This window comes from Petromyzon marinus, chromosome 21, assembly GCF_048934315.1.
Source record: "Petromyzon marinus isolate PM22_M1 ecotype Great Lakes invasive population chromosome 21, UKy_Petmar_22M1.pri1.0, whole genome shotgun sequence".
Taxonomy (NCBI): domain Eukaryota; kingdom Metazoa; phylum Chordata; class Hyperoartia; order Petromyzontiformes; family Petromyzontidae; genus Petromyzon; species Petromyzon marinus.
The window spans coordinates 1,069,660-1,141,748 of record NC_133687.1 but is presented as its reverse complement, the minus strand read 5'-3'; the positions used below and the strand labels follow the sequence as shown (position 1 = coordinate 1,141,748).

The following is a 72,089-nucleotide window of genomic DNA, read 5'->3' as shown; positions in this document are numbered from 1 at the left end:
TTAACATTGACGGAAAAAATGTCTACATCTGATTGGGAACATGTAGACAACATGACAGCCTCTTCAGCCACCTCAATGTCAGCCAAATTCAAAGATAACCTGATTTCCAAGTTCAACCTCCTTTCCAAGAAGAAGCCAGATCCACACGTTAAAAAGTTAAGACAAGATTGTTATCAATCAGCGTAACAGTCCATTTCAGACAGCCTAAAATCGGTTCTAGCCAAAGGGTTGAATTTCGCAGTCACCCCTAAACACATCCCAGTTGATGATATCATTGGCCAGGTCGACGCAGCCCTTAGGGTTTGGGACACATTACTGCAGACGTGGCAAGATCAGAGATCGATGCAATCCTTAAAAACGCTAAGACACCTTTAAAAAAGAGAGATGACATCGTCATCCTCTCAGCCGACAAGGGCAATTCCATAGTCATCATGAACAAAACCACATACAATAACAAAATTGAGGACCTACAAAATCATGGTAGCTATGCCAAAATTAAAAGAGATCCCACCAACCACCTCGTTACAAAAACCAACAATGTCATCACTGATTCGACATCTTTGATCGAACCAACCAAGCGCTTTTCCTTAAAATCCTCTGCTGCTAGACCACCCAGATTGTATGGCTCACCAAAAATCCATAAAGAAGGGACACACCTTCGTCCTATCGTCTCCACCATTGACTCACCCACCTATAAACTGGCCCGATTTCTGTTTGAGACCTTACAACCATTCACTGGTAAGACCACCTCAGCTGTACTCAACTTAGCTCACTTGGTATCGTTAATTAAGGACATCTCACTATCTCCAGGTGATTTGCTCGATAGTTTCGATGTGGTCTTTTTTGTTTACCAAAGTTCCTGTGCTTGACACCATTGCAATCATTGAAGATTTGGTCCAACAAGGACTGAATGCTGATAGACCGGCCCTGGTGAGACACCGCCTCACCAACACTTACTTCACCTGGAATGGAACATTCTACAAACAAGTTGAAGGTACCCCAATGGGTTCTCCCTTATTTCCAGTTGTAGCCAATGTTTTAATGGAAATTTTTGAGACAGATGCCATCCAGGCATCCACTCTACGTCCGTCCTTGTGGAAGAGGTACGTAGATGACACGTTCGTCATCTGTCCACATGGCCGACCAGCTCTGAACCAATTCCTCAACCACATCATTTCCATACACCCATCCATCAAATTCACCATGGAGGTAGAAAAGGATGGCAAGTTACCATTCTTGGATGTTTTAATCGAAACGAGACCAGATGGTTCAATAGGACACCCTGTCTACAGGAAAGACACCCATACGGATGGCTACCTAAAACCTGACTCCCATCACCATCCATCCCAGAAGAATTCCCTCATCACCACTCTATACCATAGAGCTCGTATTTTCGACCATCACCACATAGCCAGTGAACTGGAGCACGTACACCAAGCCCTCAAGAAGAATGGATATTCAGACTACACAATCCATAAGCTATCACCCCAACCGTTGGAAAAGAACCATCTGAAGATCCAATCAAAACCATCACCTTGCGTTACCAAAAATATTTCCAAAATCATGAGCAAACACAAGATCCAGGTTCGATTTAACACAGTACATAAAATTCGTGATCTGATCCCATCTGTGAAGGATGTGATCCCTGTAATGCAATACCCCGGCGTCTACAAACTATGCTGCGTCTGCGGCAGTAGCTACATTGGGGAAACTAAGCGACATGTATTCTTGGTTCTTTTGGTAAAGTCACGTAGAAGGGAAATAATAAAATAATAAAAATGAAACAATACAATTCTCACGACGTTTCGATTGCAACACAAGCAATCATCATTAGGTGTGAAAAACTACAGCAAGAAAATTTGAAAAAAGTGGCGTTTTTTTCTTAACGTTAGCACCACTGACAGCAATGTTAAGAAAAATCGCCACTTTTTTCCAATTTTCTTGCTGTGGTTTTTCACACCTGATGATATTTGCTTGTGTTGCAATCGAAACGTGGTGAGAATCTTATTGTTTTATTTTAATAATTTTATTATTTCCCTTCTACGTGACTTTACCGAAACAACCAAGAATATTAATCCCTGCAGTCACGAAAGCTTTAAATCGAAATTTAAGCGACATGTCTCGGACTGTGTTCGTGAACATAAGGCAGATCTGAAAAACGGTAGGACCAATACCTCAGCTGTGACTGATCATTGTTTTAATGCGGTAGACTCACACGAAATTGATTTCTCTAAGACGAAGGTACTTTGCAAGCCCACTGGCTATCAACAAAGATTAGTTCATGAAGCCATCCATATATATAGACACAGACACAATTTCATCCAAGAAGATCGGTACAAACTGACCAATTATTGGAAGGACATTGTCAACCAGTATAAGTCATAATTGTCTATGATGTTCCCATCCTACCACCTTCCGATATTAGTTGTGCTTTACGCCCATTTCAAACTTGCGCTTTCACAGTCACTTCACGCGCCGACCGCTTGGTTGCGGCTCTGCGATCTTCAATTAACATGCTAATCTCTCTTTAACATGCTAATTTTCACCTGGCAGTCCTTTTATTGGTGGAAAACAAACCACCGCCAGGCTCGCTGCCGAACACTTACATTGTCATTGGCTACTGACATGTGGACTACGCCCATTTCAAACCCTTATAAACAGGTCCCCTTGGAAGCTAACCCCCCTTTTCCTGAAAACAACCACTTGTGTTGCGATTGAAACGTAATAGTTTTCTGTTATTTAAAAAAAAAAATTACCTATCTAAATCACTTTACTGAAAAACCCAAGAATATGAATTCCTGCAGTCACGAAAGCTTTAAGTCAAGATTCAAAGTGTGGATGTCGAGGCATCACCGTCTCCATGCCGAGTGAACATGAATGCTGTCTACGAGAATGGTGGAAATGCATATCCTGCCCTGGCAGTTAGTCGCCAACTCAGCCTCACACACGTGGGGTCAGACAAAGATGCATCAAGTCAGACCCACATTCCAGACAGTCACATAAAGGGATCAAACCAACGTGACCAAAACCTTTTGGGCCCACAATCCAACGCCATTGTGAATGACGGCATGCAAGGCAAAACAGCCAATTATGGCACTTTACAAGCGCCAGTATGGACACACCCTGGATCGGCAGGCATAGGGGACTTTGCTAGGTACCTGGCTCACTGTGAACTAATCAACACAGGACTCGTAAAGTTTGATGACCACTCTGAGAACTATTGAGCCTGGAGATGTACCTTCAGGAATGCAGACATCTCCGCAAGTGAAGAAATCGACCTGTTGGTGAAATGGTTAGTAAACGAATCTGCAGAGTACGCAAAGAGGATCTGGCTGGCAAACATAGACGACCCTGCCTCAAGCCTGCATGCAGAGTGGGAGAGGCTCGAGGAATGCTATGGTAGCCCAGAAACCATTGAGAAGGCTCTCTTCAAGAAGTTGCAGAACTTTCCAAAAATCTCTGGTCGAAACAATAAAAGGTTACGAGAGCTTGGAGATCTTCTGATGGAGCTTGAATCAGCCTAGGCTGACCCCTACTTACCAGGTTTCATTTTCTTGAATACCTACCATGGAGTGAACCCCATTCGTAGAGAAATTGCCATTCGACATGCAGGAGAAATGGAGAACAGAGAGTTCAAGATACAAGTCAGAGCATCAGGTTGCATTCCCCCCGTTCTCGTTTTTCTCAAATTGTATCCACAACCTGGCGAGGACTAGAAATGACTCGAGTTTCATGTTTGGCACCACGGGGATCTCCAGTCCTGATCTCCCAGAAATCGAAAGAGCAACGGCGAGATGAGGAACAGCGAGAGTGCCAATTTCCGTACACAAGACTGAGGTCTCTCCTACGATATTCGTAAACTTCGTCCAGGCAACCATCACAAAGAAAAAGATAGAAGATCCAGAAAGGAAATGTCCATTGCATGATAAACCTCACTCCCTCCAGAAATGCCTTGAGTTCAGGAGAAAGCCATTGGAAGAGCAGAATGATATGCTGAAAGAGTTTGGAGTGTGCTTCAAATGCTGTGCTTCTACAAACCATCTTGAAAGGAATTGCAAGGCAGATATCAAGTGCGAGGAATGTGGCAGCGACAAACACGCAACTGCTCTGCACACATTTTACTCCAAACCCAGTAGCACTAAGACCGCCACATCCACTTCGTCAGTCACAACCAAATGCACAGACGTCTGTGGAGAAGGCTTCAAAGGAAAATCTTGCTCAAAGATTTGCCTCATCCGAGTTTATCCCAAAGGACATCCTGAAAGAGCAGTAAGGATGTATGCCATGATGGATGATCACAGCAACAAGTCTTTGGCAAGGTCAGAGTTCTTTGATCAGCTAAGTGTATGTGGGAATTCCTTTCCATAAACGCTCAGAAAATGCTCAGGACTGATGGAGACAGTAGGATGAAGAGAGCGGCCTCATGGTGGAAACCATAGATAGCACCATAAAGCTAACCCTTCCTATGGTGATAGAGTGCAACGAGATACTGGACGACAGGAGCGAGATTCCCACGCCCGAAGTTGTACATCACCACCCACACCTGAAACTCAAAGCAGAGTTCATCCCGCCATTGGATCACGGGGCACATATGTTACTTCTGCTTGGCAGGGACATGCTGAGAGTCCACAAGGTTCACGATCAATGCAATGGACCTCACGACGCTCCCTATGCCCAGAGACTTACCCTAGGATGGGTCATCGTAGGTGATGTCTGTCTCATTGGGACACACAAAGCAGACCGCATTAGCACATTCAGAACAAGTGTGCTCACGAATGGACGCACGTCGTCCTTCAAGCCATGCTCCAACCACTTCACGATGAAAGAGAAACTCGAAGAGAGAAGTCGAGGTTGTACCATGCAGACTTACGAAGAAACCACCACGCTTACCACGGCTTCACTTGTACATCCACTGTCTTCGCTGGATTTTGTTCCTCCACGTTTCATCAAGTCAGTCCTGACTGACGGGAAGAAGACAAAGATGAAGCTGCTGCTTGTCACTGCTGGTGGTCATGGCAGTGGTCGCTCTGGCCGTGACCTCTCCGTTTCTCGACCCGGAGCTGTCGTCCGAGTGGGAATCCTGGAAGGAGTTCCACGGTAAGGCCTACGACCAGAAGGAGGAGGGCTGGAGGAGGATGATTTGGGGGAAGAACCTCAAGAAGATCGCAGTGCACAACCTTGAGCACTGCGTGGTCAAGCACACCTGGTGCTTGGGCATGAACAGCTTTGGTGACATGACTAGGGAGGAGTTCCAGCATACCATGCTGGGCCTCACGGGCTGAAACGGCACCAGCAAGGCCTCCCATGGTGCCATGTTCATGGAGCCCACCTTCTTCAAGGTTCCCGAGTCCGTCGACTGGAGGAAGCAGGACTATGCCACCGACGTCAAGGACCAGGGCGAATGCAGTTCTTGCTGGGCATTCAGCACCATGGGCTCCCTCGAAGGGCAGCACAAGCGCAAGACGGGAGTGCTTGTGTCGCTGAGTGAGCAAAACCTGGTGGACTGCTCTTCTGCTGAGGGAAAAACGGCTGTGGTGGAGGACTCATGGACTTGGCCTTTTCCTAAATCAAGAAGAACAGTGGCATTGACTCAGAGGTACATCACCAGCACAATCCACAAGTGTGTCAGGTGTCGGAAGCTATGTGGAAAACAAAAAGAACAGAAAATGGCAGACCTCCCAGCTGATCGACTCAGTATGGAACCTCCCTTCACCTCTGTAGGGATCGACGTGTTTGGACCATGGACAGTCATCTCCCACCGCACCAGAGGAGGGCTCGCAAACAGCAAACGTTGGGCGGTGCTGTTCACCTGCATGGGTACGCGAGCAGTGCACATCGAAGTCATCGAGTCCATGGACTCTTCGAGCATTATAAATGCACTCCGGAGATTCTTCACCATCAGAGGGCCGGCCAAGCAACTCCGTTCTGATTGTGGAACCAATTTCACTGGCGCATGTAAAGAGCTTAAGATCAATACGGAAAATATTGAAGATGATTCGGTAGGAAAATACCTAAGTGACCAAGGCTGCACATGTATCTTGAATCCTCCTCACTCTTCGCATATGGGTGGTGTTGTATATGTGGGTTTGGGAAAATTGATGAAAAATAATTAAAATGAAATGAAATTCGAAATTTGCATAATTATTCCAAAATTATGTTAATTCGTGTAATTATGCGTAGATCTATGCTAATTAGAGAGGTGATCGTATTAATTTATACGAGTGGGTGTGGTTGTGTTAATGATAGCCTTTATGATAATCAGGCCCCGCCTCGTTGACGAGGTGGGGTTATCAATCAGTATAACGCAATCAATCGTGTGCAGTTACGCTAGTGTCAATTCGGCCTCGTTGTCTAACTTCGTATTATTGATCAGCATAATACAATGATTCTCGCTTTAACACTCCTCGAGTGTTCATATTTTAGGTCCCATGTTCATATCGTTCGCTTTAGTTTAATGAGTGTGGATTGGTGTGTTTATAGTTTAGGTTCCCGAGTTCCTATCTCGTCGCAGGATACAGATCTTATGCAAAAATTTCAGGAAAGAATCACACGACCACTTCTGTATTAATCAATTTATTTTCTAATTAAACCTTAACTATAATATGTATGTGAACTCTCAATCTCGGAACTTCAACACGGTATCCACACGGTATCAAGACAGTATCATCAACGACTGTACGATTTCACTTTGATAACACATGCACCCCGCATAAAGCGATTGCTGTTAGTGAGAGAGAGAGTCAGGACATGCAAATGCTATGCTACACAAAAGCTTATACATTATAATATGAACGATCATTATGCTTGAAATGGTCAGCACATTATCACAGGCGATTGATTAACATGCAACGGTATTCATATAAAAAGACAATCAAACAGTTATTATTTCCAAAGGCATAAATGTAACAACAGATCCACCGGACAGACTATAAGATTACCGAAATGGCTTAGTGTGAGGGTATGCGGCGGAACGTGTTATCTCACGGGAGATTAATTAATTAGTTCGTGAATAAGATTGTATGATCAGAAAATCGGTTTAGCACGATTCCTCCCCGGGAGCATAGCTCCGTGGCGAAGGTTCCAAGGGTTAATTCGTATTGATGGATCGGTTGGTAACTTATGCAATTAGAAGTACAGTCCAAAACAAAATATTAAAGAGGGAAATTATGAATATACTTATAAATGACGGACTGTTATCACATGATCGATGCTTCCACAGCCAGATGGTTCACGGACTTGAGTGTTCGCTTCTGGTTAAGGACCTGTGTATGTTTGAGTGATATGAATTGTTTTGAATAGTCAGTGTTTGGAATTAATTATTTGCGTTGCCATACGCTGAAGTTGGCATCGCTTGTAGGAGAAGTAGCCTCGCTCCCTTTAGAGCGGTGAGGTGTGTGGGAGTGCATCATACGAATCGCCACCCTCCTCCACGCAGCAGCCAGCCTCTGTCCACGGGGGAGAGTTGCTTGATCGCTCTCAGTTCTGCTCAGTGGACACCTCTCTCCACTGCTGGATGAGCTGCGCGATCATGCTCGTGCTGGTTCACTGACAGCAGTTTCTCTCTGCGGTTGGATGAGCTGCATCGGCACGCTCCCTCTCTCTGGGTGGAGAACTCGAACGTGCTCTTTGCTGGTTTTCTGAAAGCAGGTTTTTCTCCACTGCTGGATGACTCAAGTCGCACGTGCTCTGGCTCTGGTTTGCAGAAGCTCTTGCTTGGTGCGTCGGTCGCTCTGCAGCTGGACTCAATGTCGAATAAACTTTCAGCAATACTCTGTCTTTCAGCTCTTGGAAATCACACTAGGTGACGCCTCACTACCCTGCGAGTCTTGCCAACGTCAGTGGGTAGCGACGGGGCCACTTTGGCTTCTGCTCGCCGCCCCCTGCTCTGCAGCTCGCCGGCTGGCGACCTGTTGCTCTCGTTCCCGATTGGAACTGCTCCTGAGCCGACCCACTGGTCGAACTCCCCGCGTTCCGACCTCCTCCGAGTCGAACTCCCCGAGTTCCGACCCCCCTGGTCGAACTCCCCGAGTTCCGACCCCTCCGAGTCGAGGTCCCCGAGTTCCGACCCCCCTGGTCGAACTCTTCCGAGTTGCTCCTCCGAGTCGAACTGTCTCCCGAGAGTCGACCCCCCGGTCGAACTCTGGTGAGTCGACCCCCCCCCGGTCGAACTCTGGTGAGCCGACCCACTCCTGTCGAACTCTTCCGAGTTGCTCCTCCGAGTCGAACTGTCTCCCGAGAGTCGACCCCCCGGTCGAACTCTGGTGAGCCGACCCCCCCCCGGGTCAAACTGAGGTTTCAATGCTCAGGATCCTCTTTTTATGCCCAAAAATCCCTTCACTCGGATCCTGCCCACAAGGCGGGGTTTCTTTCGATTTTTGCTGTGTCAGGATTTGTCCGTATGTATCTGCGTCCGTGTGTGTCCGTACATGTGTCAGTGTGTGTCCTTGTGTTGATCACCCACGGTATATTCCGTTGTCATACTCCTACCATAAAACCCACAAGTAAAACAATCAAATGTTATAAATTGTCTTGAAGGCGCCTCTCTGTCTGGGTGCACAACCTGGAGGGAGGGGCGATATTCCCTCCGACTTTCACCGACGCACAAAGAAATGGTTAAAAAGTTTTGAGTTAACATTTCATTTCATCAGAGTTCCACAGTTATGATTCTGTATTAATCCAAGGTCTGGGTCAGCTTCCCGTTGTGGTTTTTGACTCGTGTTTCCCCAAGCGTATACACACTCCTACCCCGCGCTGCAGGGATACAAAGACGGCCGGGATTTCCCTTTCTCTCCGACCCTGGGTTTAACATCGCCCTTTGCTTACGTTGCAGTTTTGCTGTGCGTTTGCATTTCTTTTCCTCTCTACTCTTACTTTAACCCTGCTTATTATTTGCGTTTGGGTGGAGGCTAGGGCATTTATGTTGACTTAGGAAAACCTGATTGTTATAGGCTTCGGGTCAAGTCGTATAGAAATTATTAAAATATGGAAATACATTTCATATTAAATTAATAGACGGGTGATGGTTACATTGACTTAGCTTGTGGCAGGGTTCAATTGAAGTGGGTGTGAAGATCAATAACTTTAGCCTACCCTGTCGTTAAATTCCGACTTTAAGTTACTTTAATAGTAATGCAGAACCAATTAGCTTTTTTTGACTTAACTAGATCTAGGCTAACGCAACCTCCCAGTGACCCTGGCTTTGTGTTTACGTCAGCCCTTTGCAATCCGCTGCGCTCTGCTCTCTATCTGCTCCCTCTGACCCTGGGAGGGCTCTGAACGTCAAAATCGTGTTAGTGGGTCAAGGTAAATATGACCTCCACATGCCATGCTGAGGCCTGGTTTGGTGTTTTTATTCATTATTAAAATTAAAAGAAACAATAGAAATATGTATCTATATGTATTGAAAAATTACTTGTTAATATTAAGATGGAAAGGGGGGCATATACAACATCCGCCCTTTTAAAAATGATCGGGGGTCATTTGGCCACAGGTCATTTTTAAAATAAAGAATATATGCACTTTTACATCATGAATCATCAATATTACTCAAGTAATGTTTTCTCACAACGCGCGCACGTCACAACTTATGATTACATTTGAAATAAGAAAAGAAATACTAAAAGGAAGGTAAAACAAGGGGAAATTGTTTTACTGGCTACACGTTATAGGAGATGTCGTTATTCCATGTACCCACGTTCAATACTGTCAACAATCGGTTTGACCAGTGGGAAATTCAACAAAAATGCCAGCTGTCTGGTCTGGGAGTCCCCATGTATGGGTGTGGCTGTACCCATTTTAAAGGCAATTTGTACCTGTGTTGTACTGATTGTTTCCAGGGATGCTGATGGTAGCACATTTTTTTTTTAGTGTTGGAGTTACCAGATATGAAGGAATTTGTCCTTGGAGAAGATCACTGATGCTGCCGCTGGTGCAATGCAACAAGTCTTTGGATCAACCATTGAATTGGCTGTCGAGTATTCTCTTCTTCGTACAGATCTCGGATTGCGAAACCCAATTCTTGGATTGTTAAGTTAACCATGGTGGAGCGCAGGTTAACGAGAACCACGGTGTCTCTCTGTCTTTCTCATGTTACCTCTCTGCCACCTTTGTACCAAGTCATTGATAACCTGACTGACTCTTTTAGTCACGAGTGTATCATATCTCTCATGGCCAGGTATCTTAGAGTTACCTATGACCCTTCCATGCAACATCATCACATCATCGTCCCGGCTCATCGTCGTGATGGCTTTGGCCTAATGAACATGGCTCACTGGTTCGTATCGGTAATTTCTTTTATCACTCCCTTTCCATGTGAGATTGTGTGGCGTGAAGTTATGCTGTGCGTAACCAGGATCAACATACACCACGAGTTTCCGTGCTCGACTGTTGGGGTCATTTGCATTCTCCGCAGCCCTGTGCACATCTGCTGCCTCTGGGAGTCGATTTGACTCTGGGCCACGATTCCCTTCTGCGCTACGATTCGATTCCGTGCCACGATTCGATTCTGGGTCACGATTCGATTCCGTGCTTTTGAGTGTGCTGTGTTTCAACACAATTCCCGATCCGTCACGGATATTCTTCTCCTCCACTTCAACACTCTGACCTCCATCCCTCCTTAGTGTGCCCGAGCACAATTTAACATCCAAAGGCTGATGTCTGCATTCATCTGCCTCTTCCACAGTACACTCACGCACTTCCGCGACACAAGGGGTGGCATTTATATTTACCAGACAATCAGGTTTTCCTTCCCCTCCCTGCGGTTGGTTATCATCTCCTGTAGGATCACACTTTAATGCAGTTATGTTTCCCTGCTCGATAGGTGTGTTAATTACGGGAGCGACTCTGGCGTTCTCCACCACATCATAACTGGTACACGACGCATTTATTTTTTCCCAATCATTGGGACCCTCCTGGTTTACCTTGTCAACAGCAGCCTGCTTAATTTTTTTAACGGGTCCATGATTTCCCTGCAGCTCCACGGACACCGCTCTCACTGAAAGCTCCCTCTCAACCAATGTGATTGATTCATCACGTGCCCGTGTCATTTTTTGTGTCTCAGCCAAGCTCACGCCTGTCTCCCTATTCCTCATGCCTCTGCTCTCTCCTGGTAAAACTGGTGGGGGAATCGATCGGAAGTGGGCCGATTGTGTTTGATCCCTCGTGTGTCGTGGCATTGGGACCCGGCATGATTCTGCTCTTGGTCTACACACACCGCGATTCTCGCAAATATGCGTCCCTGCACGCTGCGATCGCTCCCAGCCTGCGGGCCATTGCCTCGCTGGTGGTGCTGTGTTTCTGCTCACGTGATTTTTATTTCCCTCTGAAACGCTGGTTACATCACCCCTCTCCCTGGGTGTCGTAGAACTATTGTCTTTAGCTCTGTACAGCCAAGCTCTGTGCGCCTTATCCTCTATATGGTGTAAGGAGGCTGTTTCTGGATTCAAAACCATTCCCACAATTTCTGTAATCTCTGGACTCAAAGACCCGAAAAACATAACTTTGAACCTTTTGTCACCTTCGTGATACTGATCCACATCACCCGCGTAGTACGCTCTTTTAAACCGTAGGAGGTAATCTCGCGGATCCTCGTCTGCGCACTGGGTCATAGATTTTGCAGCATTAAATCCCTCAGACCATGTTAAATATTCTCCAAACTTCCGGCTCACTGCCAGGCTCAGCTTTTTGAAATCGTTCCGAACCTTGTATGAAAGCGACTTTACCCATGGTATAGACTGCTCGTGCAAGCTTCGTCTCAGTAAACTGGCTTTCTCATTCGTTTTCCTCAAACCCCTGATCACTGCTTCTGCTTCTACCGTTGCGATGTGAGCGTGTATGTCTCTGTTACTATCGTGTGGATCAAACTAGGGAATTCTGACGAGAGCCTTGTCCATCAATTTCAGAGTTTTACTACTGAATGAGTATTCGGACAGTTGATCATCGTCAGAGGCGTCTGTTCCTGAGGAGTGCTCACTCGAGCTGTCACCATCACGGTGGCGCTGCTTAACAAAACTTTTGTAGTGCCTCTTGCACCTGTAACGTGAGTCAACTTTGCTCGGTGACTCCTGCTTATCCCATGGCTCATGCTTGTGTGATGTGCGTCTTTCTGGAAAGTAATCTCTGCCATAGGTTCCACGTCGGTCGTGCTTGCGTGGAATGTGTCTACCAAATGAGCTGTCTCTGTCATGTCGCTCGTCTTGCCCCAGCTCTGCCCTTTTTTGCTCTATCAGTACAGAATATCCTGCTGACTTAGTGTTAATATTTTTTCCCTCTCTACCCTCGAAGTTGTCAGTCCCATGTTTTCCTGTTTTCATCCGTATCTCTCCCTCCCCTCTCTCGAGTCGCGAGGAGGAATCTCTGTCAAAACCACTTTGATTGGTAGCCACACCTCCTGTGTGACCTGTCTCTGGTTTACGTCCGCGTGGCTCGGAGTGTGGTAAACTGTTACTCCCGTATGTGTTATGTGTATCAACATCTGGGGGTTTCGCTGGTGCATTCAGCGCCGACTCTTTTTCTCTCACGAGGGCGTGCAGACGCTCTACCTCCTCTATTAAGGACAGTTTCTCCTTCCTTTCCCTGTCAAATTTTTCCCCAGTCCATAATCTTTCTCTGTCTGTCTGTGTGAGGAGATACGAGTCTAACCTTGGTATTTCTGCAATTTTTACGTCACGTTTGGCTTTGCTACATTTCATCACATCCTTAAGTAGTTTCCTCCTATGTGCCTTAACATCTTCTATATGTCTCCCCTCCCATACGTCTCTCTGCTCTGTCTGCTGTCTAGCAGTCCGTCCAGTACGTTTTAACACAAATTCACGATATTGTTTTTCCATAGATTCTATCTCCTCCTCGGAGGTCCATTCTGTATCAGTGTTATGCGTTGGGATGTCACCCTCAGAACGTTGCGGGGCATGTGCCATCTCTATTACGTAGTGTAGTTAATAGACCTAAGAGTGTATCTTAACTCTAGTCTCTTATGTGTGGCGTGAGTTACTCTGGAATTCCACTTCAGAGTACATATAAAAACATTCGTATCCCAGGATGTGTTGGTTCAACTCGAGCAAATAATCTTACCCCCACTGTCTTTGTTATCCACTGCTACTCTGGTATTTTCCTTCAGAGTGCGTTTTTTTGTTTGTTTTTCCCGTTTACAGTCACAGGGCAATGTTAGTTCACAAAACCTTGATTAATACAACAGTGATTCGTTCCTTAATTTAAGCATAAACTGTCTGCGAGAAATCCCGGACGAGCCCCCAATTTGTTGTATATGTGGGTTTGGGAAAATTGATGAAAAATAATTAAAATTAAATGAAATTCGAAATTTGCATAATTAATCCAAAATTATGTTAATTCGTGTAATTATGCGTATAACTATGCTAATTAGAGAGGTGATCGTATTAATTTATACGAGTGGGTGTGGTTGTGTTAATGATAGCCTTTATGATAATCAGGCCCCGCCTCGTTGACGAGGTGGGGTTATCAATCAGTATAACGCAATCAATCGTGTGCAGTTACGCTAGTGTCAATTCGGCCTCGTTGTCTAACTTCGTATTATTGATCAGCATAATACAATGATTCTCGCTTTAACACTCCTCGAGTGTTCATATTGTAGGTCCCATGTTCATATCGTTCGCTTTAGTTTAATGAGTGTGGATTGGTGTGTTTATAGTTTAGGTTCCCGAGTTCCTATCTCGTCGCAGGATACAGATCTTATGCAAAAATTTCAGAAAGAATCACACGACCACTTCTGTATTAATCAATTTATTTTCTAATTAAACCTTAACTATAATATGTATGTGAACTCTCAATCTCGGAACTTCAACACGGTATCCACACGGTATCAAGACAGTATCATCAACGACTGTACGATTTCACTTTGATAACACATGCACCCCGCATAAAGCGATTGCTGTTAGTGAGAGAGAGTCAGGACATGCAAATGCTATGCTACACAAAAGCTTATACATTATAATATGAACGATCATTATGCTTGAAATGGTCAGCACATTATCACAGGCGATTGATTAACATGCAACGGTATTCATATAAAAAGACAATCAAACAGTTATTATTTCCAAAGGCATAAATGTAACAACAGATCCACCGGACAGACTATAAGATTACCGAAATGGCTTAGTGTGAGGGTATGCGGCGGAACGTGTTATCTCACGGGAGATTAATTAATTAATTCGTGAATAAGATTGTATGATCAGAAAATCGGTTTAGCACGATTCCTCCCCGGGAGCATAGCTCCGTGGCGAAGGTTCCAAGGGTTAATTCGTATTGATGGATCGGTTGGTAACTTATGCAATTAGAAGTACAGTCCAAAACAAAATATTAAAGAGGGAAATTATGAATATACTTATAAATGACGGACTGTTATCACATGATCGATGCTTCCACAGCCAGATGGTTCACGGACTTGAGTGTTCGCTTCTGGTTAAGGACCTGTGTATGTTTGAGTGATATGAATTGTTTTGAATAGTCAGTGTTTGGAATTAATTCTTTGCGTTGCCATACGCTGAAGTTGGCATCGCTTGTAGGAGAAGTAGCCTCGCTCCCTTTAGAGCGGTGAGGTGTGTGGGAGTGCATCATACGAATCGCCGCCCTCCTCCACGCAGCAGCCAGCCTCTGTCCACGGGGGAGAGTTGCTTGATCGCTCTCAGTTCTGCTCAGTGGACACCTCTCTCCACTGCTGGATGAGCTGCGCGATCATGCTCGTGCTGGTCTTTCAGCTCTTGGAAATCACACTAGGTAACGCCTCACTACCCTGCGAGTCTTACCAACGTCAGTGGGTAGCGACGGGGCCACTTTGGCTTCTGCTCGCCGCCCCCTGCTCTGCAGCTCGCCGGCTGGCGACCTGTTGCTCTCGTTCCCGATTGGAACTGCTCCTGAGCCGACCCACTGGTCGAACTCCCCGCGTTCCGACCTCCTCCGAGTCGAACTCCCCGAGTTCCGACCCCCCTGGTCGAACTCCCCGAGTTCCGACCCCTCCGAGTCGAGGTCCCCGAGTTCCGACCCCCCTGGTCGAACTCTTCCGAGTTGCTCCTCCGAGTCGAACTGTCTCCCGAGAGTCGACCCCCCGGTCGAATTCTGGTGAGTCGACCCCCCCCCCCCCGGTCGAACTCTGGTGAGCCGACCCACTCCTGTCGAACTCTTCCGAGTTGCTCCTCCGAGTCGAACTGTCTCCCGAGAGTCGACCCCCCGGTCGAACTCTGGTGAGCCGACCCCCCCCGGGTCGAACTGAGGTTTCAATGCTCAGGATCCTCTTTTTATGCCCAAAAATCCCTTCACTCGGATCCTGCCCACAAGGCGGGGTTTCTTTCGATTTTTGCTGTGTCAGGATTTGTCCGTATGTATCTGCGTCCGTGTGTGTGTCCGTACATGTGTCAGTGTGTGTCCTTGTGTTGATCACCCACGGTATATTCCGTTGTCATACTCCTACCATAAAACCCACAAGTAAAACAATCAAATGTTATAAATTGTCTTGAAGGCGCCTCTCTGTCTGGGTGCACAACCTGGAGGGAGGGGCGATATTCCCTCCGACTTTCACCGACGCACAAAGAAATGGTTAAAAAGTTTTAAGTTAACATTTCATTTCATCAGAGTTCCACAGTTATGATTCTGTATTAATCCAAGGTCTGGGTCAGCTTCCCGTTGTGGTTTTGACTCGTGTTTCCCCAAGCGTATACACACTCCTACCCCGCGATGCAGGGATACAAAGACGGCCGGGATTTCCCTTTCTCTCCGACCCTGGGTTTAACATCGCCCTTTGCTTACGTTGCAGTTTTGCTGTGCGCTTGCATTTCTTTTCCTCTCTACTCTTACTTTAACCCTGCTTATTATTTGCGTATGGGTGGAGGCTAGGGCATTTATGTTGACTTAGGAAAACCTGATTGTTATAGGCTTCGGGTCAAGTCGTATAGAAATTATTAAAATATGAAAATACATTTCATATTAAATTAATAGACGGGTGATGGTTACATTGACGTAGCTTGTGGCAGGGTTAAATTGAAGTGGGTGTGAAGATCAATAACTTTAGCCTACCCTGTCGTTAAATTCCGACTTTAAGTTACTTTAATAGTAATGCAGAACCAATTAGCTTTTTTGACTTAACTAGATCTAGGCTAACGCAACCTCCCAGTGACCCTGGCTTTGTGTTTACGTCAGCCCTTTGCAATCCGCTGCGCTCTGCTCTCTATCTGCTCCCTCTGACCCTGGGAGGGCTCTGAACGTCAAAATCGTGTTAGTGGGTCAAGGTAAATATGACCTCCACATGCCATGCTGAGGCCTGGTTTGGTGTTTTTATTCATTATTAAAATTAAAAGAAACAATAGAAATATGTATCTATATGTATTGAAAAATTACTTGTTAATATTAAGATGGAAAGGGGGGCATATACAACAGTGGAGCCTGGGAACACATGATCGGGATTGCTCGACCCATTGTTGACTCCATGCTCTGTGATGTCGGGTCTACACGGCTCTCTCCCGAGGTCTTGACCACTCTTATAGTCGAGATTTCTGCTATAATTAACTCAAGACCCCTGATCCCTGTCTCAACCGACCCGGAGTCACCATTAATTTTGACTTTTGCTACACTTCTTACCCAGAAGAGAGACGTGCTCACAGCACCCACCGAGGAGGTCAGCACTGCAGACCTCTACACACGTCAATGGAGACAAATGCAGAGCTTCGCCAACACATTCAGGTGTCGCTGGAAAAACGAGTACCTTGCGACACTTCAAGTGCGCAGCAAGTGGCAGTCGAGCAGACCAGACATCCAAGAAGGTGACCTCGTCCCACTGAAGGACAACCAAGTCAAACGGAATGAGTGGCCAATGGGCCGCATCCTCACAACGATTCCCAGTGCCGATGGAAAAGATTGAAAGGTTGAGGTTATGATAGCGAAGCAAGGTGTCGCAAGAAATTTCATCAGGTCTATAGCTGAGACAGTACTACTTCTCTCTCGCAAAGATATGGACAAATAAGTTGACCCGTTGAAGTTTGTTGTACATTTTTTTAATGAGATAGGAAAATAAATGGTGGTATCTCCTAGAAACCAGACGGGGAGTGTTCTGCCTTACGGCAGGTATGGGGGTGTGTGTGCACAGGAATTCCCTGATATGGTGTTGAGTTTAGTCACGTGACCAGGAAGTTACAATTTAAGATCATCTAAGCCATGAGGCAGGGTGTCAGCCATAACCCAGAGTACAAAATGGAGACCCAAAAAGCGTGTCAGTGATGACAGGTGCATCTGTTCATTGTGGGACTCTAAGAAGCATTGTCTGTAAGTTCGTTTATGTTCTTATTAGCTTTAATACCCGGCTTCGCCCGGGACTTGGATTCTTGTCTTGGATTAATACACGGCCTACGCGGAGGGTGGGGATGCGTGACGTCAGCAGGCACACTGCGTAATACTGCCGCATGTGGTGACGTCACCGCACAAAATATATGCATTATTGCGCCCCCCCCCCCCCCAAAATACAAAAGTCTATTTTTATACTTTTTGCATTGTGTACAGTCTGGAAGCCACCCACATGCCAAATGTAAAGTTTGTTGCATGTTGGAAAGTATACTAAACATTTAGAACAGATACACATATTCACAAATTTCCCTTTTAAATATATAGATAATATAATACTGGGAATGCTGTTATAATGTTAGGATTGCCACTATAATGCTGTAAATGTCTTTATAATGCTGTTAAATTGTTACGATAAATACGAGGCCTAGTTAACAACGAAGCCTGCCACTTACAATATTGTGAATGTTACTTATAGTTGGATAAGTGGAGCCAGACTTGTGCCCATGTAACTATAATGCGATCTTGAACGCAAGGATGAAAAAGTATCTCATCCACAGTTCAATGTTATGTGCAGCACTGTACATTTAGGCTGCAATATGATGATTACACGAAGTGACCTTATTTAACACACTAGCTTATTCTCTTGTATAGCTATCCAGTGCTAATGTAGGTACCTGGTCCATCCAGGACCTATTATTGAGTTTCATGTTATCTAAGACAATGTTATGATGATGCAGTGTTCATTCATTGTATTGATATTCAAGTATTAACAGATGCTGTATTTTGTGCTGTGTTTTTCCATCAGTAGTGTGTCCAACTGAGTCGCAGACGTTATCTTAGGAGCAACACTATTTATTTACACAACAGTACGTAACATAACACAATCTACACTCGGGTCTCCAATGCCCATTTAACCACGCTACGGCAGAACTAGACACGGTTCGCTATCCCGGTCCGGACCACAAGCTGGGTCCCAGACCGCGTGGCTAGAGGCTTCTTCTCCCCGACGTGGATCTTCGTAACACCAGCACACGAAGAACCTCGAGCTCCTCACGGGGCCCTCGTTATATGCTCCCGGGCTGGGGCTGGCTTCGCCCTTTGCCCCGCCCACCTTCCAGGTCTCTCGAGCTCCTTCTCGAAGGTTCCCGAGAGCTCCTTTGGACCACGTGACCGCCCCATGGCCCCTGTCCACCGGTGGCCTCCCTCCAATATCATCCAGTCACGTGACAGCAGGTTGACTAGCGTATCATGCCCCAAGGTAACCCTGGCTGGCTGACGCTCCCTCTTGCTCCCTCACCGGGAGCCCGCACCGCACACTACTCGCGATGCCTCCGCACTAACCAGCGCTCACCCAAGCCCCGCTAGGGCTGGTATTACATCCCGTAACCCGGGCTGCCCATAATGACAACACCTTACCCGCCGTGGCTTCGTAAGCCCCGGCACCATACAGTGACAAGCAGAGTCACTACACAAGTATTAACAGATGCTGTATTTTGTGCTGTGTTTTTCCATCAATTTTACCTCGTTCAATTAATTAAATATGTCGGAGTCGGATGTTCATCCTGGCTCTGAAAGTTTATTGAATGCGAGGTTAACTCCTCGGATAGTGGTGCAACGCAGCGCACAGCGAGGCCGAGACAATTGTGCTGAAGAGAGTAAGAGAATTGTAAGCTAAGGAAAATAGATTGCATGATGGCTATGTGGTTGACTTGGTACATGACTGGCCTTAACAAGCAGGTTGCTCTTTAGTCTCTGCCCCTTTCCAAATCCAGGGAAAGCTACTGAAGGGAACAGAGGCAGTGAACGGAGAATGGACAACTATGTGAGGCCCGTCTGTGACTGAGAAAAATCACGTTCAAGGCTTTGAGGAAGGTAAGGATGTTGTTGGCGCCCTTTTGGTGTGCAAATAAAGAGTGAGTATGTGTGCTGTAGAAGTGGCAAGGGATACAAACGTGAAATAAAAAGATACAGCACAAGAGTATTACTAAACACAATTTTATGATAACAACCCCTATATGGTTAATGAAGATCACGGTCAAGAAGAGCGAAGCATAGTGTGACTCAATTAGAATGACAGAGTGAGCCTTGGGTTTTATTGCTCAGGCGGGGGGAGGAGCACCTGGATTGGCCAATTAACTACGAGTAGGGAGCTATTTGTTTTGCGTCTGTCATTGTTTATGCAGAAAAGGCCGATGAATCAGATGCCTTCCATCACCTCCTGTCCCAGGTGATAGCTAAAGTGGCCCGTCGGGATAGATTCATCCTGTTGGATGACCTTAATGTAGGTCAGGATGCAGACACCTGTGCCAGAGTGATTCTAAAGCATGGTCAAGGTCAGCTCAATAATAAAACGCTGTTCCAGCATTGGCACATCCACACAACATCATAGATGCATACCAGCTCCTAGCAGGAACATCTGCTGGATTACATAGTGACGGAACAGTAGATGCGGGCCCATGCCCTTGACACCAGGACCTAGCGTGGAGCTGATCTGCCCACAACAATCAGCTTGTCATCTGTAAGATACACCTGCAATTCTCCTACTGGGGTGGTGGGTATGCACCTAGGACCTAATTCAAAATCAGCAGTAGCTGTGCGGCGCTGCAAGGGTGAGTGCTGGGTGCGAAATGCTAAGGAAATAGAATCTGCCTCAGTAGCCTTCAATCACAAATCACTCTTTACTTCCATCAAAAAGTTACGTATAGTGCCTCACCTATCACTATCCTGAAGAGCAAGAACAGTGATCCAATCTCTGACTCCCTGGAACAGGTCTGCAGGTTTGCAGGTTATACCTGTGAGGTCTTGGGGGAGGTGAAATCCCTTCGGCCAGATAACATCATGGGGCAAGATGGGGGGACTGCGATGCCTCAAATATTGGCATAAGTAGCCACCCCTTGTACTGTAAGTGGCGGATTGAGGTGCCATCTGTTGAGGAAGTGCAAGGGACGATCAGGAGTCTGAGACTAGGAAAAGTGCCAAGCGGAGATGATCTCCCAAGTGAACTTCTAATGGAGGGTCGCATCTGTGTGCTAACAGCCCTATTTTACAGCATCATAACTGTCTGGACCACAGGACAGGTTCTGCAAAATTGGAAGGATGCCCTGGTGATCCCCCTCTTTAAGAAGGGGGACCACACAGATTGTAACAACTAATGGGGCATCTCCTTTGTCAGCGTGCCGGGAAAAGTTATTGCAAGTAGTATTCAACATCGCCTTGCCAGGGACGCTGAGGAGAGGCTTGGGGAGCCCCAGTGTGGTTTCAGAACAGTACGGTCCTGCACGGATGCCATATTCTCTGTCCGCCTGCTACAGCAGAGGTGTAGGGAATTTAAAATGGACCTACATTTCTGCTTTATTGACCTGGTCAAGGCCGCAGTGGAATCTTTAGCTGGTACAGATACAACGTGATCGATATCCGGGTGCAGTCAATTTATGGCTCCCTATTGGTCAACCATATTATGTGCGCTAATGATCTGGTGGTTGCTGTTCACTCTGAGGAGTTGGAGGTTCTGCTGCTAAACCTAGAGCATGCTACTTAGAGTTGAGGCTTTACCATCAACAAAACTAAGCGACTGCCTGAGTATTTGTATCATCTAATATTCTACCCCTCAACTCCCCATGAGTGATAGGGCTGTAGTGTAGAGAGTGGAGAAGTTTCTGTAACTGGGTAGTGTGCTTATGACCAACTCTTATTTGGCAGCAGAGGTCTCACTCTGAATCAGGCGATTGGCATTATCTTTTCGTCCAGTGCGTAACGCTATTTGGAAGCTGATTGGTCTGTCACTCCACACAAAGCTTTGGGTCTTCTCGGCCACAGTCCTGCCCTTATGACTAGCTCACAAATCCTTGAACAATCTGGACATATTCCCATCAGTAAGCTCCTGCAGCAATCAAGGCTGCATTGGCTGGGTCATGTATCCCACATGCCCTGGGCACCATGCACCAAAGCAGCTTCTGGTTGGCTAGACAGAGGGGGCAAATGCGCACGGTATGGGTTGCAGGAGCAGAGGATAGAGGAGCGATGCTCACAACAACGAGCAGAGTGCTAGGTGGATACAATGCAGCAAAATTATCAAAGCAGCGGGCATAGGTGGTGCATCTGCCAGTCATTTCAGTCAGTCAACCCATGGCACCTGGGTCTGTCCCATGACCTGCTATCAGCGAGCCTTTGACACTTCACATGGCATCAAGGTACACCTAGCCTGGCACACGTGCCGAGGTGACTCCACCACCACTTAGGGCGAATGGTGGCTCTTGTTGTTGTTGTGTGTGCAGCCCTTTAAAGGAACATTTGTGCCAGTTTGAAATACATCGGCCAGCCTGCCTATGATCAATCCTAGGTTCCTCCAGACTGGATTGTACGAATAGATCGCAGATCCATGAAATATCTGGACACAGTCTTATTATTGAGCTCCTCCTGCAGGCGAGGTTGTGTCGGCTGGATCCAATTAACTTATGTTTGGCCGAATAGAGGGGGCTAAATGGGCGTGAGATGGGCTAGAGAAAAGATGGGCTGCTGTGGAACCGGTGGATGTAGAGCTAAATGGACTCGCCGATCACTGGTACCAGTGGTGTAAAGATTGGCCTCTGCGGAAGAGGCTTATAAAGGATGCTACTGGGCATTTGGAAACAGTTGCCCTCCAACACCAACGCAGAGCAGAGGAGGGATGCTCACAATGATATGCGGAACACCGGGCAGCTAAAACACCACGTGGTGGCACAGTGGGGGCAATGATGGTGCATATTTTATTATATCATATACGATTATATTGTGCCTTAATCCAAGACGCTTTACAAGAAAAAGAGGATAGTGGTTAAAATAAAGAGTGGAGATATTAAAAGTGGTCGTGTATTTATGGGAACAGGTGAACAAGTCAGAGGATGGGTTGGGGTAGGCCTGGTCATAGCTGGGGGACGGGAGCAGCAGTAGGATGTGCAAAGGAAAAAGAGATGTGTTTTAAGAGCGAAACGAAAGCTGGTTAGTGAAGATTATTGTTTTATGTGTAGTGGTAGCTTGTTCCAGTGAAGGGGAGCAAGAAGAGAAAAGGAATGAAAGCGTGCCTGGATGCAGGGCAAGGGAGGCACAGGGATGAACAGTAGAGATTGGGACCATAGAGGCCGGCATGGGACAAAGTAAGATATGAGAGAAGCAAGATAAGGAGGGGGGGGGGAGCAAGACCATGGAGGGAATTATAGACGAGAGTGAGAAATTTGAACATACAGTGATAGTAGACGACTATGTGGGAGTGAAGGCATAGGCAGGAAGGCCAAGCAAAAGACAGTTGGAATAGTCAAGTTGAGTGAAAATGAGGGAGTGAATCGGGAGTTTAGCAGCAGCTAGTGAGATAAGACTGATTTTGCAAATATTGAGTAGGTGAAAGTGGCAAGTGCGGGTAGTGGCAGAGATATAGTTACAGAGTGAGAAGTTTAAGATGACCCCGAGGTTGAGATAGTAGATTAGCGTGGAGGGGAGTGAGGAGAAAGGAAGAAATGTATTTCAGTTTTAGAAGAATTGATGGAGAGGTAGTGGTGTGACATCCAGGATTTTAAAACAGTAAAGCAGTCAGAAATGCGGGAGGCAACGTAAGGGGTAAGGAGGGGAAGGAAAATAAAAAAATATTGGTGTCGTTGGCAAATAAGTGATGAGAAAAGTTAAATGAAGAAATTATTGGGGGAGGTGGCATTGTTGAAAGAAACAGATGAAATGTGTATAGAGAGATAAGACTGAAGCCAGGGAAAGGGTGTGCTGAAGATACCGAGACTGGAGAGGGTGGAAAAAAGTGCGGGATCATGGACTTTGTCGCAGCAGCAGTATGTTGAGTAGGGAAGTCCAGACCTCCCTTTTCCTGGCGACGGACTCTAGCTTAGTACCGATCCAACAGCTGATCTCCCACATCATCACTCGCAAAAGAGTTCCCGAGGTACTTAAATTCCTCCACTAAGGGCAACTGTTCCCCCCTCACCTGGAGAGCACACTCCACCATCTCCTGGGAGTGAACCATGACCTCAGATTTTGAGGTAATGATCTTCATCCCAGCCGCTTCGCACTCGGCATCACACCATTCAAGTGCACGCTAGAGATCACAGGCTGACGAGGCAAAGAGGACAACGTCATCTGCAAAAAGTAATGATGCCACCTCCATGCCCAGGTACTGGATACTCTCCATACCTCGGCTACGCTTTGATATCCTGTCCATAAAAATCACAAACAAGAGTGGAAACAAGACACTTCTTGGCAGAGTCCAACACCCACAGTGAACGACTTTGATTTAACACCAAGAATACAGACACAGCCCTCACTCCGGGAATAGAGGGACCGGATATCACACAAAAGCGGCCCCGGTACATCATACTCCTGTAGTGTTGTAAGGATGAGCAGACTTTTTTAGGAGGCACACTCTGTTTATTGTATTATTTCCTTATACAACGCTTAACACACACAGAGGGATATTCGGTCCCCTCACCCGATACCCTAGGGAGGTACAGCCTCCGGACCTGGCGGGACTCACACGTCTACCGCTATCCTAGTCCTCCGGCTAGGACCTAGGGGAGGCTATCTGACCCACCGCTGGCCCGGTGGGTCCTGACCACTGGGTATGCCGAGCCTTAGCCCTTAGAAGGGCTGGGAGGCTGGTCCAGGGTCCTAGCTAGGCTTCAGCCCAGTCTTCTATCTTCGTGCAGGGAGAGAACCCCCCGAGGTCCGTTGGGTCACCCGTCTTATACCCCTTCGTGGCCAGGTAGAACCAATCATACATTCCCACGTGGAACCGTCTGATTGGTTCACACCAAACCCTGGCCACGATCCGTTTCACCTCGACTGACCCCAACCGTTGTACCCAGGGGTAATGCTGCACTGCCCAGGTGGCAATGCAGGTTACGCAAAAGCGCGTAGTTAACACCTCTACACTCCTATAGCACCTCCCATAAGACATTCCAGGGAACACGGTCAAATGCCTTCTCCAAGTCTACAAAGCAGAGGTAGACTGGAGAAGCATACTCCCATGATCTCTCAAATATCTGTGAGAGGGAAATAAGCTGGTCCATTATTCCACTACCCTGACGGAATCCGCATTGTTCCTCCTGAATCTGAGGCTCGCCCACCGGGTGCAGCTCTCTAGCACTCTGGCATAGCCTTTACCTGGAATGCTGAGGAGTGTGATCTCTCTGTAGTTGTAGCACACCCTCTGGTCCCCTTTCTGTAACCGCCTCCTATGCCACTTTGAATAGGCGTGTTAAAACACGACATTCCTACACTGTCCAGTGCTTTCAACAACTTTGGGAGAATCTTGCCCACCCCAGCAGCTTTGCTGTTATGAAGGTCCTCGACCACCGCAGCAACTTCAGCAACTGTGATAGATCTGACACCCCCAGCTGTTTCCAGGGCTGCCTCCTGAGAGCAGAGCATGTCCACCGGGTTGAGAATCTCTTTAAAGTGGTCCTTCCATCTCTTGATTATTTCCTTAGTTCATTTCAATGTTAAACCACCCTTACTGAGAACAGCCTGGGCCATGTCCAATCGACCCCACCTAAGGCGTCGGATCGTTTGCAAGAACATCTTGGAGGCTGCCCGGTAGTCCCTCTCCATGACCTCTCCAAACTCCTCCTATGCCTGGGCTTTCACTTCAGTGACTACTACCGCTGCCGCCCTCTTGGCAAGATGGTACCTCTCAATTGAGTCGGGAGACCTTTTCCGAACATAACTCGGAAAGCTTCCTTGTTCAACTTGACAGCTTCCCTCACCACTGGTGTCCACCAGCATGTCCTAGGATTGCCGCTATAACAGGCACCAACTACCATCAGGCCACAGCTTTTCGCAGCTGCATCAACAATTTAGGTCCTGAACATTGTCTATACAGGCTCAATGTCCATTCTGTCCCCTGGAGTGTAGGAGAAGTTTTCCCGGAGGTGGAAGTTGAAATCTTTCTGCACTGGCCTTGTGCCAGACATTCCCACAAAACCTGGACTATTCGTTTGGGCCTTTCACGTCCATCTGGTTGGTGCCTCAAGCGTCGGATCCAACTTACCACCAGGTGGTGATCAGTTGACAGCTCTGCCCCTCTCTTCACCCGAGTGTCCAGAACATATGACCTTAGGTCCGAAGATACAACAAAAAAGTCAATCATTGACCTTCGGCCCAATGTACTTTGGTACCAAGTACAGTTATGAGCATCCTTGTATTCAGATATGGTGTTTGTTATTGGCATTCCGTGACTAGCGCAAAATTCCAATAACATTTCATTGTTTGGGTTCAGATCAAGGGGGCCATTCCTCCCAATCACTCCTCTCCAGTTATCTCTATTGTTTCCCACATGAGCATTGAAGTTGCCCAGTAAGACTATTGAGTTGGTAAGCAGCACTCTATTGAGCACTGCACCCACCATCTCCAAGAAGGCTGAATACTCTGAACTGCTGTTTGGTGCATAAGCACAAATAAAAGTCAGAGTTTTCCTTTCTGAGACCTGAAGTCTCATTGAGGCAATTCTCTCATCCACTGGGACAAACTCCAACTGAACAGCACCCAGCCGGGGGCTTCTGAGTATCCCCACACCCGCCCGGGGCCTCTCACCAAGGGTTACTCCAGAATAGGAGAGGGACCACCTCCCATCCAGAAGTTTGGTTCCAGTGCCAAAGCTGTGTGGAGGTGAGACCGACTATATCTAGTCGATACCTTTCCACCTCCTCCACCAGCTCTGGCTACTTCCCCTCCAGTGACGTGATATTCCACGTCCCAAAAGCTAGTATCCTTTGCCAAGGTCCAGTCCGTCCAAGACCATCCCTCTCCCTGTCATACTGGCATTACACCCAGCCCTCACCCTTCGTCCTGTAGATGGTGGGCCCAAAGGACGGCACCACATAGCCATTTCGGGCTAGCCCCGACCGGGTTACGTGGGTCACCCAACCCACCAGCCGCATGCCAGCGAACACCACACCCAGGCCTGGCTCCAGGGGGGTGTCCCAGTATACCTTGTCCGGGCGAGGTTATCTGATATTTATATTTCAGAACCATTCATAAGGGGCTTTTGTTTTGACCGTTATTTGTCTGGAACCTCCCTCAGAACTATTCACCAAGGGACACCCTATCATGAGTACAAGACTCCAGGCGACATAGCTCTGAGGGTCATTGGAACGCACAAACCCCACCACCACTATAAGGTTACGATCCTTTGGTGGGGGGTCGCAATCGTGTCTTTGATAATATATGTGGTAGTAGTAGTTGTTGTGGCGATGGCTGTGGCAGTTATAGTGGGCGTGCCAGTGTTTGTAGTTGGAAGTGGTTGTGACATCAGAGTATGTGGGTAGAAAATATCTACACAAACAAGCAAATTTGGTGGGAGGTAGAGGGATATGGGGTCAAGACCCGATCCAGGCAAGGTTCAGACACCACTCGAAACTGGGCCAGCAGCTGTAAGGGAGACAAACATATATTACAGGGGAGGGGGCGTCAGAAATGGTTCAGACACTATTCACCACTAGGGGAGGCAGACACAGATACAGGGGGTAGTGGGGGATTAGTGAAAGTGGCAGTTGGTGAGGTAGTGGTTGAGGTAGAGGTGAATGTTAAAGTGATTGTGGTGATGGTAGTATAGTATTTGTTGTAACAGCCGTGGTAGTGGTTGAGGTGAGGGTAGAGGAAATGGTTTAGGTAGTACATTACTTGAAGTGATAGTCGTGCATGTGGTAGAGGTCGTGGTAGTGATTTTGGTAGTTGTAGTTGTGGTAATAGTTGTGTCAGTGATAGCAATGTGGTTTTGATGGCGGTAGTATCTGTGGTTGTGGTAATAGTTGTGGTTGAGGTATATATGTGTTTCACTGCACTATACGTGTGTATGTAAATGAAAACGTGTGTACGTGAAGAGTATATGAGTGTATGTGTGCATATACAGTACACGAGTATATTTGTATGAGTCTCAGTGCAGTGAATGTGTGTGTTAATGTGGAAATAAGATATGTAAGTGTATATTTATAAATGTATACAGGACTGTACGTTAATGACTGTTGGTTAGGAGGCTGAGCGTGGGAGCAAACGAGTTGACCACACCAACAAACAGCTTTTAAGACTTAATAACATTAAAAATATGAATTAGAATAAAAAGTTAACATAAAAATAGTACCTAAGAAGGTAAGACAAAAGATCAAACACGTCATGTGAGTTGTAAACTTAAGGGAAATGAAAATCGCTGTTATTCTCGTAAAAGAAACCTACCCCAGTGAGCTTTTACCGAAAAAATGAACATGAACGCAAACAATGTATCATGTTTAATCTGTCAAAACATGACAAGCCGAGGAGTTAATAACATTCAGTAACTTTCCCTTGTGTATTGTGTAAAGGGGGTATTATTTATGCAGTTCTTTAAGCTGGTACCTGTTTCACACGTGTACAGTAAGCTTGTTACTGAAAGCAATGCACTGAAGTTTTTAATGCAACTTTTATACCCAACACATTTTAAGTGAATATTGCTTCGTGCTATTAAGCAAATTGTTCAATAAACGCCTCATGTTGCTTTGTTTCACACATACCGTCAGTGAAATAATTGGGCTGTGTAAGTTGGGAGGAAAGTTGACTTTAGGCGGTGTTTACAACACACTGAAGGGGACAATGAATTTACAAATAAGTGGAGCTCATTTTACTAAAAATTTCATTTAAGAGCAGTGCAAGTTAAAACTCTAGCTGTTATGTAACCGGACACATCAGTCTTGTTTCATAAACGCACGTGTGTAAATGGTTAGCCTCGGCTAACCATTTCAAATGTTAAAAATGTAAAATAAATGTTAACTTAAAAGTGGTTAGTACATGTAGCAGTCAGTGGGTCGACTGATTTCGGCCGAGGCTGTCCGCCATTACACGCACGGGAGCGGGGGAAATGGCGGCACGGCCATAAAAAATAGTCCCGGCACTTCCCCGCCTTAAAGTCCGCGCCCGCGCAAGATAACCGCCTCACATTCGCTCTCCGTAGCCCCGACGTCGCCCACGGAATGTAAAGCGGCGCGTTACAATTAAAACTGCCCCTCGCTTCCCGACCATCAGGCGGAATCCGCGGAGTTATCTGTGGGGGGGGGAGGGCGGCGGCGCTGCGTCACGGCCCGTGTGCGTGTATTCGTGCGCGAGGCGGCGACCATGAGCGGGGCAAGCGGCTGCAATGGCGAGAGCGACACCAACAACCGTGATAACTCCAGCGGCAAGAGCACGCACAGAGGTAACAGCAACACCAAGAGAGTACGTGACAGAAAGTTTTAAAGAAAATATATATATAGAAACACGGGGGAGTCTCGGCGGCGCTGACGGTGGAGAGCCAAGACGTGCTGCTGCGGCGGCGGCGGCGCCATCACCACCGCCCGCCACCCAAAACAACAGTGCAGGGAGCAGGGAGCGGCGAGTCAGCGCTGGCGGTCGCTGTACAGTGGTGGTGATGGCGTTAATAGTGGTGATGTTGGTGAGGAGGAGGAGGTGGTGGTGGGGGGGATGTGGCTGTTGCTGTTGGTGTGATTTATTTATTTGATTCGTCTTTTGTTGGAGGCGCGGCAGTTTAGCCCGCGGGCTGTTGGGACTGTTTGTGGTGGTTGCGAGTCACTTCCGGGGGGGGCGATGCGGCCCCCTGGCGGCGAGTCACGCGCACATTGTGCGTCACAGGCTCGCAAAGCCACCACCCGGTCACCCTGTCGTCGAGCCGTGGTCAATCCGCTGCTGGATGAAGGCCTCTAAAGCCGCCAAGTCCCGCGATCCAGCGATGTAACAAATCCTACCCAACCGCCTGCGTGCGAGCCGATTCCGTCGCTTCCATCTCCTCACTGGACGTGCTCACAAATAGCGTTTCAGTCTTTTGGCGACGTTCGGCATTCTTGCCCATCGGTCATCCCTTCAAACCGTGACGTGCCCTGTCCAAACCTTTTTATAATACAGTCGTTTAAATTTGCGTTAAGCTGTGTACTCTTAATTCCTGCCTTCCTCCTCCTCAGTTCAACTTGCAGTATGCATTTCTTCCATTTTATGCAGTTTTAAAGTTTTTGGTTTTGCCCGTCTGGGCCATGTTTCATAGTGGATAGTACGTACTGATTGACCGCTTTCTTTAAGCCCATTGTATGTATGTTCAGCTTTTGAAAAGCATTTTAACCTGCTATGGTCAGCCTCTGCATGTGTCATGCTGTTCCGTCTTTAAACAGCTGATTTCGTTATGCATACTCATAGTTTACCTTCACCTAAAACACAGATGCATCCAAAGCGTAATTATTTCCATTCCATCTTTTCAAGACAATGGGGCCAAATTAGATTGCCACCTCTTGTCTTACATTAGCCTCATGGTTTTTTTCGTTAATTATTTGTTTTTACTGCTAGGCCAGTGCCTATCTTTGGTCTTTGTTCTGATTCTTGTTCCACGGTCCTTCTGCTAAACAAGTGTGTACTATTAGCAATTAATACGCATTGGAAAAGTTTAAAATTGCAACTCACAAACCCGCTGGTCTGCGAGGTGGCCAGTAGGTGGCAGTGCATGAAGTGGGTTCGCAATCCCATCTGAGCACACATTGTTATTCCGTCTTGTGTGTATTTGGGGTTTCTCCTAGTAATGTTTTCTCCACACACAAAACATTGTAATAATTGGCCAAGCACTCCCCCATGCTTTGATATTCCACAGTGCAATAACTGAGTGAAATTACATTGAGAGACAGGATTACTTGGATTAGATGACATGCAGGTACGGTATAAGATCAGACAATTTAAACTGTTAACAAACGTAAGTGGGCTTGGGCAGAACGCATCATGGGCAGAAGGGATGATAACCGCTAGTTAAGAGTAAAGACGGAGCCGCAGTCAAGGAATGGAACGCGTCCAAAGGTACATCCAACAATGAAATAAAGCAATGAATCGGCTTGTGTGCAGCTACTTAGTGCTTTATCGCATCGCGTGATCACGAGAGATGGCGATGGCTCGGAAGATTTCATACAGCAGTGGATTGACCGTGGCTGACAAAGAGTACCAGGCTATTCATGTATACGAACCTTACGGCAGGACCCTGGGGTCCCAAATGAACGGAAGTCAAAATCGTAATTAATTTATTTTTGGCGACTCCGTCCCGCTGCGCACATAAACGCCGCGACCCACCTGGCGCAGATCATTCTGTTACGTCGTCCAAGTGCAGCGAGGACGAAAGCGCAGAAGAAACAAAACTTTGATTAGCGCATCGTGTAGAGCTCGTCAAGAGGAATAGGTTGCCGTATCGTTCGCCTTCAACAGACAAAATTACGTCGCAACGCAGTTTATGCGAGAGCCAGGGGCTTGTGGGACCCCGTGGTCCCGCCATAAGGTTCATATGACATGGTGTTAGCTAGTATAAAGCTGTTATACCAAAGTTATAACTGAGGTATAAGAATATGCTTATGTAGGTACATTTACAGCCCCTCTGGCAATCCACTGCTAGGTGATCATGGCCTTTCTACGCCATACATTACTGTGCTGGTCAGTGCTCATTGGCGAAGATGGCCGTGCAGATGATGAGGCAGAAGTACGTTCAGAAATTGATTTGGCTGCACTGCCCTCTGCTGCCCTCAATGTATAATTTATCAATTAGCATCTCATTAACTTGTAATTTTGTGTGGCATCTGCCATAGGAAATTGTTGGGTCAGCATGTCAACTGGGTCTGAATAAGGGTCACTTCCTCACGTTTCTCTACCATATCAGTTTTTGACAAAGTAATAAAAATGTTATATTGTACATCACTGACAAACATAACTCTGTTAAATGTATAACTTTTCACAGTTACATTTTAATATAGTACAGTGATTGTACCACCAGAAGGTGTATAATTTTAATTCAATGGGTCATCGTAGCCAAAGTCTCCAACAATCGTACTAAATGTGTTAAGTCTTTTTTTAAATGAGTAATGATAGTAAAATAGTGAAATGTGTATGCACGTCTGCATATTATTGTTTCAGCATTCTATAATTGACTGCCCATTGCAAACTTTGTTTACAACTATTTCATAGAATAAAGCTTAGTCTGAAAGTCTTATAAACTTGAAAAAGCTATCGGCTGATTCATATCAGCCTTGATAAAATAATACAAATAAAATGTTTTGCAGAACCCAAACATGTTTGGATAAAAAAAAACATTTGGCAGCTTAACATATTGCTTGGAAATAATTTACTAACCTTACATTATTATTATGTGTAGGTTAGGTTAAGCATCATGCATTCAACATTGCTTGCATGTTAAAAATTAGTAGAAGTACAGTTACTTGTAATTAAACAACAGTGTAACATTGTAATTTCAGACAAGAAGAGGCCACCAGCCATGTCTTCAGATGCATCCAGTGAAGAGAGTATGCCCTCTTTCAAAAAACGAAGAATCAAAGTCCCTAAGGGCCATAGTGGACCATCGTCGAAGGGTTGCCGCAGTCCTTCGAAAGAAAGGAAGCCTCGGTGCGAAAGGGAAACTGCGTATGAAGGAGCACGAGGCATCATGCTGAAATCGTTAAGGGTTGTTCTCCACAAGCTTAATATCGCAGGGTGTAGCTCCGATAGGAATGCAAGCGGCATCACCAGGAAGAGTACCAGTGTTGGAGTAAAGGCTGTGGCTAACGTACCCGAAATTCACGAACTGCAGCCTAAGTCTCCAGTACACATCGCCAAACTATGCAGCCACTGCAGTCAGTGGATTGAAGACTTCTCCCGGCCTCATGTTTGTTCCCCTCACTACAGTGGCATGAGATCTGTCTTGGTGGCCGACATAAATAACACCGTTTGTGCATCTCCCGTCAGTGAGATTGAGGAATCTTTGCCACCGACTGACGAAGCAGCATTGAACATTGAAAATAATGCAGGTACATATGACATTGCAATTAATAGAGTGGCTTGCAACATTGTAACTGATACAGAAGCAAGTTACATTGCAACTGACGTGGCATCCATTGGCATTGCCAATGATGTGGGTGCAAGTGACATTGAAAATGATGGGACAGTTGCAAACATTCCAAATGATGGACCAGTCGGTGACATTGCAACGGATGTGAGGGCAAGCAATATTGTGACTGAAATGGCAGAAAGCGAAGTTACATTACCAAACAGTGAATTATCTGAATCGATATTCACAAGTCTCTCTGATCCCTCTGGTTGCTTTGAATCCCAGGGTGATTCTAGTTCTCCAGCAACACTGAAGGGAAAGTCTCTAAGGTCTGGGCGCAATTCTGTCCAGTTTTGTCACCGCTGCCACCAAAAGATAAATAGCAACGATGGGCTTCATGCTCACATGTGTTTTGGCTCGTCAGGTCAAACGTGGCCCGAGGAGAAAAATAATTTTCCCCAGAACACGGCAGTGGAGTTCTCACCACGTGGACTGAACGGGCACTACAATTTAACCCACGGAGGCATTCGTCCAAGTTTCAATTGCCCCTTGTGCAATGAGTCAATCAAAGCATACTTGAATTTGAAATTGCATTACAATGAGCACATGCAGGAAGAAAAATATAAGACCAATGCTAAACCACTTCAGCAGTTGAAGTTTTCTTGCGCAATTTGTAAGGACAAGAGGAATGGAAAAAGGAATGGTGCCAACGAAAGTACGACGGTCATCCGGAAAAAGGTTTGCAAAATTGTGCAAGACCCTAATGCGCAGGTTTTCTGTTGTATGCAGTGTAATTTCCAACATCCTGTCCTCCGTATGGTAAAGAAGCATTCCCTTCAGAAGCACAGCGTAAATTTAGAGTGTTTTTCATCTGAAGAGCAGGCTGCCCAAGCTCTTCGTTCTTACAGCTTGATGTCGCCCTGCCAGAGGAAAGATGAGATACCGGAAGTAAATGCAAGCGGCACACCTGACGAAACAAGCGAATGTGACTCAACGACTGTGGATGATGTCAGTGTAGACGGAGGATTGAGTGCACCTCTGTTGCCAATCCTGAGCGGCAATCATGTGGGCACAGTTGACGTGATGCGGAAACCTGATTTGCTGATGCTGGGTGATGGAGAAGTCCTGGAGAAAAGTAATCTTTTGATGCAAAGCACAACCAAGAGTGTCCCTCTGCTTCAAGAAAACACATCTGTTTTGCAGAAGACGATAAACAATCGTCCCCTTTTGCCGGTCATAGGAAGCCGGATTTTAATTCCAGCCAATTACACTTTTGAGGTTTTGGGCGTGAAGCTTGTTGACGGTAAGAAGCAGGTGGTTATCAAGCTTAAGCAAAAAACGGAGGTGGATTCCATCAAGACAACAGAAAATAATAATGGGGCAAGAGCAGATAATTCTGGTGCCAGCAAAAATTCTGGTAAAACAAAGTCCCTGATGAAGTTGGTGCAGTTCAAGCTAGCAAGTAATAATGATGGTGACAAAACAAACCAGCCTTCGTCTGTATCTTCAAGTATACAGGAACAGGAGAAAAACTCTGATTCCTCTGAGACAATAAAAGAAAATCAGGTGTCACACTGCATAGATGTTGAAGACACAGTGTCCAGCAGTGTGAGGGAAGTTGTTACCCACAAGGAAACGCAGCAAGATCCTGAAATAACCATTGTAGACAACCTCGCTGTGCCAGCTTCATCCAAATGCAAACGTTCCATTGTTGAGTCCCTTGTAAAAGGTGCACAAGTAACAGATAATCCTTCGTCCCATGCCAAGAGAATATGTTGGACTCGGCTGGACTCTTCGCAGGTGATAAAGCCAATTCCTCAGAGTACTGAAAAGTCTTCACTTACTCCAGAGTGTGCACATGAAAGGGCCACCGACACTTACAACGTCAAAGAGAACCGTGCAGTGTCTGAACCACCTGATCTGATTGATGAGCCTGAGGTCCCAGATGAAAACAGGATCCCTGAAAATGAATCCATAAATAATCTCGGCAACGCATCCACTCCGCAGTCTGGAACAGTCCAAGTGAATGCAGCATCGGTGGTAAAAGATGCAAGTGTCTTGTCAGATGATCTGAAAGAAATCGAAGGGGAGATTTCTCTACATGAACTCAAAGGGTGTAATGGGATGTTAATGATGAAAAACATAGCAAGCCGAAGGCAGACGTTTGCAAATGCTGATGGCAGTGAAACAGATGTTGCTGAAGAAATTAAATTGATTGCCACAAATTGTAATTCCCCTGTCAAGGTGCTTGATGAATTTAGCACCACTGCTGATTTGAAACATGACCAATATTTGTTAGGTGATTCCTCGATGAATCCTGACATAATCCTCAGCTCTGAGAGCAAATTTGATAGTGTACCAAAGCGTGGTAGGCCGAAAAAGCATAGTTCCAAACCATTGCTGAAAAGCAAGCAAAAATCCACTCTCAGTGACGCAAATGAACATGCACTGCCTATATCACAAAGTGTGGAATTCCCCATTACACCATCTTCTGGTGAACTTTCCGAACAGCTACAGGAAGATTGCGTTGAGGCTCCAACAGATGAAAGCCATTCACAAATTCCTATTGCCAAAGCAGTAAATCAAATAATTGAACCGCTGTGTACTGTCACAGAATTGTCTTCAGGTGAACCCTTGCAACGAGAAGAATGCAACCCTTTAGATTTGACGCAGCCTCTCGTTTCACATTCACGCCATGAAATGTTACCGATTGAAAATCGTCTACAATCAACCTCTGCTTCAGTCCTTCCTCCTGCTCTACCACCAGCAGACACACAATTATCACTGGACTCTAATCAAAGCACTACATTGACATGCACCATTCCCTCTCCCACCACACTGACTTCACCACCTGTCATATTCACGTCTGTTCTGCCAGAAATGCCCGGTCAGCCATTGAAAACTGTGCAAGAAAAGCCATCTGTACCGATGCAACCAGACCTTGGGATCATGGCTTGTAACAGCACCAGCACTGTCTTGACTCCAGAAACAAATGCTGTTGCTAGTCCCACTACCATGCAGTTCACTTTGCCACCGCATATTTTGGAAGATTTGGTCAGGAAGCCTGGTAGCAAAGTGTTCATCCCAGTGAAAGGTGCTTCAAAGTTGTCTCCTGCACATTTTCCATTTTACGTCAAGCTTACAAATGGTAGGGTAATGAAGATTATGCCTTCTGTACCGAAGTCTGATAATTCTGCTGCCAGTCAAGAGCCCACACTGTTAGATAAAAGCACCAAAGGCACTCATCACCCGTCAACAGCTGATATTCCTCAGTCGTCTGTTGTGTCGAAAGTGATCCAGAATGTGATGCACAAAAAGGTTTCATCTGAGATGCAGAACCAGTGTCAAGCACCCACTCAGCAGCCCACTTACTCATTTGCACAGCCAGCACCCTTGATGTTGACCAAACAATCGGATGTATCTCCGAGTAGCCTTCCCATGCCTGTCTGCACGACTGTAGTAACTTTGCCCAGCACACTTTCATTTCAGCCATTGGTTGGAGGACAAACGACTGTTTTGACGTCAACAATTGGAGTGTCCACAACAACTACCACACGTACGGCTACCACGAATCAAATGGCTCCAAAGAGTTTCATCATTAGCAATTCCCAATCTATAATGATACCGTCTATAATGAATCAAAATGCACCCTTTATATTCTTTTCAGTAGGAGCAAATTCAGGCCCCCAGATAGCCTGTCCGGAAAATGTTTTGTCCGGGATGATGAATGGAGACATCACGAGTCATGTGCGAATTCCTTCACAAAATATGCCACCACTGATGATTCCTGTACCACCGTTGAAGCTTTTTCCCACTCATACAATCTCTGCCGCAACCAACAAGGCCGACAACCTGCATCGCTCCGTACCAAGTGCCACAGTTCAGCTTCCCCCACCACCTCCGATCATCATTAAAACGTATCCCAGCTCAGCCAAGCCAATACAATTGCACTTTCCATTGATATCGACTCAAGCTTTAGCTAAAGCGTGCAACACAGAAAAAAGCAGTCAACACACTTTAAATGTTTTCACCCCCTTGAGTGCTTTTGACAAGGGTTTCGGGTCCATGTCTCCCTCGCAAAACCTGCTTACAGTAGGTCCAACAATTGCTGTTTCCTCCAAGAAGCCTCCTGAGACAATGCCCCCACAACCCATACCTCTCATACAGCCTTTGGCATCGGCAAATCTGAAGTATTTCACGAATGCTCATGTGTTGGGGAGCAGTGTTTTGGATTCTCAAAAGCAAACAGAAATCTCTCAACATGATGGTCTGTTAAACAGTACAGCTGCAATTAATGACCCTCCTGTTCTTAAAGATTCTGCTGATTCCAAGCTCATTACTCAACCCATGTGCCCAGCTGAAAACCATGAACCTCATTTCCAAGTGGCCTGGGATGATTGCAGAAGTAAACCGAAAGATGTTGGACCTTGCAAGGCTCTTCCTTCCATCAACGGGGCAATGCTAATAATTTCAGAGTTGCCAGCACAAACAGCTCAAATTGGAAATGTCAAAGATTTGAGAGATATTGAAAAGGAGACATCTCAAACCACCACAAATATTCAGCCGGCTTCAATTTCTTCACCTTTTGTCCAAGGTGAACTTTGCTCCAAATCACAGGGAGATGTTCCAAGTGGGTTTCTACCAAATGTGGTCATTTCTAAAATGGCATCATCAGAATTGATAAGCAACATGAATTGTGCATCAGTGATTTATAAAGCAGTTTCTAAAAACGGTGGATATGCAGACAATGCCCATGAAATGGCAAAGCGTGACTTTGATTTGAAATCGCAGTTGGACCAGAACAAGAGCTCTGCTGAGTCAACAGGTGGAGAAGTACACATTGATGGTCGAGCAAAGTCAAATGTAGCCATACATTCTTTAGATACCGAAGAATCGACAACACCAAGAACTCTTTCAGACTGTGTACAACGTGTGTCTAGAGTCTACGTCTCTAATGATAGAGATTCAGTAGCAAAATTGGGTCAAGGAGAACCTGCATCAGAAGCTGAAGATGCAGCAGCAACGCTCATGGCACTTGCGCACTGTGGTGAATTAATATCTAACACCCGTCACGCGATTGTGAATACGGAGATCAAAAAAGCGGGCGATTTAAAATCTGCATCGAAGTCTGACTATGTTGTAGCACCCAAGACCCTTGCAAGTGGTGTTGAATCGACTTCCAAAGTATCAAATGTTACCAAAGTGGTCTCAGAGGCAGATATGCGTGAAGGGAAACCTGTGTCGGAACCGGAAACTGATGTGAACTTTGACACCCAAGGTGAACCTGGACATGTGACATTTGCAAACGTTTCTCCATTGAAGCGTAAGATACAAGGAACTAACCAAGTAAAGATAAAAATAAGGAAACCCACATGCAAACCTCAGTCGGTAATGGCATCTACTGATATGAAAACCCAAGCAAGATCTGCCTACTTGGCTACCTGCATTTCATATTTCCGGGAAAAACACAACACAGCTTTGAGAGTAGTTAAAACGAAACCCAATAGTCCCTCAAATGAAGCCTGCCTTCTACCTATATCTGTCCGTGAATCCAAAGAGCAGTTCACCAAACCAGCCCGGACTTTGAAGAAGAAAGTGGACGATAAAGAGCTCCAGACAGACAATGCATGTTCCAGTTTCTCTTCACAGCTACCGCTATCCCTGCCCATCAAGCCTCTGTACATCAAGCAGGCTCACAAAAAGCCGAGGGCCAATCAGCCGGTGGTGGTGCTCAATCACCCATACATAGACCCACAGGAGGTGGTCAACCTGATGAGGACGGTGAACATGTACCCAGGTTGTATCATCAAGGTGGTGCTGTCCCGCCGCACACTGGCAGCAATGGAGGCCTCAAAGCAAGAACAGCGATTACTCAAGCAGGTAAACCACGTGTTTTTTTTCATTTAGAAGGGTTGTGACTTGTTTTAACCTGTTAACAATCTCGTATTACTGTGGATGGGGCATGTAACACGTCATTAAATTCTGACACGAAATAACATGAGATTAATATTTCATCTAAAAGTAACTGCATGTCAACATTGATGAGTAAACAAATGCATTTTAGTTGAGTTTGGACTCACCCAGTGTTCTTCATTGCAAGGCCCGCGGCCACTGGTGGCCCCTGGTGGCATTTATTACAGCCCCTGACAATACGCTATAAGTGAGGACGCGCATGAACGGATATTTGATTTCTGATATATAATCATCACTTATTACAGAATTACACAAATCACATTCAGCTTCTGTAGTGTAAATCTAGAGTTGGTAAAGCTAAAATGGTAATTATTTTCTAAATTTGGTCCCAATATATTACACAGTGTTCAACTGTAAAATTCACAACACCGTTTGGTCCTTGGGGAGTGCAGTAAAACTGGGCTGCTGTATCTGCGGGCCGAATTGTGATCTAGTATGAGCAGATAGTGTAGTACCAGGGTAGAAATGCATATATATTTACTAACTTCATTACAATCATTCATAAAGTTTAATGATAATGGTATGGATGGCCATCAAGGATTAGATAATTTGCATATGGTGGAGCCTGAATGAGACCTAGTAGTTATATATGTGTTTGAGCCTTCGTATTGGACACAGCTGCTTGGCAGCGCAGATGGCCGGGCCTGTGTTCGAGCCTAGTTAATCGGGCACGTGGTTGAACTTGAGTCAGGCCTAGCTGGCCGTACACATGTTCATGCCTGAGATGGGCCCAGTTGGTCGCGGACATGGCAGAGCCTATGTTGTGTCTATTGATGCATGGTGGTACAATGAGGCAAAAAAGTATTTGATCCCCTGCTGATTTTGTACGTTTGCCCACTGACAAAGAAATTATCTGTCTATAATTTTGATGGTAGGTTTATTTGAACAGTGAGAGACAGAATAACAACAAACAAATCCAGAAAAACATGTCAAAAATGTTATAAATTGATTTGCATTTTAATAAGGGAAATAAGTATTTGACCCCTCTGCAAAACATGACTTAGTACTTAGTGGCAAAACCCTTGTTGGCAATCACAGAGGTCAGACGTTTCTTGTAGTTAGCCACCAGGTTTGCACACATCTCAGGAGGGATTTTGTCCCACTTCTCTGCAGATCTTCTCCAAGTCATTAAGGTTTCGAGGCTGACGTTTAGCAACTCGAACCTTCAGCTCCCTCCACAGATTGTCTATGGGATTAAGGTCTGGAGACTGGCTAGGCCACTCCAGAACCTTAATGTGCTTCTTCTTGAGCCACTCCTTTGTTGCCTTGGCCATGTGTTTTGGGTCATTGCCATGCTGGAATACCCATCCACGACCCATTTTCAATGCCCTGACTGAGGGAAGGAGGTTCTCACCCAAGATTTGACGGTCATGGCCCCGTCCATCGTCCCTTTGATGCGGTGAAGTTGTCCTGTCCCCTTAGCATAAAAACACCCCCCAAAGCATAATGTTTCCACCTTCATGTTTGACGGTGGGGATGGTGTTCTTGGGGTCATAGACAGCATTCCTCCTCCTCCAAACACGGCGAGTTGAGTTGATGCCAAAGAGCTCCATTTTGGTCTCATCTGACCACAACACTTTCACCCAGTTCTCTGAATCATTCAAATGTTAATTGGCAAACTTCAGACGGGCATGTATATGTGCTTTCTTGAGCAGGGGGACCTTGCGGGCGCTGCAGGATTTCAGTCATTCAAGGCGTAGTGTGTTACCAATTGTTTTTTTGGTGACTATGGTCCCAGCTGCCTTAAGATCATTGACAAGATCCTCCCGTGTAGTTCTGGGCTGATTCCTCACCGTTCTCATGATCATTGCAACTCCACGAGGTGAGATCTTGCATGGAGCCCCAGGCCGAGGGAGATTGATAGTTATTTTGTGTTTCTTCCATTTGCGAATAATCGCACCAACTGTTGTCACCTTCTCACCAAGCTGCTTGGCAATGGTCTTGTAGCCCATTCCAGCCTTGTGTAGGTCTACAATCTTGTCCCTGACATCCTTGGAAAGCTCTTTGGTCTTGGCCATGGTGGAGAGTTTGGAATCTGATTGCTTCTGTGGACAGGTGCCTTTTATACAGGTAACAAGCTGAGATTAGGAGCACTCCCATTAAGAGTGTGCTCCTAATCTCAGCTCGTTACCTGTATAAAAGACACCTGGGAGCCAGAAATATTTCTGATTGAGAGGGGGTCAAATACTTATTTCCCTCATTAAAATGCAAATCAATTTATAACATTTTTGACATGCGTTTTTCTGGATTTTGTTGTTGTTATTGTGTCTCTCACTGTTCAAATAAACCTCCATTAAAATTATAGACAGATAATGTCTTTGTCAGTGGGCAAACGTACAAAATCAGCAGGGGATCAAATACTTTTTTCCCTCACTGTAGTTTGCAAATACAAGTTAGAATTATGCACAATGGTAATGCTTAAACCTAAATGTTTTAATATTAGCTTCCCGCAAAATTAAGCACAGCGAATTTGGAATTTTTCAAGACTTATGGGTTATGTTTAAGATTATAAGTAATTTAATTTATGATGGGTAATGTAGCTTCCCTCATTCAATGCATACCCAGTACACAATGATCTACATTATACACCGTTAATGCGTACCCAGTTCAAGATAATGTTGCATTCCAAACCCAAAAACATTTTGTTTGTTACCCAGGAAAGCTTCATGAAGTCTCATGACTTTTTTTCAGCAACGCCCAGTTGGGGCTGATGATTGCTATGTAATTCATAATGTTAAACTTGGAGGGAAATTGCTGAAAGGCCCTGACTGACTAACTTCTTGTACAGGAATCTCACACCCCCTCCCCCCCCCACTATTAGTTGCCAGATTGTTTCGCATATACCTTGCCATTTAATTAGTGAACATATTTCCTTGTAAGTGCAATATTTTTCATATGCATTCTTTAAAAAAGGGGCAGATACTGTGCATTAAAAAAAAAACTAGGAATGTACAAGCTGAAAACTGCGACTTTTGCGACGTGATACTGTATTGTACACATGTAGCACGTGGAAATGATTTCCCTCCACGTGGGGAGGGAAGCTAGACACAACAATGTAGAGGACATGGACTTGGTAGCATTGCTTGAGTCCCATGGTAAGGACCTGTCAAATGAGGATCTGAAGCAGCTGGCACAACAACAGTGGGCTGAAGAAGAGGCCAATGAAAGATAGCACTGCCATCACGAATGTTAATTAACATTCACTGCGATAAGACGTATCGGCAGAAGAAGAAAAATGCTGCACAGCTGTGTTTGGACAGCTTTTTTAAACATGCTGCAATCAAACCAGAAAGTGAGGAAGACAGCCCAGAAAAGAGCCGCTTCCTATGGTGAACATTCCTGTGGCTCTAATTTCATCGTAGATGAATAGGCAGGTGATCCTGCCCCTTTGTTTCATAACTCCACCTGTACTCACCCCAAGAGGCCTCGATTAGTCACTTAAACAATCTCTTAAGTTTTATCTGATTATAGTTACGCTCTGTTATCTGGCATCCTTGGGGAACGTAGGGTGCTAAATAATCAAATATGCTGATTATAATCTGAGAGCTATACTTATGGTTAACCAAATTTTCTAAGTAAGGAGATTCTTGAGTATCGCATTCTTAGAAAGTGCTGCAAAAGACAAAACCTCTATTCAATACTTAAGCCGTACCTAAATAATGGTGTTAGGTACACGGAAACCAAAATAGACACATCACAATTGAAATAAGAGATCTACTGTACTTTCTGCCAAATAAACTAAAACTAATTAAAATAAACCTGTAACAAACCTATATAACAAATTCTCAACAATAAATAGTATAACTACTGTACTTACCGATGATGATCCAAAGCGGGTGTGTGTTTGCAAGTGAGGAGCAATAGTTCAACGGTTAGCATGCTGCACTATGAACTCGGCAATCCGAGTTCCGAATCCCACTCACGCTCAATACCAGTAACGATGATCTGAATCGGTTCTAGGCCTCCCCTAGTTCGACTCGGCTTTAAATGAGTACTTGGTGAGATGCGTAAACATCACTTGGGAGACAAAGGCGACCGGGCGTGGTACTGGCCACCCATCCCCCTCGTCTGCTGTGCTGGCCTTCATAGGCGATCGCTAATAGGACTTGCCCAACAGTCTGTTAATAGGCTATACACGGGGCGTCTTTGTCCACGAGATGATTCCACGGCAAAGGTTTAGAGGCGACTGCCGTCTCTCACCCGCCCCGCACCATGGTAGCAGCCATTGATACAGTGGTTAAGTGTTCAGTATACCCGTGAAAGGCCAAAACTAACCCCTGCAAGAGCTACATTCGTGTACAAGCAACACCACTCAGAAGTGTCTTGAAGCTTCCTTAAACAACATCTATGAGAAGTTGATGGCAAGATGCTGGATGGCTATCAGAATTTTTCCAGATATGTGAAGGAAGATTTGTATTGCCGTTTATGAGAGATGTTGGTTGATAGAGCATTCCAGATGGTAAAGTAGATTCAGAGCTTTTCCTGTACAGTAAGTTCCCGGATTGCGGAAGACCTGACTTAAGGATATCCAACTTTACGGACATGCTCCCGTAAGGCATGTTTAAAAAAAATCAAGACTATGCGGAAATGTTGCGTTAGTCACGTAAGCGCCAATAGTGCAGCGCGGTGAGGTTGCTGATGAATACCGCAGAGCGAGGCGTAACCAAAAACTGCCTTTACCGAGCCCAACCTTGACTAGGATTAAGGTAAATGGAATTTGTTGTAGCATTGCATAATTTGTTTTCTATACTTAGAACTCTCTTTTTTCACCATGATTGTATTGATAGTTTTCTTCATTTTAAGATGGTTTAATTAGTTATTTACTATATGTACTTTATTGAACACAACTACACAGATTGCGCATGGTCTCAGCCAACAGTGATGGAAGAAGTCTAGACCTAGCCTAATGCATGGTAAACGAACATTCAGAAGTGAATGTTTTGTGTTAATATTAAAATGTGTTGTGGTTTTCATAAACAATTGGATACATACTCTTTGGTTCTTTCGGGAAAGTTACGTAGGTAGAAAAATAATAGATCACGACGTTTCGATCGCAACACAAGCAGTCGTCATCAGATGGGACGACAGCAAGAAAAACTGCTGAAGTAGGCGAGAGATCTGCCGTGGCACGAGGTTATATAGGACTCGGCAGTAGGGGGGGAGAGAGAAGTGGGGGGGGAAGGAGGCGGGGCAGAAAGTGGACCCCGCAGCAGCACCCGGGTCACTGGAGTAAAGTGGACCACCGCAGCAGCACTGGAGAGATCGGCTGCAGGGGGGGGGGAAAGAGAAGTGGCGGGGGGGGAAGGAATTGGATACAGTATATGTTCCATTAGTTTAATTATGGGTAGTGTGAGGGTAGGCATTCAATGAAATGAAAGAATCATAGGAAGTGACCATTAGTTTAATTATGGGTAGTGTGAGGGTAGGCATTCAATGAAATGAAAGAATCATAGGAAGTGCAGAAAGCATGTACAGCGATACGATAAAGGTAGTGATAGAAAATGGATTACAGCGCAATACAGTACTGAGAGAAAACCAACTATTAATCAGGAAGGGGAGGCACAACTTTCCGGCTATGGGATTTTACCTTGATTTTGAGGGAAAATTGTTCAATTTCCGACATACGAAAAATTTGGGTTACGGATCATACTCGAACCTAACCCTTCCACAACCCGGGGACTGCCTGTCTTTGTATTTACTATTAGTTAAAATATATGTTAACTCATCATGCATTTTTGTTGGCTTCATGACATTTAGTCATGCAAAAAAATTACAGAAATGTGGGCTAGGAATGCAACCCCTTATTTATGGGGAATTAAAGTTAATTGGAAGTAATTTTTAGTTTAGTAGCATCTCTCAGGAACGCATTCCTTGCTTATAATGGGGGATTCCGGTATTCTTGTATCTGTCTCTTCGTGTGTTATTGTCTCTGTCTGCATGTTAAATGCTCCATGCCCTAGAAAGCGCCCATGGAATTGGAGGTCCATGCTACAAATGAACGGTTACAATCTTCTTTGGTTCTTTCGGTAAAGTCACGTAGAATGAGAATAAAATAATAAATTGATAATCGTCATCAGATGGGACGACAGCAAGAAAAACTGCTGAAGTAGGCGAGAGATCTGCCGTGGCACGAGGTTATATAGGACTCGGCAGTAGGGGGGGAGAGAGAAGTGGGGGGGGGAAGGAGGCGGGGCAGAAAGTGGACCCCGCAGCAGCACCCGGGTCACTGGAGTAAAGTGGACCACCGCAGCAGCACTGGAGAGATCGGCTGCAGGGGGGGGGAAAGAGAAGTGGCGGGGGGGGGGAAGGAATTGGATACAGTATATGTTCCATTAGTTTAATTATGGGTAGTGTGAGGGTAGGCATTCAATGAAATGAAAGAATCATAGGAAGTGCAGAAAGCATGTACAGCGATACGATAAAGGTAGTGATAGAAAATGGATTACAGCGCAATACAGTACTGAGAGAAAACCAACTATTAATCAGGAAGGGGAGGCACAACTTTCCAGCTATGGGATTTTACCTTGATTTTGAGGGAAAATTTTCAATTTCCGACATACGAAAAATTTGGGTTACGGATCATACTCGAACCTAACCCTTCCACAACCCGGGGACTGCCAGTCTTTGTATTTACTATTAGTTAAAATATATGTTAACTCATCATGCATTTTTGTTGGCTTCATGACATTTAGTCATGCAAAAAAATTACAGAAATGTGGGCTAGGAATGCAACCCCTTATTTATGGGGAATTAAAGTTAATTTGAAGTAATTTTTAGTTAAGTAGCATCTCTCAGGAACGCATTCCTTGCTTATAATGGGGGATTCTGGTATTCTTGTATCTGTCTCTTCGTGTGTTATTGTCTCTGTCTGCATGTTAAATGCTCCATGCCCTAGAAAGCGCCCATGGAATTGGAGGTCCATGCTACAAATGAACGGTTACAATCTTCTTTGGTTCTTTCGGTAAAGTCGCGTAGAATGAGAATAAAATAATAAATTGATAAAATAAAATAACACAATAATATTCTCACGACGTTTCGGCCACAACACAAGCGGCCTTCATCAGGTGAAGGGACGAGACTGTCTGGAGGACAGCGCTGGAGTGAAAAAGCCACGTTCAGATCACGACCTTTAAGCTGTGTGAGAAGAAACAAAGCGCCTTGACAAAGGAATTAGCATATAATTTAGCATTGAAATGGCTGAGTGATTAGCTTGTGACTGGTCACAGAAATGGCTATGTTAAAGTTAAAGCATACACATCCGCAAAGGCACCCCTTGACAAAGGAATTAGCATAGAATTTAGCATTGAAATAGCTAAGTTAAAGTATACACATCCGCAGAGGCACCCCTTGACAAAGGAATTAGCGTATACTTTAACTTAGCTATTTCAATGCTAAATTCTATGCTAATTCCTTTGTCAAGGGGTGCCTTTGCGGATGTGTATGCTTTAACATAGCCATTTCTGTGACCAGTCACAAGCTAATCACTCAAGCCATTTCAATGCTAAATTATATGCTAATTCCTTTGTCAAGGCGCTTTGTTTCTTCTCACACAGCTTAAAGGTCGTGATCTGAACGTGGCTTTTTTCACTCCAGCGCTGTCCTCCAGACAGTCTCGTCCCTTCACCTGATGAAGGCCGCTTGTGTTGTGGCCGAAACGTCGTGAGAATATTATTGTGTTATTTTATTTTATCAATTTATTATTTTATTCTCATTCTACGTGACTTTACCGAAAGAACCAAAGAAGATGAATCCTTGCAGTCACGAAAGCTTTAAATCGAAACGGTTACAATGATGCACAAATCAACAGGGCATTGAATGACAAAAACCAAATCGAATAACATGGGCATTGAAACTGCCCAAGTAATTAAAACGATCAAAATGTTGTACATTGCGGGAGTAACTGAAACTAGCCAGATGTTTGGAAAAACAAAACATCAGTCTGATTTGGCACAGTACATAAAATACAGAAATTAATATTTGGTACAAAATATGTATTACCAAAGCTATCAACAGAAGTTGTGTAAGGATTAACTGCCTGTGTGGAAAATGTTATGTTGGACAAACAGGACGAATGATCAGCACGAGACTAAAAGAACATCAGATAAATATTAAATCCTCCCAAATACAACTGTTAGCAGTAGCAGAACACACGTGCCAACAAGGACACTCAATTGATTTTGATAATGTTGAAGTTCTGTGCAAAACTAGCTACTACTGGCCAAGACTAATTAGAGGATCTATCGAAATTGAAAGAAATACAACTTTTTTAACTCATCGGATTACCACTGCCTTCGTGCTGCGTGGAAGCGAATTTCTAACGAGACAAGAATTTGTCCCCCACGTGATGTCACTCCATGTGGGGAACCCCCCCCCCCACTCATTAATAATCATGAGCTGAACATTTTTTCTCTTTAACGGTGAAACATCTACCTGAGGAAAATTAAATCCAGTTTAGTGCAGTCCCGCTGATCCCAGAGTCTGACTCAAGGCGATTGATTAGGCGTTTGTGGTTCACGGTGTCGAAGGCTGAGGAAATGTCAAGGCTGACGCGTCAAGCAATGGAACCAGAATTGATAATGGCAAGGATGCCGTCCAGGATCCTAGTCAGAGCGGTCTCTGTTGAATAATCATCATCATGTGTATGCCCCTCGGACCGTAGCAGTCCCCACGAGCCGCCACCAAGCAATCCTATCCTGCTCTGGCCGCCACGCTGAATGTAAGGCAAAGCCGTGGTGTCGAAGATCAGCCTCAATTGTGTATGTCCATGTAAGCCGTGGCCTGCCCCAGGGGCGCCTCCAGCCCCGTGGTGGGCTGTCGACCGTCGCGCACAGGGCTCTGGCGTAATCTGTTGATGCATCCGCCCGGGCAACGTCTTCTGGCTCTGACCGTTTCATGCACTGTGCGAAGGGGGACCTCGGCATCGGTGATGTGTTCACTCAAGTGGATGCGGAGTATCCGTCGCAGGCGCCACTGGTCGAAGGCATCGCACTTCTTGCTCGGGGATGCCATCATTGACCATGTCTCTGAGAACATACAGTCGTACGGGAAGGATGTATGCATCGTCTCGTCAAACCTTTGTTGCTGTTGTAATGCTGGAACGCCAGATGTGTCTGTTGAGCTGTTTCATGCACTCGCATGCAATTGAGATTCGCGTTTTAATTTATACCTCGCTGCTTCCAGTGTGTTGAATAGTGCAGCCTAGATAGGTGAACGATTTTACCAATTGAACATTGTTGCCCGCTATTACCACTTCAGGCAAGTTTTGTGGTCGGTCATCAGTCTGTATTTTTGTTTTGGCCCAGTTTATTTCCAGGCCAAATGGTAGGGCTTCACTATTCATGATCTCAAGGACTAGGAGTAGACTGCGGCAAGGTAAGGTAAAAGTTCAAAAGCAACAAGCCTACCTTTTTACCCTTACCCCATGCAAATGTCCCGATTACAGGGTAATTACTGGGGTACTACAAATGAAAAAGGTTTATAACAGGTAAATGCTAGCTAGAGTGCTTTATTCATATAGAATACTCTAGAATTAGGCGTTGAGGCTGTTGACGACACCGTTCTCCATAACCTCGTCCCAGTCGTCGATGACGATCTCATCAACAACCTGATCAAGTTCGTGATGGCCGTCGTCCTCGGACGAACGACGGGCAATAAGATCTTGCGCTGCTCCGGCCCAGTTAGACGGGACCTTCAGGCAGCCGGCCGCAATCCACGAACGCAAGCACATAGACTGGATGGAGAGCATCGACGACAGCGACTGGCGAACGCATGTGAACTCTCGCCCGGCTCCACTATTCGCGCGTTCGCAGGAAGTTGACGTCGCCGGCGCTCCCAAGTAGTTTCAGGCCATCTTGTAGTGGGCAAGGAGCAGCTCTTTGCGGAGAGACCACCACTGCGTTACATCAATGAAGGCGCTGGCGGTCGTGACGCCCATGCTCAGAAAACGATTGACTTCATCACCGTCGTCGATGGAGCTGCCGACGTTGCTGAATAGGGTGCTGAATAGCGACCCCTCCTCCATATGAGCAGCGACTGCCGTCGGCGGGATGGCGAGCACGTCCGCGTAGCGATGCTGCAGGACAGAGCAGATCGTGGCCTTCAGTGTAGCCAGCTCGTCTTGATCTGTCGTTTTTGGCAGCTGTGGATTCAAGTAGGATGCCACAATGGTGGGTTCCTGAACCAGGAAGTTGCGGTACCGCACCAGCTCGGCCTTCATCCCCGTTGCGGTCAAGGACTGATCGATCGCTCTAAGAGCGGCTTCAACGCGAGCGCAATGATGGATCAGGTGCGCCATCGTCACCGGCACGAGATCCAATGTCGACTTGCGGTCTGCCACCAACGAGGTCATGACCTGGCGTGGCATTCGCAGGAATGCTGTCACGCCCTCGATGTTTGCCCACTGCAGTTCAGAGAAAGTGCCGACGCCGATCACATCCTGGAAGTGTGCCATGATAATGTCCAATGGGACACGCTTTTTGATGGTGTCGTCGCCCATGTCAAACGTCGAATTCCACTTGGTCGGTAAGTCCTGGTGCGTTGGCTCCTTGCTGGCGAGCTTGGCGATCTCGGCCTCGCGGCGGTACGACTGCGGGATGACCTTGCTGCACCTGATATTGACGAGCGCCTTGCGCAGTTCGCCGTTGGTCGACTTGGTCAGTTTGAGAACTTGGACGATGCCGATCTGGACCGAATGATCTGTGCAGCGAATATGGTGGCAAGCCCGCAGCTGCTCATATCCGACGTCCGCGTTGACCAAGGCGAACGTCTTGACAGCACTGACTGCATCGGAGCCATTGTCGCTGGTGACAGCGAGCAGCTTGGTCGAGACATTGTGCCCGAGGCTTTGGAAGGTGCTCAATCAGAGTGGTGCGAATGTGCTTCTGGACTTCGCATCGAGGATTGTCAGCAGCATGGATTTCGACGCACCATATTTGGTGTCGATCCAGTGCACCCTGACCATCCAAAATCCGTTCAGGTTGCGGTTCGAGCACCCGTCGATGGTGAGCGAGATGGCGACGTCCAGGTTGGAGAAGAACGCCCCGACGATGGGCAGCATAATGGCGTGATGCTCGACAATTCTGCAAATGATGGTGCGGGTCGACGGGCAATGATCTTTGTCAAACTCCAAGCTATGGTAAACTCTGCAATTTTGCAGAGCTTTTTATCTGGAGTTAATGAGTATATGGTCAGTTTCTGTCTCTGTGTGGCCGTCGTTTGAAAACCATGTAAGTCTGTGGATGTCACAGTGCTGGAACCAGGACCCACCAGTTCTAAGCCCAATTACTGCTGCCATGTGGGCTGGTCACAGTTTGGAGGCCTTCTCTGGCAGTGCCAGAGACTGCATTGAAATCTCCAAGGCACATAATGAGGTCCCTGTCGTTTTGTGTCAGGTTTAGTGACTGTTCCAGAGACTGATTTAAGTGGTCTGATGTTGGTGTGTATGTTATGGCAATGTATAAATCACCTAGGGTGTTGCTGAATCTATCCATCAGTAGCCTGTCATTCACAAGGTACTATTCTAATTGGGCTGACTTGGCTCTCCCCAGCAAGCCGGGGAGAGCCATTAGGAACCCCCGTGGTTTCACGAGCACCATGCCAACATACCTCCTTGGAGGCCCATGATACTTGTTTTTGCCCTCAAGTTCTTTAACGAGTGTGAATTGCACTTGGTTGGCACAGGGTTCTGATGTTCCAGGTGCCGATGCGAAATGGTTTGCATAGTTTGAGTCTTTCTGTCATGTCCACCATAACACTTGACACAGCTGGCCAGTGAAAAACCAGGCTGCACGCTCCTTGTTAACCTGCACGACGAGCGATGCGGTATAAAGACGTACTTGGTAGTGCCACTCATGGGGAATTCTTGGCAGTTAATTCCCCTGGTGTCTTGCCAAGAGGCAAGGGTAGGTAGCTGGGAGACTTGATGTTGAGTTCCCTTGAGCCGGCTACCCAGCTGCTCCTTTAACCTCAGAGCAGAGGGAACTTGCCGAGTGTCGGGATATGTCCACACGCCGGTGGGCCCAGCACACTGCAGCTACAGGGCCAGCATCTGCTCCCTGACCAGTTATACCGCCGGACTTTCGGTCGCATGTACAGACCCTGTGATGAACAGGGGGGGCCACGAGTACTTGTGATAAGCCGATTGAAAGGGAGAATATCCAGAGGAGGTCTCTTGATGTGAAGTGAACGGATTAGGGCCAATGCATGATTTGAAGAAACTCGTGTGAATGAGGACAAGAAGAGAGTTTGGGGGTGTGGAGGGCAGTGTGTTAACATATGAACGGTGATCGGTGAGGGATGACTTGATGGGAGTCAGCAATCATGGCGAGCTTGTTAGTGAAGTGAAGGCTGAAGGTTGAGTGACGCCAGCTGATCATTGTGGGAAAATAATTTTCCTGGGCAGAGCAGAGCCTTGAAGACTTTCCATAGTGTCTGAAGGTTGCGAGAGGTAGTTTGAAATCGTTTGGAGATGTACGCAAAGCACGAAGCAATAATTAGTGCGTTAGCTGTCTTGCATGCAGCACAGTAGAGCCCAGTCAACAGGTTACCCGCTATGTGTGAGAGTCCTTTCGAGCCGCATTGTGGTTTCCTTGGGAGGATGACAGCAAGAGAAAGCGAGTAAAAATTATGAGAAGGTAGTCGAGTGGTGGAAACTTTAAGGCCACGAGCTTGTCGAGTGCAGTCTTAACTGATCGGCGTAGATATTGGGGTCGGGTGAAGGTGAGATGGTGGAAGTTGAGTTTGCGAGTAGGTTTCGAAGAGTGGTGAAATTGATGCAACTGAAATTATGCGAAAGATGGGTTATCTTGGGGATGAGTTGCCGGGGAAACAGTGGAGACGATTATGAGGCTATGGGATTTAGTTAAATATAAAAAGTATTAACCCTTTATACTATAACATCCTAGTGCTATACATTGAAAGGCCAAGTGTATTAAGTGTACAGTGCAGTACTGCACATTACATTTTTACTGAAATTGCCAAGTAATTTTTTTAAATGCTTAAAATTCGTTTTTATAACCTTGTTTTATTTATTTCTCTGCTTAAATGAGATTACCGTTTATTTAAAAAAAAACTCACTTTCTACTACGTTGCACAGTAAAAACATCATTGTTAAAATGTGTTGAGTCTTGTTTGGAAGATGGGCCGATGGGCCATAAATGAAGTTTCTGTGTCATAAATCATTGATGGCAGCCTTATACTGTATGTCGCATTACATCCATTTTTCTAAATCGGATGGAATGTTCCCCACATTTTTTATACATTTTTTTACTGACATTTAAAAATACATTCAATCAGTACTTAATTGAATAATGTTTCACAAATGTTAAGCAATCAAAACATGGGCTTTAAAAAAATCTGGACAGACAAACAAACTCACACTTGTTCTGTTATATTATGATGTACAATGTACAACTTGTCACAGTCCGGCTGAAGTGCACTGGGGCTATGACGTGATGGTGGCCATGTTGCATCGTGACTTCACTGCGGCCATGTGTGTTCTGGTTTTATTCCTCATAGATGATTGGCTGGTGTTTTGGAAGTGATGATGTAATCTTTAGCAACTATTGCTATGCAATGTATTTATGCAATCCGCTGTAGGATGCACAAAAATACTCTTGTTTTTGACCTACACAGTTTCAGAGCCTACGCCAATTGCCTGGGGGATTGTTTGTGCTTTATTTTTTCTAATGCCCCTGGGCTTGAGCTGGAGTAGAGTCGACGGTACAGAAGGTTGGGAAAGTAAAGTTATAAAATGACCAGAGCACATAAAAATTAGTGAACGTTAACTTGGTGCTTCAAGTTATGCACAATTTAAAATGGATGTGAATTGTATGCACATTCATATTTAGGCTAAGGGAATAAATGAGACAATCTCTTAAAATTAAAATATATGGTACAAATTAAAGAATGGATTCTTGAATCCCAGTCAACAGTGAACCATGACGGTTAATCAAATCATATTGATGGCTATATGCCTACTACATGTGCTAAATATCCAATAGTTTTTAAACTGATAATGGTTATAATGTGTATGTTAAGTTCGTGCCACTGTTAATATATATGGTAACCTGAAGATGTCTGCATATGTTATTGCTGTTACCATCACATGACCTCAGACCTCATTTGTGTTGCCTTGTTCTATGCTTACAGAGCCTCAACTTTGTTAAACCTTAGCCTTAACAGTCACGGGTACATTTACCGTAACTGAAAAATATTGGTTGAATTCTACCATTTGGATTATCCAACACGTCATGAATATCTACCAAGACACTGATGGACCTCAAGTTTCATTTTCCCTTAGAGAACTTTATCAGCGGCATGAAGATGAACTCACCATTTTGTGTGCATTCATAGAGAAGTTATTTTTTTGGAAATGGTTACGAGGTCTTCTGAAATACTTTTGGATTCCCTTTTGGAAACCTGACTCGCCTAAAAGCAATTCACCTGAATTTCAGAATAATTTGCGGACTTAATGGAAGACCAAACTGAAGAAGCAACAAGAACTAGTTTATTTAGTTAACGTGCCAAGGCTTTGTGTCCCAGGCTGTCTGGCATGAACTTTAAGCTTTGCAAATGGAGAAAAATGTTCCATTCTCCTGGCCCATGCTTCTAATGTTTGTTTTTACAATCTTGACTTAAAGCTTTCGTGACTGCAGGAATTCATATTCTTTGGGTCTTTCGGTAAAGCCACGTAGATAAAAAAATAATAAAAATATCACGACGTTTCGATCGCAACACAAGCAATCGTCATCAGGTGAAAAAATTGCGGGAGAGCTGCTGAGGCAGGATGTTATTACATATATAACATGTTATAACATATATAACATTCATAATAACATGTATATAACATATGTTATAACATCCTGCTGAGGCCGGATGTTATAAAGGTTTATAACATCCTGCCTCATAAACCTTTATAACATCCTGCCTCAGCAGCGCTCCCGCTATTTTTCACCTGATGACGATTGCTTGTGTTGCGATCGAAACGTCGTGATATTTTTATTATTTTTCTATCTACGTGGCTTTACCGAAAGACCCAAATAATCTGTTTTTACACTTTACAAAAAGTTATAGCAGTGCTACATTTCAGTTTCCATTGTACTTCGGAGCTCATTTAAAATGCATTTTCCCATCACTTTGTTGGAGAATCTGGCATCTGTTTTGATAATACTGCCTATATAATGGGATGGTTTCACGTGCTCAAGTTCATTGTCAATTAAGATGGCTGTTCTACATCCTGCAGTGCGCTTGATACTTTCATCACCTTTGCTTTCCTCACGTTGATCTTAATGCCAATTTTAATGGATAATTAATTCAACCACTTAACTAATATTTGTAACCTCCAAGCTCTGTCATCCACAAACCTGCTTGCACTTTTTCGTGTTCATTTCACTTTTGACATCTTTAACCACTTGTTATCATGCTTCATGTACCATTTGCTTCTGAGAATGTATTGAAAATATGAGTTGGATAGAAAGACATGTGAAGATGGGTTCGGGATAATACAATCAAAAGTTCCACTTGAGACGAGAAAAATAAAGAAGTAATGGATTGGACAAATGAAACCTAAATGCTCAATGATAAATGTGAGGGATGCATGGGATGGAAAGAACAAGGAGCAGGAAGAGGAAGATGTTGAGTGAGTTAAAGAAGACAAGGACATGAAGAAAAGAGCAAATCGCATTGAAATCTGGAGACAATAGTGTAGAGACTTACGCCTGTCAATGTAGATCAAATATAGATTGGATTTAGAATGGGGAAAAACATGCATTAAAACCACCGTCAGCTGTGTTGTAGTGATATCTCTGTAGCAATTCATTTAATGTCAAATTGCTCTTGATTTCATAAACAAAGCTTCAAATTCTTCGTAAAGCGCTGGACACTCGGCTTAGATATCTAAATCTCCAAAATCGTATTTTTTTGGGTTAGTAGTTTTGAGGACAAACATCCTAAAAACACCTCCCTTCAAATGTAATCGTGTACCATACTACGTCATCTATAATGGGAAAGGCTTCACTTCGCTCGATTTTTATTAGTTGATTTGCACTGTTTCGGCTCGGAAAATGTATTTGCTCAAGCTACGTTCAACATTGTAGCCCAGTAGGGCTCTGTTAACTTTGTAGAGGCATGGGTGATCAGTATTTTTAGAGCTGAAACTGCAACTTGGAAGCTAGATATTACATGAAAACATGTGAATGCCATTTGGGCTCACAAATCCTCCAATGGTGGTTTTGCTTATTTCTGTGCCACATTGGAAGAGATGTGATCACATTTAAATGCTTAATACATTCTCAAGAAAATAGGACCATACTCTTTGGTTCTTTCGGTAAAGTCGCGTAGGTATAAAATAAATCGCGACGTTTCGATTGCAAAACAAGCAATTATCAGGTGGGAAAACCACAGCAAGAAAATGTTTTGCTGCAGTGGGAGAGGGATGCTGTGGTTTTCCCACCTGATGATGATTGTGTTGCAATTTTAAATGTGATTTATTTTATACCTATGTGACTTTACCGAAAGAACCAAAGAGTATGGATTCCTGCAATCAGGAAAACTTCAAATCTAGATTAAAATAGGACCATACCAGATTTGATTTAACAATTAACATTTTTATGACGGTGAGGAAATTGTAGTCAGCCTGACATTTCCTGACTGTTGTGATGGGTTTAAGTTGGCAAAGAACTCAACGATCATTTATACAAGTTGATTTCCAGTTTTACTGTTCTCAGACACTTGTTTGCAACAGTTGCCATATTCTTGGTTCTTTCGGTAAAGTCACATAGAAGGGAAACAAAATAATACAAATAAAACAATAAATTTCTCACGACTGTTTCGACTGCAACACAAGCAATCATCATCAGGTGTGATGCAACACAAGCAATCATCATCAGGTGTGATGATTGCTTGTGTTGCAGTCGAAACGTCGTGAATTTTATTGCTTTATATTTTTATTATTTTATTGTTTCCCTTCTACGTGACTTTACCGAAAGAGCCAAGAATATTAATCCCTGCAGTCACGAAAGCTTTAAATCAAGAGTTGCCATAGTTACACATTCCAGGATACTATATTAAATGACCATAGGTCGTTTTCCATGTAGCCGTTAACACTGCTAAAACTAGCGCGTACAAGTAAAATAGCACCGAGAGGTGAACTGGAAAGACATTAACAGCGACTTAAGTTGTGCACAATAAGCATCACCTGGATGAGGTAGTGGAATTTACGCTCATGGCTCTATAGCGCTGCAGTGCATCACGTGACACCAATCACCAATCATCCAATGGGCAAGTCAACGGTGAAGTCTAAAAATAATAATGGAATAATATTCTCCAGTTTGGGGGGGGGGGGGCTTGAGGGGGTTTCAATAGGCATGAAATGATGCCATGTGCAAGCTTTTAATAATACAGGTATCCCTCAATCTACGAATGTTCGATTTACGAAATTTTGCGTGAACGTAATTGACAAATTATTGACACTTTTTGATTAACAAAGTCGAATTTCCGCGTGAACGAATTTTCAAACAAGCACCTGGGAGGTTTTGTCATCCATCCGCCACATTGTCATAGTATCATAGAGTGCAAAAGTAATGCCTCCACATTACCTCCTCAGTCATTCCAACATGCAGATATTTTGGTGAGTTCCCTGTCAAGGGTTTTTGCTGTTTCCTTACAAAAACCCTTGAATTCAATCATTTTTCTATTTTTGTTTATTTTTGTATTGTTAAATGTGATTTAGGTGAATATTGTTAGGTTTAGAATAGAGTTGGAATGACTATCCAAAACACATCCCTAATTTCTTGCATTAAATTTATGGGAAAAGACGTTCTGCTTTACGAAATTTAGTTTTCCGCATATTTGTATTGTTAAATATGATTTAGGTGAATATTGTTAGGTTTAGATTAGAGTTGGAATGACTGTCCAAAACACATCTCTAATTTCTTGCATTAAATTTATGGGAAAAGCCGTTCTGATTTACGAAATTTAGTTTTCTGCATATTTTTTGAAGAACGCATCCCTTTTGTAAATCGAGGGATACCTATATTTAAATGCCACAAAAACTTTTGATTGTGGTTGACGATGGTTTCGTTATGCATCTTTAATTACATCAGAGTAGAGACTCCTTTTGTGCAACTTTTATGACGCTTAAAAGAACACAACTACTGCACTTGAAAAAAATTAGCTTTTTTTACTTGTATTAATTTCCACTTGTGAAACGTATTCATATAGCATTTCTATTTATATCATTGAAATTTGCAATGTTTTCTACATTTGAATATAAGTGCATGTCTAATTTTAGTCAAGTAGCTTTAAAAGCACACATGGTACAGTACAATTGCTCTAATTATAACCGCTCTAGAGTGCAGTATTGGGAATTGGTGCCAAATGTGTACAATGCAGCATCTCTTAGGCCTGAAGTGGAAAATGCGTGGCTTATGCCTGCGCCGCTTTCAGTTGGGAAAACTGTCGGTGCATATAAATGAGCTCGTGACGTCAAGGCTCTACGCTGCTAATTACCAATAATTGGAAAAGTGGCATTTTGTGCGCAAGAGATGCGGTAGCAACACACTTAGCGAGAGAACAAGAGTGTCAGTCAAATTACAAATTAGAAACACTTTCTTATGATGTCAGTTTACCTTGCCTTGGAAATATTTTTTAGATTTGTATTGTGTTGTAGTTTATTGCAAAGCAGGCAATTACTGTCCTTTATATAACAGGGAGATTACATAAACCCATAATGACAATGAAACACTGACTCTTGCAAGGGCGACCTGGGTGTTAAAAAATAAAGATTATTTAAAATGTAATTATCTGCAGATCACTCCCCAAATGCATGGCATACGCACATTGTGAAAATGATCAAATGCACTGAGGAAGTGATGTCACGTAGCCATCATGTAGTTAATTATTCTGAGAGGTTTTGAAAAACAATGTGACACGGTTTTTATAACATTTTAACTTGAATTATTGTGACAAATATCATTTGGCAGGAAAACATGCATAAAAAATAAAACATGCAACAAGCATGATATTTTACAAGTGGACCGCTATCGTGGACCTTATAAGGCATGGTATGGCATTGCCATTGCCATATCTTGGCAAGCATGGTAGATATCCATGTGAATGAACATTTCTCAAAACTTGACATGGGAGAGGTATAAGATTGGAAGGTTTGACTAATCGTGTGTATTAACATTGCCTTGGTATGTACGATGGCTTTGATATAACACATTTTTGATCTTATTTTATACTCTACTATACAATGATTATTCCATTATCAGTTTCCATAACTTTACAATTGTACTTTACATTTTTATTGTCTTGTTTTTGTGCCTTGATGTACTTTAAAGTACGAATAAAGATGTCGTATAACCTGTCATAAATCTTCTAGTCATTGCGACTTGACGATCTATAACTATTAGAATGTACATGCTGTCAGAATGATGACCAGAGAAGAATAACGGCATGTGTTAATTTACTCTGGCAATATGTTCAGGAACTAAATGTCAATGTCTGCTAGCCAAGAGACAGCCTCAGGAGAGTGTAGTTTTGCTCTTATTCTGTTAAGTGGTTTGCTTATATGGTCCATAGTTTGTTGGCCTGTTCATGTTCTGATGGAGTTGATGATACATCAATATGAACTTCGATTATAGGTAATCATAATTTGTCCGAGGTTTGTTATTTTAGCAACGATCACGATATGGTTTGCAAAATTATGCAGTTTTTTGTCTGATGAGCACAGTTGGCTACGTATGGTGCGAAAGAAGTTAAACATTGTACAATACAGCATATCACCATATTGAGACAACTCTGGTAGGTAGATGCTGTGAGGGATTACCAGCGGACATGCTCGGGTGTGCTTGCGTGATGAGTGAGGTGTGGAAGCTTGAAGGAATTTGTGCGAGGTGATGATGCCTACGCTCTTTGTTCACCGAAGATCTCGGTGCACATAGCCAAGGACCCAACATCCAGGCCTGGTGGCCAGACCACGAAGGAGCACCACAAGATGCTGGAGCAGCGCCGGGGAATCCTGAAGATGAAGTTGAGGAGGATGAGCTCCAACAGTTATCAGGTCTGTACAATTTGCACATCACTCTAACCCCTTTTTACGACTGGCCGTCTATTCCAGAAAGGCCCTCGTGTGACATATCTGACATTTCAAGTGACCGAATGTATATTTTTGTTTGTGGACCATACACGTTGCTATGTTTGCTGCCATTTTGTGGGAATTTTTTTTGTAAAATTATTGCGTGTGAGAACCTGTGTCTTCCCTCATTCTGGAAATGATGGCCACAAATTAAATGGACCTAAGTTGTCTGCAACATGAAGTACAGTTGAAAAATGCATAGCCATGGAAAGGTTAATGCTTTACAACAAAGGTTGCATATGTTTAAATAATGTTTACATCTGTCCATACTGGGAGGTGGGGATGGTTGGATGAGGGGTGGCACTATGACTTGTAAAAATGATCAAATATGAACAAGTGTTGCTATTCAGGACTTGAAAAACGGTCAAATTGAGCAAAGGGCTATCGTGCAAACCTTGAGATGAAAACAGAAAATTGGACTTTACAAATATGCAAATGTATTTGGTTAAATGAAATACTTCTAAGTACAAACCCATGTTGGAAAGCGTTGTCTAATCCGTGCACACGTGTAATTTTCTTAACTTGTTTTGTATACACGTTTATGCCCAATGACCAAATGCACGCCCACTCGTCAGATCTCGGAAGCCAAGCAGGTATTAGTCCGGATTGTGCGGTATGAGTGGCCACCTTGCACAACAACCAGGTGTTTTAGAGGCTGCTGGGGAGGTATATTGTAGGAAGCAGAGAGTAGTTGGGGAAATGTCATTGTTATATTGTACTTGAGGCTCCCGCACATGCTCCCCACCTCAAATCCGTACTGACTAGCATGGTGAAGCATGGTCAAATAGCTCCCCAAGACCTATAATACAGTTGAGTGATAAAAACAGCTGTGAATGCATACATGTTAATGTGGTTGCCTTCGATGTATGCTGTCATCAGATGTTTTTTAATTTATAACTTACAGCCCCCGGCTGATTGAAGAATCCATGCCATTTCGGTCTTGGGAGTTTATTTTATGATACTTCACCATGCTGGTCAGTGTGCATTGGTGAAGGTGGGGAGCATGGAAATGGGAGTATAACATAGCACAGAAATTAATTTTCTTCTGCTCCATACTGCTGCCTACAACGTATCTGTTGATGGGTAAAACTGGAATCAGAATTGTAATTATAATTTTGTAATGAATTTCATTGTAATTGTACCATCAGCCAACAACTCCTACTGCTGTTGTAAATGTGCCCGGGGTTGTTCTCCGATGGTGATAGTTGTGGCTATGTGTGCATGCGTGCGAGCACAGGTGGTCCACACGGCAGTGCACACTCGCACCTGCACATCCCAGAAGACTCGCTTCTCCTGCTGGTTCTGCGGCCGTGTGTTCTCGGGGCAGGAGGAGTGGGTGAGCCACGGGCAGCGCCACCTTTCGGAGGCGACGCGCAACTGGGGGACGATATTCCCCTCCGCCATCGCCAAGGCCGCATTCTCGACCACCCTGGCCATCTGAAGAACTGGCACCCTCCTGCCAGCCGTTTTCTGGGCTTGGAGTATAATAACGGGACAATACCATTTAGATTCAGGCTGTTTTATGTCGGTGTGTTGCGCTCCCCTCTGATGGCAGGGGTAATTTCTGGACTTGCGCAATTGAGCCAGAAGGAAGACAATCCAGCGGGTTAGCGGAACAAGCCGGATCTTTGTTGTTTAGTGCGACGAGGACAAGGGGTCTGGTTTGATTACCGTCACAGTCTGTAGTTAATACACAGCAGCAACAGGAAGGTGCCATGCAGATTTGGAGCGCTCATTATGGGCTTGATCCACCGTTCAATCCAGCGGTTGTTGGCACTTGCTGAAGGACTGCTTGGCACGAGGTTGAAAGTTGAACTCCCATCTTGCAATTAAAATGCAACACTTCATGGGATCATGCTAGGCTAATTTGGGGGCATCAGTCGTTCTAAATCAGAAAATGGCCCCCTTTGTCTTGGATGAAATGGTTGATTGCCACCGGAAGTAAGCAGCGATGTTGCTAAGGGTTTCTGCCCATGTCATCCCTGTAAATATTCCGAGAATTAAATGGAAAGATACTGACTGCTGAAGAAAGTAGGTGGTGGGTGGGGGGGGGAAACGTGTTTCGATATTGATTTTGTGATTGTCAGTTTCATAACTCGCAACTAGAAATGTACCTGCAGCAACTAGTGATGCACAAAGTTAATCAATTTAAGACTCCATAACTCCAAGGCAAACTGAACAACACATGGGGAACGACTGTCAACTTTACTAACGGGAAAAAATGGAAATATTTAACATAGCATGTATGTAAATAGACATCGATTAGTTAAAAAAAAACTTTCCTTATGCGGACGATTACATACCAGTCATGTTTGTGTGTGTGTGTGAATAGTTTGTTATTTATGCTATTACATTTAGGCCAAAGGTGCGGGAAGTGTTGTATAAATAACAGTTCTTAGATTGAATGGTAGGACCTGTATTGTTCAGTTGCGAAGGTAAAAATTTAATAATATTACAAGACTAAGATATGCGGAAATCCCTCAAGTCCTGCCTGGCTTATGGGCAGTGGCTACGAGCTAATGGAATAGCCGTAACCCGACCTGCGATCCCTATTGCTAACTCTAATCTCATCATATCTCACTTGCCCCAATTTTTATCACCCAGTACGAACCCTAAACCACAACCCCCAACTTAACCTCCCTGGAAGGCATTGACAGTGGAGTTGGCAAAATTAAATCACGTGATTTACACGAGGCTTGATTTAAACAGATGTGAGTGCTCATACCAGGTTTGTTACACGCTATCCACTAATTTTTTTTCCAATTGTAAAATATGGTCTTTTCACTTTTTATATTGTGCACGTTGCATATACAGGATGTTGGTGAATTTGAGACACGACTGCCTTGCTTTGTTCACGGTCTTGAACACCTTGGACATGTATCGCCAGATAGATTGGGGATGGCTTGGAGACCATCCAGAAGTGAATGAGTCATGACATGATTTGGCGGCTTAACAGTTTTGTTTCTAGGTGTAACAATTCACTACCCGTAGCCTCTGAAATATTATCACTTGCGATTGACAGATCACGATTTAATAATCGTGATAAAAGTGTCCTTTATCTTAAATGTCTTTATTGGCTGCAGAGGTAAAAATGAACTCGCTACATACGCACATTGAAACTTCCACGTGTTTATACGACACTTGTATTTAGAGCGTCTACATTGATCACTGCGTTGGGGACACCAATCAGGTCCAAGTGGCAGAGTGCGAGTGGCTCGTATTCGGAAAAGTTGCGAGTTCAAATCCTGGTAGTAGAGGGTTGACTTGGCTCCTCTCTCCGGTAGTCAAAACTAGTAGCTTGTGGGGGAAGTCAACAGTGGTTATTCTGTGGGTAGACTTTCCCTCCACCATAAAATGAGCAATTCCCTGCGCATTTGAGGAAGGAAATCACTCCCAACTAATCACTGCACCTATAGAATCATTGACGATACAACAAAAAACATCAAGCTAAATAAATGGGCTTCACCCTTGGGTGAGCCTAGAAACATGCCACTGCTGCACACATTACAAGAGCTGTTTACGTTCGGTTGCTGACATTTCCTCCCCACATGCAAAAACCCTACAACCACATGTTTTTTATTCTCAGGTTTGAGTGCTGCCTGAATAAAAAGCGGTTTTGAAAAAAACACGCGACATGCCTCTTGATGTCAGTCCACCGGTTGATGAAACTCGCCATGGTGCGAATTCACGTTTAATACAGTGTTTTGTTCTGTAAATGTTCTTACATCACAGGGTAAGGGTTAAGTGTCGGTAGATCCTTACCGAATACGGTTCTTTCACCCATGCTCTCCCAAATTTTAAAGATTGTTAATGGTTCGGAGGTCACGATCCAATTCAAGAATCCACTTTGTTGCCTTGTACGTTTTGTCTTGTATGTACTGCAAGCCTCGTCTGTATGCTATGGTGTGAATCGTCTCCACCGTGTTGTCGTTCTGGGTCGTTTGCACCACCTGTAAAAAGTTTGTTCTGTACTGTCAAGTTAGTGCCACGGTGTGGCTGTTTACGCCGTTTTAATGGTGTGCCAATACTGTGTGCTTTAAAGTCCTGCCGTTGCTGAGCTTTGTACCCTTGTGTATGCATCGCCTCTTATGTCACGCTTTCCAGAGCATTTCTCGCCTCCACGGTTTCCTGTCAGTCTGTAACCTGTCTGTTGGAACCATTGTTTGTGCTCAGTCTGTCTCGTCTACATTGTCTTGTCTACTGTTTGTGTACGTACTGGCTGCATTCTTGTCTGGTCTGTATGATTCGCCTCGTACCGTCTTGTTCTTTTAATCTGTATTGTGACCTTCCATTTTCTGAAATTCAACTGTGCCGTCCCTGTACACCAAGCACGTGGTATACAACGCTGCCTACGGTAAATACTTCAAATTCGTTGACCGGACAGACAAACTAACGTCAACGTCCTCTGGCCAACCTCCCTAGCATTGAGGCACAAATCACAACCAACAACGCTCGGCAGACTACATCGGCTGCATGCCAGACAACAGGCTGCTAAAGCAAGATCTTTACTCAAACCTCGCCATGGCAAACGATCCCCCTGGAAAACGGAAATAGATTCAAAGACGTCCTTAAAGCCACTTTGAAGAAGTGCATTGACACCAACGTATGGGAGCTCTTGGCATTAGGATCGGCACTGCGCATTTAAGACTATCCAGCAATAAGTCAAAGTAAGCAGCGAAAGGAGCGTGCTGCTGCTCAACCGACCTTAACCCCCTTGCCACTTCCAAGTACCATCTGCGGCAGAGTTTGTGGGTTCTCGCATTGGGCTTTTCAGGAATCTTAGAACAACAGTCTTATCTGTTTTGTCACATTGGTACCGGCTCGTCTGTACCGACTTGTCTTGTAACGTTGAGTCTTACAAATACATTTACATAGAATTCGGTTTGCCGTTCATGAATCAAATGTCACGTCCCTTCCACTCATAGCTCTTTAGTGTCAAGGTCCCACCACGGTTTTAATCTTCGTGGCATGGTCCTGCCCTCATCTCCTCAATGCATTGCACACCCTGATCGCGTGACACTTGTGCCTCGTTCAGAATTCATAATCAGAATATTTTTACTGGAGGAATTTGATGAGCTCTAATGCTATTTTTCACATGTCCAGTAGGGGTGGGTATGAACGTTACAACAACAAACAATACAAAACACGATAGTGCAAAGTACAAGAGGTAAACAAATCACCCAAATACAGGCAACCCCACACCGACGACCTAATTGGTTCCTGGACGACAGTCGCAAGTCTAGCTGTCGTAAGTCGAACCCTTATTTATTATAGGCGCAATGTTATACATTGGTGTTCCGTTCCTGGAAACCCATTACATACCATAAAAATACCAAAATTGGCCACGAAAATAAACACATTTGAAAACCCTTAAACATTCTGCATGTGCATCACCTTTCCTCTTCTCAGACGTTAAAAGATAAAAATGTTCAACATTTGAAGAAAATTTATATAATTTACATAAGCGAAGAGCATTGAGAAAGAGACCCCGGCTATCCTGTACATTTGGCAGAAGAGCAAAGCAGCGCCACATGGCGCTGGTGTATGTGCATCATAAGCGCAGACTCGTCACCAATCGACTCGGCGTCAGTAGCAGTCATTAGGCGGTCGTAGATACGAGTTGTTTTGGCCTCGCTGTGCGCTGCGTTGCACCACTATCCAAGTAGTTATCCTCGTATTCAATCAACTTTCAGAGCCAGGGTGAACATCTGACTCCAACGTATTTAATGAATAGAACGAGGTAAAACTGATGGGAAAATACAGCATCTGTTAATACTTTGAATACCAATATAATTAATTAACACTTAAGCATCATAACATTGTCGGAAAAACAGCACAAAATTCGGCATCCGTTAATACTTGCAATATCAATACAATGAATGGACACTTAAGCATCATAACAATGTCTTATGGACCAGGCACCTACATTAGCAATGAATAGCTATATAACAAGAGAACAAAACTACTGTGTTAAATAAGGTCACTGTGTAATCACCATACTGCAGCCTATATGTACAGTGCTGCATATAACACTGAACTGTGGATGAGATACTTCATCCTTGCTCTCAAGATCGCATTAAAGTTACATGGGCACAAGTCTGGCTCGACTTATCCAATTACAAATAACTTTCACAATAATGCAAGTAGCAAGCTTCGTTGTGAACGAGGCCCCATATTCATCATAATTTAACAGCATCATAAAGGCATTTACAGCTTGCTAACGGCAATCCTAACATAACAGCATTCTCAGCATTATAATAACATAGCGAACTTACAGACAAGGCTTCTTAAAAGTCCCACAACAGATGCACCTGTCTTCACTGAGATGCTATTTGTGCCTCCATTTTGTACTTTGTGTAATGGCTGACACACCTACCTCGTGGCTGAGAGAACCTTAAATCGTAACTTCCTGGTCACGTGACCAAACAACACCATATGATGAAGTTCCTGTGTAAACACACCCCCATATCTGCTGTGGGGCAGAACACTCCCCGTCTGGTATCTAGGAGATACCACCATTTATTTCGTATCTCATAAACATGTACAACAAAATTAGATGGGTCAACTTATTTGTCCATATCTTTGCGAGAGAGAGTAGTATTGTCTCAGCTATAGGCCTGACGAAAGGTCTTGCAACACCTTGCTTCGCTATCATAACCTCAACCTTTCGAACTTTCCCATTAGCACTGGGAATCGTTTTGAGGATGCGGCCCATTGACCACTCATTCCGTTTGACTTGGTTGTCCTTCAGTAGGACGAAGTCACCTTTGATGTCTAGTCTGCTTGACTGCCATTTGCTGCGCACTTGAAGTGTCGCAAAGTACTCGTTTTTCCAGCGATGCCAGAACGTGTTGGCGAAGCTCTGCACTTGTCTCCATTGACGTCTGTAGAGGTCTGCAGTGCTGACCTCCTCGGTGGGTGCTGTGAGCACGTCTGTCTTCTGGGCAAGAAGTGTAGCAGGAGTCAAGATGAATGGTGACTGGGTCGGTTGAGATGGCGATCAGGGGTTTTGAGTCAATTATAGCTGAGACATCGGCCATGAGAGTGGTCAAGACCTCGAGAGAGAGCCATGTGGACCCGACACCACACAGCATGGAGTCAAGAATGCGTCGAGCAATCCCGATCATGCATTCCCAGGCTCCACCCATATGGAGTTGCTTGGCTGACCCTCTGATGGCGAAGAATCTCTAGAGTGCATTTATAAAGCTCGAAGAGTTCATGGACTTGATTCATTCGATATGTACTGCTCGTGTACAGGTATGGCACCTCTGAGTCAATGCCACTTCTTGATGTAGGTGTAATAGAGCACTTTAATGACAACTGTTGACTGGCGTCTTTCTTTATATGACTGCACAACTCCACTCTCTTTCCGCATGGTTACACTCTCTCTGTCTGCCGTGACGCGCGCCTCTCTACTCCACCGTTGTCGCGCGTCTCTCCCTCTCGCTCCCTGTCCACCACTGGCTGACGGCGTGCCGAGAGGAGAGACGTCTTCGCTGGAAGGACCGCCACGTGACCGGTGGTGAGTAGAGGGTCGCGATGACGCAGTCTGGACTCCAGGCTTCCCACACCGACCAAGCGTCCTCTCATTGCCTCCCCTTATATTCCCCTCGGCGGAGCAAGCTCTGCCTCTGGACACACCCCCTCGTAGAACCTTCTCGGCCGTTCCCGCACGTACTCTTTAGCTCCGCCTGTCACCTTTGGCCCAATTGTATCCCACACTTCCCATTGGGTATTAGTTACCCAGTGGTGGCTTATGCAGATACCCCTCGTCGTCCCCTATATGGCGCTCTCTCATTACATCACCCCCCCCCCTCCCCCGTGATGAAAAGACTAGCCGTCCCGGCTGGCAATGAAGAGCATACATAACAAAGAAGAGCGCATGAACGATAATGCAATAACAAGTAAGTAAGGCGAATACCCAACACAGGCAAAGGCACATGTGTTAATGAAATCGGGGCGTCTTTAACAGGTCTGCGACACCGGACCATCTCCTGCATCTGTATCCAGCCCTGCATGGGTTGGCTCGGCAGGAGGCCGGGCGGTCAGCGGAAGGTGGTGGAGTCCGTCGCTGCGGGGCTGGATCATGCGGGGTCGGTGTCCGCAGCAGCAGTCAAGGGCTCGGCTGCTGTGGGCGGTAAAACAGAATCCCTCGGGGGATAATCTGCAACCGCTCTGGCACATCGGACACATCAGATCCCGGCAGGCCAATTTTTGGGGATGACGAAGCAATGCGCGGAGGAACGAACGGTTTCAACCGAGATGGGTGGACAAACCAACGACGGAGACCCGCCCGAATGCGCACGCACTGTGGATGCCTAACCTCAACCATTTCAACAGGCCTGTGTAACTTGGGAGAGGTGCCAACAGACACCTGAGGGAAATGAAGCCAGGCCCGATCACCGACAGACCACGGCATGTCACGGCCAGACCTGCATGCACACCACTCATTGCGAGCCTGCGTTTTAGCGGTGTTAACCCTAACCGCCTCCCGCGCCTCAGAAATCCGGCGCAGGGAGTCTCGAACATGGTCAAATAGGGCCGGTTTAGCGTCTCCAACAGTCGTGCCCAATTGGGTATAAATGGGTGGCACGTTCTCCCTTCCGTACATGAGGAAAAATGGTGAGAATCCCGTGGAAGCTTGCTGGGCCATTCTATACGCGGCGAGCACGCTCGGCACGTGTAAATCCCAATCGGCCTGTTTTTCATTGACAGTGTGGCAAAGCATGGCAGTCAGAGTACGATTCAGTCGCTCAACCATCCCGTTGGTCTGAGGATGGTACAATGCCAGGAACCTTCACGATAAACGACCTCGAAAGAAAATTATTGTAAAATTTCAAGCCAACAAGACAATTGGCCGACTGGCTGCTCGATCTTTAAGGAGTATTGGAGAGCCGCATGGTCAGTGCGGACAATGAATTTCCTGCCGTAAAGGTAAAGCCTATACTGACGCACAAAGTAAACAATGGTCAACAGTTCTATTCTCGTTACGCAGTAGCGACTTTCTGCTGGAGAAAGGACACGGCTGCCATAAGCGACTACTTTTTCCACACCGTTTTTAGATTGTGATAAAACAGCGCCGATACCCATGTCACTGGCGTTGGTGTCTAATATAAACGGCAAGGAAAAATCTGGATATTCGAGTGTGGGTGCGTCGGAAAAGCGACTGCGAAGGGCCACGAACGCCGCTTCCTCCTCCGGACCCCATTTAAATCTCTGATTCTTAGCAGTCAGCGCGTGCAGGGGTTTAGCGTCCGCAGCGAAATTTGGCACAAACCGACGGTAATATCACGTGAATCTGATGAAGCTCCGTACATCCCCCAGGCATGTTGGGGTCGGCCAATCGCGAACACAGGCCGTCTTGGTCGGATCCTTGGCAATACGGTCGGAGCTCACAACGTGGCCCAAGTAACACACTGAATGTTGCAATAGATGAAATTTTTCAGTTTGAAACCTGAGGTTAGCGGAGCGCATCCTCTCAAAAACGGCGCGCAGGCGTCGAAGGTGTTCATCGAACATGTGACGAAACACAATTATATTTTCCAGATAAATGAGACAAGTGTCCCACTGCAAGCCAGCTAAGGCGAGCTCCATCAAGCGTTGGAATGTGGCGGGAGCTAAATTCAACCCCATCGGAAGGCAATTGAATTGAAAGAGTCCCTGAGGTGTGCGGAATGCAGTCTTCGGTTTCGATGAGTCATCCAGGGGCAATTGCCAAACCAGAAAGACAAAGCGAGAGTCGAGAAATACCGTGCTCCGGACAACACATCTAGGGAGTCATCCATACATGGGAGCGGATATGCGTCGGCCACTAAAACTTTATTCAGTTTGCAAAAGTCCACGCAAAATCTGAGATTCACGTACTTTTTCTTAACAAGTACGACCGGCGCACCCCAAGGACTGTTAGACAGGGAAATTATATCAGCGGCCAGCATATCATTCACAGCGCGCTGCACACATTCCTTCTCCCCAGGGCTCAACCGATGCGAGTTCTGATGAATAGGGCTGGCCTCACCCATATCAATGTGGTGGGACAAAAGGGACGTACGTCCCAAATGGAAATCATCCTTACTGCAAACGTCAGCAAGTTCACTCAGAAGTGCACGCAACTCCCTGCGTTGGTCGGACGACAACGTGGGCCGTAGAACCCCCGGCGACATTGAATGTCGCCCCGATGTCGATCCCAACGAGGAACAGCCACCGCAAGATCACCCTCCGAAGGCACATTGTCCAGATTGTGGACGACTTTAGTTGGAGACCAACCCATCGGCTCACCACTGCGAATAGGATCCCCAGTCCATGCAGCCATTTGCGTCCAACGCCGAAGGTTCTCGTCCTGGATTGCTTGACCGCAAGCAGGTAGAACCACCCGCATGTCGCTTGCCAAAGCTAGCATTCTTTCCATAATCAGCGAGTCGAGGACTTCTTGCTTAAAATCGGGGTAAGCGGCCACAGCCAACGCCATCAAAGTGCTACGGTAGGCAAGGGGGGATTCGGAATTTCCCCGCCTACGCTGCATGAACTTTAGTTGAGTATCGGAAGGTGGTTCATAGACCTCAGCCATTTCCGCATACACATCCTTCAACGTTTTCTTCTTCTCAGGAGGAATCTATCGAAATACCGCCAGCGCATCGTCACCCAAAATGGTCGGCAGAGCGACCAACGCCTCTTCCTCCGATCAGTGTACTGACCGGAACGCCGCCTCGAAGCGCCAAGTAAAGGCGTTCCAATCGCCGCCTGCAACGACGAATTCCTTGACCTGAGGAAAACGGCGGCTGCACCTGGCTCTGTTCCGTCCAACAGCAGCAGCCCCCACCGGCTGCATACCACGCGGCTCCTCAGATATGGCGGACTCCAACCGCGCCTCAACAGCGCCACCCAAGATGGCGGCGTCCCGCCGCGTGGTTTCCATAGCGTGTGTAATGGCGGACAACTCTCCCGCATCCGCAATGGCAGCCGTCGACTCCGCAGGGGGACCATCAGAGGCTCCATCCTGAAGCCTCTGCTCGTCACCCCTCGGCAAAACCTCCTGTGGCCGCCCGTCACCGTAGACGATGCGACAAGCGACACCAGCTGGAGAAGCACTGTCCGGAGCGCTCAGTGACACAAGCACTCCCGTCTTGTGCTTGTGCTGCCCTTCGAGGGTGCCCGTGGTGCTGAACACCCAGCAAGAGCTGCATTCACCCTGGTCCTTGACATCGGTGACGTAGTCCTGCTTCCTCCAGTCGACGGACTCAGGAGCCTTGAAGAAGGTGGGCTCCATGAACGTGGCACCGTGGGAGGCCTTGCTGGTGCTGTTCCAGCCCTCTCTAGTCATGTCACCGAAGCTGTTCATGCCCAAGCGCCAGGTGTGCTTGCCCATGAAGTGCTCAAGGTTGTACACTGTGATCTTCTTGAGGTTCTTCCCCCAAATCATCCTCCTCCAGCCCTCCTCCTTCTGGTCGTAGGCCTTGCCATGGAACTCCTTCCAGGATTCCCACTTGGACGACAGCTCCGGGACGAGGAATAGAGAGGTCACGGCCACAGCGACCACTGCCATGACCACCAGCAGAGTGACAAGCAGCAGCTTCATCTTTGCCTTCTTCCCGTCAGTCAGGACTGGCTTGGAGAAACGTGAAGGACCAAAATCCAGTGAAGACGTTGGACGTACAAGCAAAGTCGTGGCCAGCGTGGTGGTTTCTTCTTAAGTCTGCATGGTACAGCCTTGATTTCTGTCTTCGGGTTTCTCTTTCATCGTGAAGTGGTTAGAGCACACTTTGAAGAGCGACATGCACACTTGTTCTGAATGTTTTAACGCGGTCAGGTTTGTGTGTTCCATCGAGACAGACATCACCTACGATGACCCATCCTAGGTCAAGTCTCTCGGCATAGGGAGCGTCATGAGGTCCGTTGCATTGATCGTGAACCTTGTGGACTCTCAGCATGTCCCTGCCAAGCAGAAGTAAAATCTGTGCCCCGTGATCCAATGGCGGGATGAACTCTGCTATAGGCTTCAGGTGTGGGTGGTGACGTGCGACTTCAGGCATGGGAATCTCACTCCTGTCGTCCGGTATCTCATTGCACTCTATCAACGTAGGTGCTATCCATAGTTTCCACCATGAGGCCACTCGTGTTTCTTTCCGCTGTCTCCATCAGTCCTGTGCATGTTCTGATCGTGTATGGAAAGAATTCTCACATACACTTAGCTGATCAAAGAACTCTGACCTTACCAAAGACTTGTTGCTCTGATCGTCCATTATGGCGTATATCCTTACTGCCCTTTCAGGATGTCCTTTGGGATACACTCGGACGAAGCATATCTTTAAGCAAGATTTTCCTTTGAAGCCTTCTCCACAGACGTCTGTGCATTTGGTTGTGACTGTCGAAGTGGATGCGGCGGTCTCACCTTGCTCCCCACTGTGCTCTGCTTCGGGATCAGAAGCCTTAGTGCCACTGGATTTGGAGTAAAATGTGTACAGAGCAGTTGCGTGTTTGTCGCTGCCACATTCCACGCACTTGATATCTGCCTTGCAATCCCTTGCAAGGTGGTTTGTAGAAGCACAGCATTTGAAACAGAATGAAAAAAATTTCAGCATATTCTTCCGCTCTTCCAATGCTTCCTCCTGAACTCACAGCATTTCTGGAGGGAGTGAAGTTTATCACGCAATAGGCATTGCCTTTCTGGATCTTCTATATTTTTCTTTGTGATGGTTGCCTGGACGGAGTTTGCGAATATCGTAAGAGAGTCCTCAGTTTTGTGTACGGAAATTGGCACTCTCGCTGTTCCTCGTCTCGCCGTTGCTCTGTCGATATTTGGGAGATCTGGACTGGAGATCCATGTGGTGCCAAACATGAAATTCGGGTCATTTCTGGTCTGAGCCAGTTTGCAGATAAACCTTGAGAAAAACGATAATGGGGGGAATGCAACGTGATGCTCTGACTTGTAACTTGAACCCTTTGTTCTCCATTTCTCCTGCACATCGATTGGCAATTTTTCAACGATGGGGTTCACTCCATGGTAGGTATTCAGGAAGATGAGACCTGGTAAGTAGGGGTCAACCAGGGCTGATTCAAGCTCCATCAAAATATCTCCAAGCTCTCATAACCTTTTATTGTCTCGACCAGAGATTTTTGGAAAGTTCTGCAACTTCTTGAAGAGAGCCTTCTCAATGGTTTCTGGGCTACCATAGCATTCCTCGAGCCTCTCCAACTTTGCATGAAAGCTTGAGGCAGGGTCGTCTATGTTTGCCAACCAGATCCTCTTTGCGTACTCTGCAGATTCGTTTACTAACCATTTCACCAACAGGTCGATTTCTTCACTTGCGGAGATGTCTGCATTCCTGAAAGTAGATCTCCAGGCTCAATAGTTCGATTAGTTCACGGTGAGCCAGGTACCTAGCAAAGTCCCCTATGCCTGCTGATCCAGGGTGTGTCCATACTGGCGCTTGTGAGGTGCAATAATTGGCTGTATTGCCTTGCATGCCGTCATTCACGATGGTGTTGGATTGTGGGCCCAAAAAGTTTCGATCACGTTGGTTTGATCCCTATATGTGACTGTCTGGAATGTGGGTCTGACTTGATGCATCCTTGTCTGACCCCACGTGTGCGACACTGAGTCGGCGATTAACTGCCAGGGCAGGGTATGCATTTCCACCATTCCCGTAGACAGCATTCATGTTCACTCAGCATGGAGGCGGCGATGCCTCGACATCCACCTTTTGCTCAGTATCAGTTGGTGGAGGAGCATTGGTTGCATTGTTCATACCAGTCCAATATATAATTTCTGGTTAGTTGGTCACGGTCCTTGACAGGCATCTGAGTGCCAAACTCACTTCAATTCTCTTCCTTATCCAGATTAGCTGCTGC

At 45.4% G+C, this 72,089-nt stretch overlaps 2 protein-coding genes and 1 pseudogene across 2 annotated transcripts; 2 read left to right on the top strand and 1 right to left on the bottom strand.

Annotated features, from left to right (window-relative positions):
• Positions 1-4,275: 4,275 nt before the first annotated feature.
• On the top strand, positions 4,276-5,686 carry LOC116944360 (procathepsin L pseudogene; annotated as a pseudogene).
• Positions 5,687-28,258: 22,572 nt separating this feature from the next.
• LOC116944682 (uncharacterized) lies at positions 28,259-61,875 on the top strand. Its single transcript, XM_032958447.2, has 4 exons — positions 28,259-28,495; positions 31,566-38,014; positions 58,035-58,169; positions 59,482-61,875. Exons 1-4 carry the CDS (start codon positions 28,417-28,419, stop codon positions 59,683-59,685), a joined length of 6,867 nt encoding a protein of 2,288 aa, XP_032814338.2. The 5' UTR covers positions 28,259-28,416; the 3' UTR covers positions 59,686-61,875.
• Positions 61,876-66,070: 4,195 nt separating this feature from the next.
• On the bottom strand, positions 66,071-71,504 carry LOC116944540 (cathepsin S-like). Its single transcript, XM_032958195.2, has one exon. It carries the CDS (start codon positions 69,814-69,816, stop codon positions 68,923-68,925), a length of 894 nt encoding a protein of 297 aa, XP_032814086.2. The 5' UTR covers positions 69,817-71,504; the 3' UTR covers positions 66,071-68,922.
• Between the last annotated feature and the right edge of the window lie 585 nt (positions 71,505-72,089).

Coding starts and splice junctions, on each gene's coding strand:
- LOC116944682 (XM_032958447.2), top strand. CDS start 28,417: ATGAGCGGGGCAAGCGGCTGCAATGGCGAGAGCGACACCAACAACCGT. Junction 28,496..31,565: donor CGGCAAGAGCACGCACAGAG/GTAACAGCAACA, acceptor TTGTAATTTCAG/ACAAGAAGAGGCCACCAGCC. Junction 38,015..58,034: donor AACAGCGATTACTCAAGCAG/GTAAACCACGTG, acceptor TGTTCACCGAAG/ATCTCGGTGCACATAGCCAA.
- LOC116944540 (XM_032958195.2), bottom strand. CDS start 69,816: ATGAAGCTGCTGCTTGTCACTCTGCTGGTGGTCATGGCAGTGGTCGCT.